The following is a 72089-nucleotide window of genomic DNA, read 5'->3' on the forward strand; positions in this document are numbered from 1 at the left end:
AGTAGGCGGCACCAGGGGCATGCGCGCAAAGAGCAGCCGGTCATGTACCGACTGGACATCCTCTTTAGCCGCCAATTCTCGCCTCCTTTCGGCTTCAGTTGTCCACGAAGTGCGGAGGCCACGCACTCCCGTGTTCCCATTCATATTGCTTCTGCATGTGCGTTATCGCGTTAGATAGAACCAAACGCGTTAAAGTGCCTCTTGTTATCAGGTAGTAATTACTCATTGGTATCCACCCAAGCGCAGCCATATGGCTGCAAAGGAAAGCTATACACTTTTCTCAGAAACTTCGGAGTTGAAGAATCTACTCCACTTTGGGGGACTCCCCTAAACATTTGACCATATCTCTTGTTACTTGCAGCAGCTTATACGCTGCGACTGGAAGGATCGCTAATCTAGCCTGTAAATATTTGCTGTTAGTGAAGAATATTAAACATATAATAGTGTATTGATCATGCGCAAGACTAAAACCAATTAATTTTTTCTTGCTTACAAAAAGGACGCGTCTAGTATATCTTTGTGGTTGTAATATTCTACATTGTTTATAGCCCCCACCTCGGTCTTATAGACTTGTCGAATTAGTGCGTGAGACAAACTCTGTGTGACGAGAAAGCGGAAATGGTGAAGCGTTGTTGACGTGTTGATTTTTACAAGCTTTTGCGCGCAACGTGAGTTGTCTGTGTCAAACGTTCTCGCATGTCGTTTTGTTGGCCAAGGTAAAACGCTTAGTCAAAGCAAGGCGAAGACGTTTAGTGCACGTTGAGAACATTATTACTGCTGCGCGCACGCCTTCCACGCTGCGACGACGCGACGTTAGCGCTTAACCTTCCGGAGACGTCGCGGCAAGTGTCGGTGTGCGCTTTAGATGCACACTTGCACAACCGTCACCTGGCTGCGTCGCTTTTCCATTTAGCCCTGAAGGTATGGTTTTATTGCTCTGAGGACGCAACTCTCCTTTTTTTTCTCTGGCTTTTTTCTGTTTTCCTTGAAACGGCAGAGTAAATGAAAATTACGGCAAGTTTCAACTTCAATGAATACAGAGAAAAAAAGCAACAAGCGCACTACAGCACATCAAGGCAAAAAATTACAAGCAGGTATAAGGTAGAAAAAAACAGGAACAATACTAAACAGAAACCTGCAAATTACACTGAGAGAATTGCGTGGGTGAAGGCAATTTTTGATTATTTGTGAGCATACCTACATCAGCAACCATTCTTGGCAACATGGGCACTTAAAGGTGTTATTATTTTTGTCCGAAGCGAGGTTATTGTCACTATGAGGCTGTCTTGTGCCATACCAAACGGGAAAAATATGATCTTGTAATCTCCGTTAAATACCAGACATCAATAATTTCAGACACGCGACAAGATTTATTTCAACTAATGAAACGAAATTTACTTTAGCTTGTGAGAGGGTTACAGATATTTTACGGGAAGCATTGTACATAAATTATGTGGTGCTCTTTTGCACACTTTCAATTTCATTGATTTTAGTTTTTGTGTACGGGTGGAAATTGACGGTAGCATGATCTTTTAATAGGAGCAGAATCTTATATGATGGAGTCATATGCAGGCACACGAACGTAGGAGTGGACAGTCCGAGAGCCCTTGGAAGCAATACGAATTATTGTAAACATTTATCATATAATCTACTTGTTTATTCCAGTTAAGATTATTCGTTGTAGAAAGCCCGAAATATGTTTAATTTGACATTTGACTTAAAAAGTATTGGTTGAAGGAGTACTGAAAATTCATAGGGAGCTTTTTCGGTTTGTTTTTTATAAACAGCATTTTAATATTTACAATCATTTTCACAGGTGTCAGTTCAAGCGATTACTTCAACGAATGCATTATTTAAAATATTTCGTCAGTAGCACTTTTAGGTGCACAACTTCCGTTTGATATTTCCTTCCGATACTTTTCTAACCTGTTCGTGCGAGAGCAATATATATTTGAAGAACTTAGTGCTTATCGTTTATTTTTTCGTGGAAATTCGGTTTACTGATGTAAACCCTGTTAACAATTTTTTATTGTTAATAGCATTCTTTTTTTCCGCTTGGTAAGTTCTTTTCCATTGTCATTTTTAGTCTCTACTTCTCTGTAACCAAACGCGCGTTTCAAATATGTTTCTTAAAGATTTATAACACATTGTAATCTGTATCTGCATGTTCCCAAATAAAATAGGCGCTGTTGTTTGCTTACAATTTAATATTATCAGAAATGTTATGCACGACATCATTAGCATAAAATATAAAAGAAAGGGGACTGAGCAACGAACAGCTGAGAACTGTGCATTAGGGGTTTCGTTATTGAATACAATAAATTGATGGCGATCGTGAAAGTAGTTTGAGATCTAGTTTATTGGGAGAATTTTTTGTATATTTTATCCAAGTTAAAAAACACTCTTCTGTGAGAAACCTTAACAAATGATTTTGAAAAATTCATTAAAATAGAGTCTGTTTGCATACCGTTATTTACTGATGTAGCAGAATCGTGCATTGCTTTGAATAATTGAGCGTATGTTGAATAGACTTTCCTGAATAGGGTTGAAATTTAGTCGATACATTGTGCTTGTCTAACTGTTCTGAAATGTGTTTATTTGCATTATGCTTGAGAATTTTACGAAAAGCAGAGGTTAGTGGAATAGGACGGTAATAAATATTAGGATTTTTCTTTCCATTCTGATGCAGCTGTTTGACTGTAGCGGTCCTTGAGTTCCTTGGAATTTGCCTCTCATGCAGTGATTTTGAAAACAACACTTGTAGATAATGATCTGACTAGTCTGCAAACCTTTTCAGAAAAGCGATGAGAATTTGATGAAAAATTACTTGCTCGTTAAATACAACTTGTGGTATAGGCGGTAAATCAGAGGTAAAATTTGGTAACATGCATTATCATCAGTGAAAAGCTATTTGGAGTAGAGACTGAATGCATTCGCTGCCTGTTCGGCATCGATTACAGTGTATTATCAACCAGAAATTAATCAGTTCATCGCAACAAGGGAAATCCAGCAGCAAAAGTATTCTGGAGACGTAGAACTGTAATTAGTAACTGAGGCGCCACAATGTTTTCCTTATCTAGCGTTATTGCGTTTTTAGATCTGCGGTTATAGGAGAAATTTTGTATGCAATGATGTCAGCGGCATCACAATGATTTTTCTCTTTAACCGCTTTACTTTATTTTTGAGCCGCATTGTAGACCGACTTATCTGAAGGTTGACGCGAGTTTTTTTTTTTTAACAACCGTCGGTAGAAAAGGGTAATACGTTTATACAGAATACTCGTAAAGGGACGCTGAGGAGAGATTGAAGTTGGCTTGTGTCGATAGAATACCAGCTCCTCAACACAAAAACGCCACTCTTCCTGAAAACAAAGCTCATGTAAGGTAGAAAAAATCAAGAACCAAAATACAGGTAACGCCGCCACAGGCCAATCTCGCAAGTACAAGCGTGGCGACGTCTCAGGACAAGAGACGCCACCTTGGAGGAATTTTTCCTCCTACATTGCGTCGCGAATCTCTGAGGCTGACAAAGGAAGGTTGCGCGGTTCAATATGGAAGTAAGTTTTGCTTTCAAACCGATAGTGCACTTTTATCACACAAGGAAGGCAGACTAGACAACCTGAATGTTGGAAGCAAAGAAAACCGATGCTTGGCGGCGCCACAGGCGGCCAGGAGAGTTTCGATTTTTTATGGCGCTTAGCTTCTATGAGCTTTGCGTGCCCCGTGGTTTCGTTTTTGACGCGCCTCGATATACAAGCACCGAACCAAGTGCCGCTTCAAGTGCTGGTTAAACTTTGAAGGACCCTGTTAAGGCTTGTCATGATCGCCACGGTCGATGAAAAATTATAATACACGATGGTCGGTGATCGTACAAGGCAGTTCGCAGTATAAAGAGCAATTGTGTCTTCGCACGCTCGCCCAGCGAAACATTCCCGGCTGTGCCAGTCGACTTCAAACTACATAACGGAAATCGTTTATTAGGAACGGGAGACAAGGTACAAGCCAGTTAAGAAAAATAGGTGATGCCCTAGCTCTGTTATGCCAGGATATTTGTAGCGAAAGCGCAATTTCTGCATCGGAAGGGTGCATTCACTAGATGCGCCTTTATTGTTGGTTACATCTCGAGCCGTCGTGGCGGAATGGCAGCGTCTCCGCCTCAAACCACAAAGGCTCCGGTTCGATGCCGAGCCTCGTCACGCGATTTTTTTTATTTAGTGAGTGTGAGGGGGGTTTCAGTGCCTCTCATAGATGCCGCTACCGAATACATTGGCTAGCAGTTAAGCGCAGACTCTGTTAAGGCGCGTTCATGCTCCGGCGTAACTCGCGCGCTGCAAGGCGATGTCACGTCGGCCAAAGCGAGACCCTCTATACTCCAACTGCGCTTAACCGCCGACGCCTTCGGCGGCTTCGGCGCGCTCTGACCGCACTGGCGGAGACTTGAAGCATGTCTCTATTTCGCGCCGAGTGCGCCAGTCGCCGTCGGCCCGGCCAGACTGATTCGGCTCCGCGCCGAGGTGCGCGTTGTGACGTAATTCAATAGCTTCGGCAGTTGGGCGGAGCGGTGCTTTTCGAGCTAATTTGATCCATTCACAGTACACATCTGAAGGTACATGCAAGTAGGCGAGAGAGCCCGATCCAGTGGACCCGTTGGATCTAGCAGAAGCCGTTGAAGTGTCATGCGTCGGCTTTAGTTTCAAGCCGCCAACTTTAAACGCGACCGCCCTTGAGCACGCATCCGTTTTTTGTAGAAAAAAAATAAATAAATAACTTGGCCCTTGCAACCGTGGCAGACCTCTACGCCGCCTGCTGCACCGTGCAACCGCGCCGTTCAAGGAATCACAATCCGTTGGCCCCAAAGCCCCGGCCAGCCTCCGATGTGCGCAACGTCCCGACCTTGTCCTGTCCCCTGGCGACTCCCCGCACTGGGGTTATGATATTTAGTTTGCAACGGCTGCTCACGGCGGAAGGGGGAAACGACCCGCTGGCGCCTGACCTAACCGCGCTCCCTCAAAAGCATCGCACGCTCTGTGAGGCTGAGGCCGCTGAATTGAAGGCCGGAGTTTTTGCGAGAACTACGTCGTCGGGTTCGGGAACGGGATCCATCGTAACGCTGGCAAGACGCCGGAGCAAACGTAAACGAAACGACGGTAGCGGCCCCCGGTAGATGCCTTGAACGTGCGGCGGCGGTAGCTTCCATTTCGCAAGCTGCTAGACCGCACCGCTAGCCCCCAGAAATCACGGAGTCTGCGTTTGCGTCACGTTTCACGTCACTCTGTCCTATGACGTCATAAGATTTCTCTATGACGTCATAAGAGTTCTTTTGTTTGAATCGAAGCGGCGGGAAAAACTTGTTTAACTTCGAATCCAAATTTCTTTGAAATAAATGCATCTTTCGCTCCCGGACAAGCGGCAACAAAGCCATGAAATGCCAAACTTTCAGATTTTGCTAACAAGCTAAATTGATAGAGTTCCCCTCAGTGTCCCTTTAAAATGGGCCCATTGGCTAGCGATATAAGCAGTGGTGCTGAGAAAAGTTTCGAAAGTAAATGAAAGTATTTCAATAATTGATGCATAATCTCATCACACGCAAAAGAGAAATTCGGAATGATAAAATTATGGCTGCTCTTGTTTACGGCGACGCCGCTCAAAATATGTCGAGCTGCCTGATAATCATATAACCCCGGTAATATCTGACACTTTGTTCTTTTGTGTTGTCACTCATAAAAAAAGGTCAAGAAGCGATTTCGAGCGGTACTCTATTCTTGTGAACCCTTCAACTACTTGCAACAAATCGAAAGAGAATGCTAAGTTCAAGATCACCGATCTTATCAATGAGATTTTAGGCGACGCAGCTCACCTGTATGTGCTGGGAACTCAGGATTATCCCATCCTGTGAGGGTGTACGTAACACGCATAATTAGATAAGTTTTAAATCATGAAGAAGCATAGCTGTACAAAAATACGAACATGGACTAAGTAAGAGAACGGGACGAGTGCTGTGCTTTCATCAAGCTTTATGGAACGAAGAGCGGTTATATAGCAGCTTCTTTACCCATGTGCCAAGGCACGGACCGCTAATATTCACGTTTTCATTGATACGTATAAAGAAAAACGCTTTCATTCCGGTAAAGAACCACTGACGCAACAATAATGCAATCATCTCGTTTCTTGACATTGAGGGCTTCTGCATGTTTACACTGTGTTTTGTCGCGACTTTTAATTAGCACTTTGCAGCACTTTAAACAGGCGACATCCTTCTTTGTCGAGCAGTCTTGGCAGTGATCTGCTCGGTTAATCCGCTGAGCTAGCAGCGGATCTTGACTCGTTAGCACCCCAGGCAGGTTGAGTCGCTTGCTTGGTTGATGCCTGCAGCTGAGACCTCATTGCTGCCGCAAGAGATAAAAGACTTTGTTCGCGAAGAAGTGGCTCGTCAGCTCTCCCTTGAACCCTGTATGTCCACCAAATGTAACAAAAGGGTTTTGTTTAAAGGAAATGGGATGACGGGAGAAGCGGAAAAACCAAACCGAGGTTAGCCACGTCAAGCACATACACATGCGGCGATGGCAATGTGGCTGAAGCGCAGGTTCATCTTCGTCTTCAGCACGAATATGCATCTTCTTCTTTACAATACCAATAAAATTACCGTCATCACCACCACCCTCCCCTGGCGGCTCTCTTTCTTTATTCTTTCACTACCTCCTTCCTCTCTTCCCTCATTACCCGGTTGAGGTGTCCACGAATAAGTGAGACAGTAACAGCACGTTTCATTATTCTCAAAACCAATTTTCCTGGGTACAACTACTTTCACTCTGCTACTGTGCGGACCGTTTCGCCGTTCGGGATAGCAGTGCCGGGTCACAGGCCAATTTGGGCATCTCGCAGCGGACTGTCGGTTAGGGCACCTCATAGGCCTGTTTTGGCGTCTCTGATGCAACTTCGCAGTTAGGTATGGTTGGAGAGCAGGGAAGTGATAACTAAGAAGAAACGTCAGAAGAAGCCACATTTTGGGGGCGAATACAAACGAATACCTTCCCTAACCTGCACTTGTACCGCTTCATTCACCCTTCCAAATACCACCCCTTCTGTCCATGGTGCGGAGATAATCCTACGCTGTTTCACATTTCGTAGAATTGTCCCCAAAAACCACCTCATCTAAAAACATTACAGACATCATACGAGAACTGGGAGGCAGCCCTGACCACCAATGGTCTGGAGGGCCAGTGTCGCATCATCAGACTGGTCCAGGCATCCGCCCAAGCCACCGGAGTGCTGAACTGAGGAGTCCGCCTACCTGACTCGTAGAACACTTCAATGAAATAATAAATGTTTCATCTCTCTCTCTCTCTCTCACAATGAGAGCCTCTTTAAGCATCCAAGTTCTCGTTCTATTAATGGTCATCCTTCTGCGATACCTGTGCATGTGTGAAGAGTACTATAACGTCACCTTGCCCGCTAAGAAGTTGAACGGTACGTGTTTTGGCTCCTTCAGATGCTGTTTCATTCAAGCCATCATATTAGGAGCAAATTTTATGGTACCATGCTTACATGAGATCTATAGAAAAAGAGGCCTGTTGATTAAGCCCGTGCTTAATAAGAACCTCCGAGAGGCGGTAACCCGCATTTCAGTCTCAATAGAGTTTTTCTCATTTTCCTTTCATCTTTATGTGGCCACCGGCTTACGTGCTTCGAACCGAACGCTCGTGCTCAGCGTGACTCACACTGTCGCTAAGACACGGTGGTTAATTTTTCCTTTTGATTGTGCGCAGTGTTATGAAACTTGACAGCGATTATTAATTACCTCCTAGTTTTTCAACATCTGGAAAATGTGTAATTTTCAGCCGGTTGCAATGAGGGTAAAGGTACTAGCAGAAACTTCACCGTCCATAGGCATTCCTGGAGACGCTAAGGTGGCGCCAGAACTGTGCGTCACTGCTATTAACGGTATTCGTTACCCATTCGGAGGGCTACTTGTACACGTGATATAAGAGGGCACATACTTGACAGCTCTTCCCCTTCAGCCCGCCTCCACGTTTAGTGCTGTAAAGCCCCTACATGCGGATGTAAGTACAGTTTTCATATATCTTTCATATTGGTTTAAATATCTTTCCCCGGTTTTTTTTTTCAAGACATTTTGCGTGCTATGTAGGTAATGTCAAACGGTGGCGTGGGTGTCGTCCGTATCTTTTTCGAGTGTACCTTACTTGTTATCCTCACAGTACGTACCGACTCCTTACGTTTGAAACAGGTTCCCTTGTGCCATTCAGAAAACACGTCGAATTATGGGAATCGACTGAAGGTAGACGTTTCGGAAGTTAGGGTGTTTTTGGAATACTTCTTTCAATGTTTTGTTTAGCCTTGCTTGGGTACTTGTTGTGCGGTCCTTCTTCAATTTGCCATATTCTTGAGTGCTGCGTAAGTTGGATATTATATATATATATATATATATATATATATATATATATATATATATATATATATATATATATATATATATATATATATATTTGTGTGTGTGTGTGTGTAACCTAGATAGTGATTGATAGTTGCAATCGATAATTGTGATTGATTGGTAATGGGCAATGTGATCGCCCATTGTGATTGCAATCTAGAATTGGGATTGGTACGAGGTAATTAAGTGCGCTTTACGAGCGGTAATTGATAAGTGCCATTTCGGGAAAAACGGAGAAGGTGCTATCACGTGTACTCCTGAAGCGAAGCGAAGCGTCCTCCTAATTTTTTGGTTACACTCCTGGACCATTCGATTCTTAATGAGAGCTGCGTTTCTTTTTGCATTGTTTATAATTTCCTCCCTTTGGTATTGCATTATGTCCCTGCCTTTATTCATCGACATACCAATATTTTCTATTCGTAAATCTAAGCTTTGAAATTTGATCGCTGCAGACTCATCATTATAAACCATGATTTTCGATCTTTCCGCGCAAAATCAGTCTTGAATCCTCCCCGTCTTTTCCGAAATTCTTTTCCAAGTCCTGCAGGCGCCTCGCAGCGTATGCTACAATTATGTCATCGGCAGTTGTGTCCAGTTGGCCATTTTGAAGCCACGGCACAGTCAACCGTAATCACCTCGTGTCTATCTTTCGTTCAATACCCCTCATGAATATTGTAACCGAATTGACGATAAAAGACATTTTTCCCTATGTCCCTTTATAAACACCTATTTCTACGTCTTCCTTTTCCTTTAAATTGCGAGCTCCGCTGCTGCCCTAGTAAACTTTTTGAACGACATTGTATTTCAGACCACACTTTCTTTTTCAAAATTTTCGATAGCAGGTCACTGTTTAGATTGCCGTAAGCGCGTCCTAAGGGTGTTGACTAATCGCACCGTCGCCCGTGTTTAATAATGTAAACCATGTTAAAGTTAGAAACATCCAGATCTCTTCAGAAACATACTAAAGATGAGAGTACCGGTAATGAGATTTCCTCCAGCAAACGTACTGAGATAATGCATTTTAAGTTACTTGGGAAAGGAAGACAAGCTGGATAACTGCAGAGGTACCCAAAGGATTAAGGCAAGGTCGTCCTCTGTCACCGCTCTTGTTCCAGCGTTTTAAGATAAATACGAAAAAAGTCTACAAGGAAGTAATCAAGGTTATGAAATGTCGCAAAGATTAGGCCGAAAGGTTGTTGAGCAGCGGCTGTCTGGTTTAATCTATTGGGACAAAATTTTGTTAGTAGCATGTATCTAGGAAGATTTGCAAAGACTGGTCGATGGTTGTGGAGACCAAGAAGATGCTCTAGGTTTTTATTTTAGCGCAGTTAAGCGAGATGCGATAATTATGAACGCACAACTGATAAGGTGCTCACAAACAAGGCCATAAAAAATCTTGAGTGGCTGAACAAAATTATATTGGGGTGTGACTAAACGAAAGAGAGATGCACACGGAAAGGCGCGAACTGCCTCTTAGGTCAAAAGGGTGAAGAGGCGCCAGGATAATGAAATATAGGTCATTGTGGGGACACAATAATTGTGAGGTACTCAGAAGAATTTGGAAAGGAACAATGGTGCCAGGGCTTGCTTTCGAGAATGCAGTTTTGTGCCTAAGGGCCCAAGTTCAGTCGTGATTAGAAATGAATGAGAGGGCTGCTGGAAGATTGGCTTGACGTGCCCATGGCGAAACTACAAATGAGGCAGTGATGTCGGATATGGGCTCGGCATGGTTCGAAGCACGGGAAGTTCACAGTAAAATATTATATGAAGCACGCTTGAGTGATTTCGACGATAACAGGTGGGCATTTAAGGTACTTAAATACAGATACAGAAAAAGCGTTGATTCTCAATGGCAAAAAAAAGGATCACGAAACGAACCAGACAGTATGCAGGACCCAAGGATATAGAAATGAAGAGCTTTAAACAAGAGGCAATAAACGCAGGAAGTAAAAACTCGTCCGTCCGTCCGTCCGTCCGTTCGTTTGTTCGCTGCGCTGTTTCGGAGTGTTTCTCCCCGGCAAGTGTTCAGGGGGACAGAACGAATATATTGTTCACTTCACAATGTAAGTGATCATTTTTCAGTCAGTCTTCTACCTAACCACGTGGCAACATGCCATTTTTTCTTTACACGCTCAGCGTAGCATGTAACATAAAGTGAGGTTTCTACGCTCCATTAAACTTCACTGGTGAGACGTCATGCGCGGAAAAAAAAAAGTCTGAAGGAAAGGAGTAAGCTTCGAATTTGAAACATTTATTTACTTAAAAGATTGCATTTGTTCATACCTTACAAGCAGAAGAGAGCTAATATTGCAGCACCTATGCTTGCCTTCATTTCGTTGGCTCGTCAGGCACAGGCGATTTTTGGGCAGCACCTTGGATATGGTCCTGTACCGCTTAACAGCCTACAGCCGGCCCCTGCCTCAGCACCAGCGCACCTGTTGGGAAACGTGTCATATACATCAAGTGCACAAGAGATTCATACCCTTTTTTTGTAAAAGTATGTTTTTCAAAATTTTTCGCATTTGGTGCAAGTGCCATTCACTAAAGCTCCCTTCCGTGGCTGATACCCTTAAATGTGCTAAGGTGCGTAATTATGCGTTTTATATCGACAAATATTGTGTTAGAGGAACCACACACTTCCCACGTGTACATAGAATTAAAGAGCACTAAGGCAGGCAGCAAGCAGCAAAAAGTGTACACCACATGCTCGGACTCGCAATTGCGTGTTGAAACGCAAAACAGAGAATATGTAAGTAGACACACCAAAAAACTGCGCGCAAAACAACAGCAATATTGAAAAAAATCTGTCAGGGATTCTTAGATATAAATTATGCCATATGCAAAGAGCTAAAGGGTCACTAACACATGTGTGCTAGTTCTTACAGAGAGAATAGACATACGAGACCTCCCTCGTCAACTGATTAAGATGCCATTCACAAAACTGTTATTTGAGGAAGAAAAGGCACACACTGTAGGCATTCACTGTATTGCTACCCTACTTTTGAAGAAGGCAGCTTTCCCAAAGAGCTAGATTTCGGGTCGTATTAGATGCGTTTATTGATTAAACCCTTATTTCCGAGTAAGAACTTTTGGTTTCCGTTGTCTCTTCGTCGCTTGTATTTTTATAATGTTTTCTGTAAGGCGCAGTACCAACTAGCTGAATTATATGAATAACTGTCATCAGTACGTATGTACTGCTCTTCATTCCTGCTCTGAGAATGGTAGTAGCAGCAGACGTTTGTTGTACAATAGCGGAGCAAATCTAATGAGCATGACGCATCAAGAGGTTTCTAAATGCCATTTTTAAATGCCTTATCAAGCACATTGTTTAGTACGCATTATTATGTGCTTTAAAATTGCACAAGATAAGGCCAAACAATTTTAAAACTCAGGATTACATGACTAGTTCATTATTCATGGAGACTAGAAGTGCGCTGCCTTTAGAGTTGTGAAAAAAACTTTTCAAATGAATGGGCGACAGAGCTTAGCCAATAAAGTGTAAATGCTGTTTAGTTGAAAATGAGATGTTCATAGGCCATAATTATGCAGATTGAAAAAGGTACGTTTTCGGCATATCTTAATGAACTACTCAGTCATTTTAAGATGGGCAAAATTTCGAATGTGAGGAAATGAAACGCTACACGTCCACAGAGGATATTGGTGTGTCCAGGCGCTGCAGACACTCCGAAGTATTACACAGCTGTAGGAAGTCCTAACGCGTTTACCTTCTTTAAAAAATGCCGGCGCCTTTAGATTTAGGGAGGGAGCCCGAGCACGTTTTACGTAAAATCAGACAGTAGATGAAAACTGTCTTGCATGTCGGGAGGTAAATACAGTGGGAGTAACCTTTATAGAGAAGCCTACTTGTGGTATTTTCGGTTCCGTCCCACTACGACCTAAGCACAAGCTTCTATAAACTGTTCTCTCTGTTCGTAATACACTCTCTTTAGGGTTCTTTTTGCATCGTTTTACGCTCACAGTGCATAATTTTGCTAAAAGATAAGGTAAACAGTTAGGTTCAGGCAAAAAGAGCTCCTGCACTCTTTTACAGCTAGAGTAAGGCAGAAGTTGTTATTACTAAGGTATTTTAGATATTTGCCCGCTTAATCATTGCACTTTGGCCGATGATTCCTCAAAAAATGTTTGTAAAGATAGTGTTGCCGCAGCACAAGAGCTCTGCAGGATTTCTAAAATGCAGCATCCATTTCAGTTCTAATGCTCTTTTATTAGAGCGTGCCTTAGGGGAGCAGGAAAGGTTCATTATTAGAAGCAACCTTGCTGCTGCTGCCTGTTCATCTGTTTGTGTGAGTTCTTTCATCTCATACGAAGCGTTGTCACTTTCATTGTATCTTTATCTGCGTATGATGGCAGAAGGTCACCTGACCTTGTGGTGTCTCACGACCACCCCACCGTGGAAGTTGGGAGCCTGCTCAAAGCGTTGTGAGCCCCCTACCCACCGTACCTGACGACATTTATAATAATCCAAACTAATTCGATTCAGTTGCCAGCTGTCCACTATGTCGTGAAAATTGAAAATCGAAAAACAAGGGAAGGGCTCACCACGTCATTGAGAATTCAACGCGGAGGCTGCCAATAAGCCAAATTTTTGGCTAACGAAGGACGCGTATTCGCACGATTTGCAGTGTCATGGTGGTGAAATGGTTGCGTTGAACTTATTTGTGTTAATGCAATTGCCAATGACCATGGTTGGCAGGATGTGAGAGTGCCTAAAGGTCATGTGTCCTCTCTCGACCAATAGAGACTGGTTGCGAAATCGCATGCTATGATATATATTGTTATCTTATTAAAATGTAGTTAGAAAGGAGTCAGCGACAAAATAAACAGCAACTTAAGTGTCAGATAATGAAAAATATGAATTTGCATACCGCTCAACTTGCACCTGATTGGACTGGCCATCGCATGAAGCCCGCTCGCAGGGGTTTACAAGATCAACTGACTGGCCAACTGGAATCATGCTCCCTTGGTATTCGCACTGACCTGTGGAGAAGCATTTTATAGATGACATGTGTTATGCAGGAATGTAATGCACTTAAATGTCCCCTAATGAGCGAAGACAAGCGTACTTATTAATAGTCCTCGAGGCCTTCCTGGTTATTTGCAATATAATTTATTAATGCAGGATTGCATTCATTAGATACATGTTAAAGTGTCTTTTGCGGCAGATTTCTGTACATCTGTGCGTCTCTACTACGAGAAAACGTTAGAAAACGGGAATCTGTTATCATAGTCGCACGCAGACAGAATGTAGTTGAAAGAAACAGTTGCGAAAGAAAGGATTAAATGAATACGCGTTTCGCAGCAACCACGCCCACTGAAGCATTTGGTGCTCTAGCAGATCAAGTTCCTATGTCCAACTTGGAAAAATTACTGCCATATGCAGGCACAGACGAGTTGTAACTTTTATTAAATATTATTATAATTATTCTTAATCATTATCAGTTATTAACTATTAACGAACAGGCTCGTCGCAGCAGTAATGTACAGAGCAGTCCAGTGTTAAAGGGAGCATGCGATCGCGTGACCTCCGCGCTTCGCGAATCCGCACTGCCTAGATGCGGCGAGAATGAGCAGCATCAGGTGAATGCGCAAAACGACCAGCTGCCAGGTTTATTTCACATGCGCCTTGTGCCGTTAATTCCCGCATGTCCTCGGAGGTAGCGCTGCGCTAAGCGCGGAGGCAACCAGTTCACATGTTGCATTTAAGAGTGGACCGACCGTTGACGGACAAGCGGTTGCTTCAGCAACAACTTAAACAATGGTGATGACCTTTCGCATTTGGTCAAACATTGTCTAGAATGTAAAGTCATGAAAAAGAAAAAGAAAAAATGCACTGCATTATTCAATCAAACCCGTGTGCTATACACCCACAGTGATCAGACGACACGAGAAGTTGTCGAGGCTTTTCACATCGCAGGGGATCAACTGAAGTGCGTCAGCAAACCTTCTGTGTTCCTTTGCGATAGGGAGATGAATTATCTCGGGAGCACCTGACGAATGTTGCGTTTCATGTTTTTAGTTTTTTGTGTTGCTTTTTCCCTTTGATTGTTTCTTCATATAAGAAGGTTTCATTGAATAAACCTTTTAGTTGCGAGTCAGCGCTTGTCCTGTTTCCCTTCTTTTCTTGTCCCTTGTAGTTCGCGCTGTTCAAATCATGAGATACCCCCAGTAGTACCCTCACCCCTCCCCTCCCGTCTAAAAGAAAAAAAGTAGGCGAGTTGCAGCAACTACCTCCGTCCGAGCAATTTGAAGGAAAATTTATTGGGCTCCAGAAACAATTGAAAAAATAATGATTACAAGAACAAGCCAAGTGCAAGCACCGGCCTATTTTTCAAAGTGACGCGTTGACCACGTTCTCAAAAGATAAATTCTTTTCCGAAGGTGAAAATATGACTAGTTAAAAAGCCGAAAAACTGCAAAAAGACTCGTCTTCGCCGAAAACGTGTCGATGGTGCGTCGTTAACAAATATCTGCTTTCCTCTTTTGCTACAGAATGAAGTCGGTGCTACAGCAACAGATACTGCCCATACACCCCTGTCATCTACATGCCAGTCATATAAGGTGATGCAAATGGCATTTGCTAATGTAATGGTTAGCGTGGAATATGGCCTGCCTTCACTGCAGTACACGTATATGTCAATTGGGTTCAAAGCCTTTAAGCAATGAGATCATTTGCGTAGCGTCCGCAGAAACAGCTGAGACTACTTCCGATTGCTGCGAAAAATTAAAAAAGAGGGCGCAAACGCCACAATGAGACTTTGAGGTAAAAGGCATGACATAAGATGAGACAGTCAAGAAACCGGCACTTCAGCACCGCTGCTCTCTTAACGAGGAGAGGCTCAGCAGGGAGCAGCCGTGTTTGTCACCGAATTGCCTGCTGCAAAAAGCACACCTTGGCGACTCACTGATGCGGGCAAATGGGCAAAGACGCGTCCAGGCACGCGTGTGAAGGGTGGGGACAAAACGTTCTCTTGGAACTATCGAGTGGCGAGAACAGGATGGGCCACAGAGGCAGTGCGGTACGATATGTCGGAACTTGCCTCTGGAGTTTGCTTTGTGTACATGTAGTATTTCTTCAGTCTTGTCTAACTTTGATTAATCCTTTATTATTTAAACACCAAACGTTTAAAGCCTGTTACATTAGTGTAAATTCAACTACAAAATTCACAGTAGGATGGTAAACTGTTCGTAATACATGAATGCACGTCCACAGGGCGCGTTATAGTCGGGTAATATAAGGTCAATGAAAATATTTTTGTTTCATGCGCGAAAAAAAACCTATTTAAGAGCATTTCTCTGTTTCATAAAGCCATATCAAGTTACTGCGCTTGGAGGGTAAAAGGTGTGAAAGTTTATACTCCCTGACGCACATATTCAGCCATGCAATAAAGTTGTGTTCGTTTTATGGACCAAAAGCAATTGTAGTCATCGTGCGCCACACACAATATTGAACTATCAGTATGATATATTTTAAGTCGACGTAGCTTGAACACATGCTACTATCCTTTTCAGCTTATCATCGTGGAGCTTCTGGCCCTGGTACGCCACTCGGGAAATTTCTGTTAGCAAACCATCAAGACGATTGAAAGCTCCAGGAAACCAGTTACTTCCTCGCGAGATAATTATTATATTATATGCAATTGTTACTTTCTGCAGGACCTGTATGACATTCTAGTCGAATGTTAATTACCTTGAGTTTTGCATTTCTGTTTACTATTGGAGTATTTAATTATTATGTTTACTTAATAACGCGTTGTATTTAAGCCTGAACACCATGAAGTATCCTGAGCCGGAAATTGTACATTTAGGATTGAAAGACAAGAAGTATCCATGGTGAAAAATAAAAGCATTAGCTATTAAGCGCCAAAGGAATAAGTGCGAACCACACAGTGGTTTAGCAAGAAAAAAGAAGTTTGTTTCTATTCTTTCCTGGACTTGGCTTTAGGTTTCTTGCCTTCACTTCGCAACGCTGCCTATTTTGGCAACGCGTTATTCCTTGATCCTCTTTTGAAGCACGTCTAGTAATCATCTGATCCTCATATACAAGGTTTCTGCGATGTTGTATACGAATAGGCTTACAATACCTAAACCCTGCTAGTCAGGACGCACATGTAATGTAACTGGACAAGACGGAATCATAGTGCACTGATTAAAGGGCATTCTAGCTTTCATTGGCTTATTTGGCAGGGGCTCGCCGCTGATTTGATTTTAACTAAATGTAAGCGCCGCAGTGAAAGAAAAGAAGCTAGGCGGCATATAAAAAGGGTATATAAAACAATTTTACTGCAATCGCACATATTAAGACTTGGGAAGTGTCCACATAGCTGCAAACGGGTAATTCAAGCAACAGGAAATAGATGTCCTGGTTCTCTATTTTGTGAATCTTTGATAAGGTGATGACGATAATGTACCGAGCAAATCACTTCATCATTTAAATTGCGGTGGCCACATCGGTTCGTGCTGCATTTATTGGAATCCATCTATTAACTGAGCGGTAAAAAACGCGAAATGGAGGTAGTGCGTCGCCAGGACTACTCAGGTAGACGAAGAAAAAAGTAGTAGGGCGAAGTTCACTAATTATGAAGGTTTTTTATATATATATACTTAACAGACAAGTCTAGTGCACTTCCTGCCGATTTCATCTATCGCACTGCTTCGAATTGCGCTACACTGCTAACGTATCAGAGTAGCTGTTCGGGCGAGTTGGTATGTAATGACGAAACTTTTAACGCTTGCAAACGAGGGAGAACATGAAAAAGACAACTCGTGCGCTTCTTTGGAAGAGCTAGAAATTTCGCCATGACATGAAAACTCACTCGAATAGCCACTCTGATCAACTTCATTTCTGGTTAATCTGGCCCTAGTGCATGTATTTTCGTATTCATGTTCATCTCGTTTGCAAGCGCTAAATGTTTCGTCATGCTAAAGTATCTAAAAGAATTCAAGCTATCTGCTAGGCTAGAACCTTAATTGCTCTAGGCATAAGAAGTTACACCAAGCAAAATCTTGTTTAAAAGCGATAAAATTCCTTTTCTATATATTTGTACTTCATTACAGCGGCACTAGAGAAGGATATGTTCGACAAAATGAAAGAAATCACCCAGAGAGTTTTTTTATTCTGGCATTAATACCAGTCCCTACGAAACAGATTAACACAGCGCAATGGAACGTGGAGACGATAGAAGAAACACGAAATACAGGACAGCACCCATCCTGTGTTTCGTGTTTCTTCAATCGTTCCCTCGTTCCGTTGCGCTGTGTTAATCTGTTTCGTGGAAAGTATGAACCAACTAGCCCACACAATTCTTTTAGACAATATCAGTCCTTCTTTGGTGAAACGTGCATCACGTTTCCTATAGTCTTTACCCACTATGCGCAGAACACATACGCGAAATTTCAAGAACATGCGGACTCAGTGTAACGTCACACACTGAAAACGTAAATCATGCAGAAGCAACACGCAAATGATCCGGCAACAACTGTCAGTATATGGAAAGCGGACTAATTTCCGCACACATTTTCATGTCATACGGACTCCTTATTTCCACAACTCTATGCGCGCAGCTCACACGCAACACTTCGGTAGTACTCTATTGGCTATGTTTGCCACAGGCAGCAATATGCAGATTCAATACGCAAGAGGTGGAAATTTCACTTTTACCACCTACTTTGCCTATTGTAACTGGCTGCCAGTTATATCTTCTCGACATCCTAATGAATTCCGAAAGCGGCTCAGGAAATAGATGTTTTACAGTCTCAAGATTCACGAGACAGCAGAATGCAAGAAGCAAATAATGAAGCGAGTAACGAAATGTCATGGCTTTTGCTGAGCACAAGAACTTGGCTTCGAATCACGGCGGTGGGTGACAAACTTAAGGTGGACACTAAATGCAAAAAAAAATATCCGGCTATTTATAATGGCTAAGCGCGCAATATCGTGCAGTAGGAGCAGTTACGGTGGGCAGTTAAGGTCCTTTCGTGCAAAATTAATTTGACCTAAAAGTCTTTAATATAAAGGTCCTTGGCCTATTGGCCGCCTAATCACCTTTAGCCGGAAGGAAATAACCATGAAAGTCTTCTTTACGCTAAAGGCCTTTATCTAGAAGTCATTTACCTTGAAGGTCTTCATCCCCCAGCAGATGGGTGAAAAATGCGCCTAGTAATGCAACCGCGTTAAAAAATATATTGGGACTTAAATCCGCGTTCAACTAGCGTGGCAGGGTGCACCTAATCAGATGCTCAATGACGCCGTCTCTATTTCCTCCATATTTCGCACTTAAGCACGGTGCAATGAAATTAACAGTTACCATGCATGATAGATTCAACCAAATAGAATATGAAGGAGCCGACACACGTACCGTTTGTGATCACAGTGGGTACCGAGAACGTAGAAGCTTCGCACATATACATCCATTGGAGAAGGGTGGCCACCAGTGGAAATAGAACTCGGGTTCTTGAAGGTGTCCTCATGTTACCGTTCTCCGTGCTGAAGCAAAATGCCAAACCTAGCTTTAACACTCTTCGTCGCTGCTGACGCCGAGTAGGTATCTCTGGAAATGGTGATTATATGCAAGCACCCCCTCAGTGCCACTCACCTAGCAAGACCTAGTGCGCTCTTGGCAAAAGCCGACTTTTGCTGCGCCCACAAGTCACACCGGCAGCGCTGGAGTGTCAAATCAACACATGCCGTGCTAAGGTATAGCGCAGAGGTGAGGTGATCTTCGCTTCTTTGCCGGTACAGACTCGGATGCCAGAAAAGAATAACACAGATTGTTATTCATGACGACGGAAAGCATATTTATCTGTTTGTCAAGTCTTCAAGAATTTCTGCGAACCGTAAAATCTTCGCAAATATTTCTAAAGAAAGCAGGAAGGTAAGCACGTCCACACACAGAAAAAGACGAACTTTCTTGGAACACGAGCACGAAAGTTAATGGAATGCCAGAGCGTGCCTCAGCTTGTCTACACGCTCGCCAGGTAAGCTTCAAGTCAGCTGTTCAAGCTTAGGCTTGTAAATCACGTAACTCGTTAAGCCCGCTAATAACAAGACGAGGCGTCCGCAAACGTACTCGCTTGCGCTTCATATGCTTCTCTTTGGCGCGAACGTAGGCCTCTGAGCTCCTGAGATTGCTTATGCCAACAGGCAGCTGTGAGCAGTGACATATTTCTCTCGGGAGCCTCGCCTAGTGCATGACTCAGAAAAACTTACTACTGTTCGCTGCACATAATTGGTCTGGGCACTACGAAAAGCTACTGCTTCAAGCAATGCATGACTGTTGGTTCAATCAATTGGTCTTGCCGATAGAAACTTACGAATGCCTTAGACCAGTGTGCAAATGAATTGTATATTTTTGTATTGGTTGGGAAAGCAAAGATGCGTAAGGAAAATTCATAAAATAATGGTCTCTTCTTTTATGTTGGGAAGAGGTCAGCGCTCGGTTTTTATAGACACTTTTGGGGGACCATAGTGAAGTTGGCAACATTGACATCGCCAATGTGGCAGACCCTTAACCTCTCGTCTTAAAATAGGAAGCTGGATCGAGGCACCCTACGTCAAACTATGACGAGGCGCCATCTTTCATGCTTTCTTACTTTAGCTGTTATTGCTACACCACAGTCTGGGTATAGTAGCCCGTGCTGCACCTTCCATCCGCAAAATATTCTGATAAGAGTTAATTAGAAAAAAAACAGTATATAATGCATTGTTAATACACATTCACTCTAGGGCTTTTCTACCTCATAGAGGAAAGAAACATATATATATAGTAGATTGCGGAGCAGGTTCAGAACGACCTGCTTCACAGCAGTGCGTTTTTTCAGCGGACATCGTTCTTATTACTTTAAATACCGTGATCCAGGTCACTAGGTACCCATGATGCTAAATCAATAAAACAAGTGAAGGCGCAGGCAAATATTAAATTTCTTTAATGTTTGTATTAACCAGAGGAAAAATGGTTTCCGCGATAATTATTTATAGACTTTAAGCTTTTATGTATTTTATAGAAACTGCGTTAAGCCGCAAAACAGATATATCTGCGTGCCGCGTACAGTGCCCTTCCAATTTATCTAATTATCATGAATGTTTTTCCTCTACTCCCTCTATCTAAAAGGGCTGCCCTAAATTCTCTAACGCACGCCAAGCTTTTTAAGGTAGACCAGGCACAATTTCAGTGTTCTATCTACTTCAATATTATTTTCCAACATCGCCCACGCCTTCCTCTCCCCATATACACAGCTTCATGAATTAAGAATGGTTCAAGGACGCCGTTCTCCTTCCTGGCAGGTGCTGTTATATGCTGCAACCTGCAGATGTCTGCTACGCGAAGCATTTCAAGAGACGCGTAGTGGATCATGTGAGTCTTCCACTTCAAGCTGAAAGTGCTGTGTCCGCCAGGAGAAATCTCAAGAAAACTTCCCGTCAGCCCGCTATCACTTTCATACCGTAGGCTTCAATATCGGCGTCCCAGGACAATGTAAAGTGCACTGCTCTTCAGCATTTGGGCGTCTAAATAATATCTGCTTCTTCTGAAGACTGCTAGCTGAGCCAATGTCTGATGCCACTCTGCTCTGAGAAGACCGAGGAATGAACGAATATGGGGTCATTACCCTTGAATGGGAAGGTAAAGAATCACTTCAAGGCTTTAGAGATAAGGACTGTAAATAATGACGGCGTGTGGTGGGTGATCCACGTTTATTAGAGTCCCGGTAGCCGCGGCTGGTGAGTCAGCGGAGCGGGCTGTTGACGTTGCTGGCCAGGCCGGTTGCAGAATGCCTTCTCTGTTGCACGAGCGAGAGCTTCTATTCAGAGCAAGGTAGGTCGCGCCATCATCATTTTCATCAGCGCCGCTCAATGAATCAGAGTATTCGGATTTTGTGCGACATGTCACTTTTTAGCAATTGATTGCCGACCAGAACGTTTTCCACCTGCAGTTGAGCGCCGTATATAGCGAGCAGTTCCCCTTCCTTTGTGCACCCATCGGGTGCACGAATATTACGGGAGCCGTTGAAATTGAGATTCTCACGGCTGCGCCATGCCCTTGATATGGCGCCGTCTTTCAGGGATGCATCTACGTATATGTCCTCCTCCTCTTTTTCTCCATCAGCGGCCGTGTGTCGAGCAAGGTGTGGCCGTGCCGCCGTTTGTGCTCTGGGTGGAGCCGTACGTCTGTAGCGGCCGAGATGAGGACGAAGCCAGGGCGGAGCCGGCAGGCCTTCATAATCAACCGGTGCAGAGAGTTGGCGGTCCCAGCGTTCCAAAGCGCTTCCTTGTCTCGTGCAAGTTCTGCGTGTTTCGTGTCGAGTTACAGTTTCCGCAATGATTTTGTGGATAGGAGGAAGGGCCTCCGCTTCTTCTAGAGCCGTGATGCGCGTATGCCGTGGTAGACCTGTTATAGTGCGTAATGTGGCCCTGTGCAGACGAGCTAGGTCTTCGTGGATTTTCGTGGTCAGTTCGTACGACGGGGCGCCGAGAGAATCTTGCCAACTGCTACCGCGCGAGCCAGCGTCTGACAAGCCTCCTGCCTTGCACCACCGCACTTGTTTGACATACGATCGATGAGATGTAGGGCACTCTTCCAGGTGCTCTTGAGGCGTTTGACCCAAGGACGAGTGCTGTTACATTTGCTGACGGGCACACCGAGAAGGCCGCAAGTTTCACCTTGAATGTACGTAGGGGTCAAACCATGATCATAACTGGTGGTAGTCAGGTTCGACACAGGACGTGAAATACAGCAGCGACACCAGCGCCTAGCTGGTACACCAACTATCCCGACGTTGATTTTGGCATTTTACCTTGACTTTTGCCCTTTCACTTTTGACACTAGCTTCGGTCAAACGGGAAAGTGTCTTCCGGCATCGCATTCGCAGGTGATGAAAGTGGGTGCTCCATAAACGTCGATGCACTTTGATGCGGTCAGCGGAACGCTAGTTGTGATCGATGCGTCTCCTGCCATGGCGAGCACGTGGCTACCAACGTGAAGAGCACCACGCTAAGCAACGCTAACATTGCCGGTGCAGCCGCTGCATCTAGCAGAGGGGTTGCGAGTTTAGTCTCACAGGGGATTAACAGCACGTTAAGCACTGTCCCCAAAGCACTTGGAACGTTTGCTCTAAAGGTCCTGCCCAAGACCATTGCAGGCCTAGTTGCAGTTACTCCTTCTACGCTTGCGGTAGCTGTTATGGTTGCGAAGTTTATGTCGTTTCGAAGAAAGCAAGACGCTTAACAAATAAAAAAATGGCTACTACTGTGTGTGTGTGTCAGTATGGCTATCTATGGAAACCGCCAGTCGCTTTACCACAAACGCAGCCACGGAGATTAAGCTTTTGAATCGGAAAGCTTCACTACGCCAGCTTTTTGAGCGGTCAGCGGGGCCGCAAGTTTGACCTTGAATGTTGCTAGAGGTCAAACAAGGAAATGACGCCTGTCTCACATATCTCGGTCGACACCCGAATCGCGCCGTAAGGGAAGGAAAGTGAAATGAAAGTTTGTTTTAAGAAAAAGAAATGACGCCTGTCTCGCATTGCGCCATTTCCTTTCCCCCCAAAAAACAATTTCTTTTCAATTTGCCTTTCTGAAGTTATCTGTAGGGTTTGCGCGTCGTTTGGAGCCGGATTTGGTTCTCCGCATACAACGAGCAATAATACAGTTGTAAATATCACCGAAGCTATATCAAATATATACTGCCTTGTGTGAGCGCCTTTAATGTCGTTTCGAAGAAAACAAGATGTTTAACAAATAAAAAAATTACCTACTACTGTGTGTGTGTGTCAGTATGTCTATCTAGGGAAGCCGCCAGTCGCTCGACCAGAAACGTAGCCAGGGAGATGCAGCTTTTCGCTTGCGAACCGGGTTAATCAGAGCTAAACGAGCAGCAATTTTTTACTTCAAAATCCTAGAGCAATATAGAACACCTGGTCTCATCGTTTCCTAAAGCATCGGAAATTGTCAAATAGAGATGCGGACTCAAGTTAACGGAGAGCGTAGCCAATGGTGATTACGACAGCTATGGGCGGTCAATTTGAATGCAAGGGTTTGGGGGAGGGGGCCAGATCTTGTAAACTGTAGCGGCTGTATACCTGTTTTGTAGCTTTTTGTTTGCTTTGAATCCAATTTTCTCTGCTAGTTGTTCCCATTATGTGGTATATTTTATGTTCAAAGCTAATGAGCCTTCTTGTTCAGACTTTTGTGTCTTTTTCCGTGATCTCTTAATCTGCTTTTAGACCACCAGTACTCCACTTTTCTCTTGTTCGGCTGTACTCATGATGCGCCAATTTCGCTTTCACTACCCCTGAAACCAAAGCTTCTGGAAGGTTCACTGTGTCCTCGTCGGTATCTGCATTAATAGTCATACAGTCTGCGAGGAAATATTTATTGTTTTCTACATTGCTTCAGAGCAATTAAATGTCATCTTCCTGTACGTGCTTACTTCTATATTGCCTGGTTCTAAAGCAACTTCTTCTACCCTCTGGTAGACGGGCATAGAAGGGATTTCGCTCACATGAAAGCTAAGTTGAGCTTAGGAGGTCGTGAGTGAAACTGAAACGCGGAGAGCTTATGTGAACTCCACCTGAATTAGGCGCATCTTGAGCGACGAAGCTTAGCGCTAGATTCCCACTGCAAATACATAAATGAGGAGATACGGGACGACATGGGCTGCAAATCGTTTGGAACACGAGAGCTCAGAATAAAATATTTTATGAAGAACTCCTGGCGAAATGGGGAAAAACAGATGGGCAGCTAAGGAATTTAACTACGGAAACAGAATGAGGTTTGACTCAGAGTGGAGGAAAAGAAACTAGGAAACTAAACAGTACACTCATAATCTCGGTTCCACATAAACTCCGCCGGTTCCGCTTAAGTTCCACTTACAGCTCTGGTCCAGATAGGAATCTGGAACGAGACTGTTTTCAAGCTGCTGTATGAGGAACGGCAACTTCTGTCACATCTTGTTTGCTCTTTTTAACTGGAACCATCTGGCTTTAAGTGAAACCACTGGCTGGAACAGGACCAGCTATGTTCTAAAACTTCATCGCATTCCACTTATCGCAAGTCTGCTCCAGTAAATCTTTGTCGCGTTTCAGATGAAAACGGTCAGTGTAGTACTAAATAAACTGACTTTATTATATGCGTAGCGCAGTGCGGGGTGCTATTCCTCTCTTTCTCCTAATGCGCGTTTGCGCCTCTGTTAACATATAGCAAAGATTAATTTGTGATTTGGTGCACGTGCAAGATACGATATGCAAATCAGCGCTTTTGCAATTCAGATGAAAGAACGATACACACAGCCATCGATTGTTTTGTAGATTCTGGGTTGTGTCTCGCCGCGATTGGGCGAATATTTTTTGAGAGTCATTTTGTAATTATTCTTCATTTAGATGCAGAAATGTGCGCATATATATATATATATATATATATATATATATATATATGTGTGTGTGTGTGTGTGTGTGTGTGTGTGTGTGTGTGTGTGTGTGTGTGTGTGTGTGTGTGTGTGTGTGTGTGTGTGTGTGTGCGCGACACAGGGCAATCATATAACGAAAAAAAGACGAGAGCAAAAAAAAACTTCACTTTATATATATATATATATATATATATATATATATATATATATATATATATATATATATATATATATATATATATATATATATATCAGCAGACAAGTTAAAGGAAATGAGGGGCCTGTTTGACAAATTTATGAAGGGAGCCAACAGTCACCGAAACCAAGGTGCATAGGGGAACGTTAATTTTTTTTTTAATGTGTTATGCTTATCAGTAGGATAATAATTGTTAGATTAATAAATTGCTTAAAGAAAATTACTTATAAAGCAGCAGAAAAAACAACCATGCCGCCGGTGGGATCCGAACCCACGACCTCCGAATATCGCGTCCGGTGCTCTTACCAACTGAGCTACGGCGACGGCTGTCCAATCTGCTGCTCTCGTGGGTATTTATGTTTACTGGGTGTATGCGAGCCTTGAGAGTGTTCACCAGCGCCACCCTCGACCATAGCGGCGGACGTAGCACGTCCTGTAATACCGCGAGCGTGACGTAGAACGTCATCTAACGGCGAGGGCGGAAACTGTGCGAGAGCCCTCTTATGCTACCTTTGGCATTAAGACTGCCAGAACCGAGACCGTCGTTAAGCTATCAGCAGACAAGTTAAAGGAAATGAGGGGCCCGTTTGACAAATTTATGAAGGGAGCCAACAGTCACCGAAACCAAGGTGCATAGGGGAACGTTAATTTTTTTTTTAATGTGTTATGCTTATCAGTAGGATAATAATTGTTAGATTAATAAATTGCTTAAAGAAAATTACTTATAAAGCAGCAGAAAAAACAACCATGCCGCCGGTGGGATCCGAACCCACGACCTCCGAATATCGTGTCCGGTGCTCTTACCAACTGAGCTACGGCGACGGCTGTCCAATCTGCTGCTCTCGTGGGTATTTATGTTTACTGGGTGTATGCGAGCCTTGAGTGTTCACCAGCGCCACCCTCGACCATAGCGGCGGACGTAGCACGTCCTGTAATACCGCGAGCGTGACGTAGAACGTCATCTAACGGCGAGGGCGGAAACTGTGCGAGAGCCCTCTTATGCTACCTTTGGCATTAAGACTGCCAGAACCGAGACCCTCGTTAAGCTATCAGCAGACAAGTTAAAGGAAATGAGGGGCCCGTTTGACAAATTTATGAAGGGAGCCAACAGTCACCGAAACCAAGGTGCATAGGGGAACGTTAATTTTTTTTTTTAATGTGTTATGCTTATCAGTAGGATAATAATTGTTAGATTAATAAATTGCTTAAAGAAAATTACTTATAAAGCAGCAGAAAAAACAACCATGCCGCCGGTGGGATCCGAACCCACGACCTCCGAATATCGCGTCCGGTGCTCTTACCAACTGAGCTACGGCGACGGCTGTCCAATCTGCTGCTCTCGTGGGTATTTATGTTTACTGGGTGTATGCGAGCCTTGAGAGTGTTCACCAGCGCCACCCTCGACCATAGCGGCGGACGTAGCACGTCCTGTAATACCGCGAGCGTGACGTAGAACGTCATCTAACGGCGAGGGCGGAAACTGTGCGAGAGCCCTCTTATGCTACCTTTGGCATTAAGACTGCCAGAACCGAGACCCTCGTTAAGCTATCAGCAGACAAGTTAAAGGAAATGAGGGGCCCGTTTGACAAATTTATGAAGGGAGCCAACAGTCACCGAAACCAAGGTGCATAGGGGAACGTTAATTTTTTTTTTAATGTGTTATGCTTATCAGTAGGATAATAATTGTTAGATTAATAAATTGCTTAAAGAAAATTACTTATAAAGCAGCAGAAAAAACAACCATGCCGCCGGTGGGATCCGAACCCACGACCTCCGAATATCGCGTCCGGTGCTCTTACCAACTGAGCTACGGCGACGGCTGTCAATCTGCTGCTCTCGTGGGTATTTATGTTTACTGGGTGTATGCGAGGTCGTGGGTTCGGATCCCACCGGCGGCATGGTTGTTTTTTCTGCTGCTTTATAAGTAATTTTCTTTAAGCAATTTATTAATCTAACAATTATTATCCTACTGATAAGCATAACACATTAAAAAAAAAATTAACGTTCCCCTATGCACCTTGGTTTCGGTGACTGTTGGCTCCATTCATAAATTTGTCAAACGGGCCCCTCATTTCCTTTAACTTGTCTGCTGATAGCTTAACGAGGGTCTCGGTTCTGGCAGTCTTAATGCCAAAGGTAGCATAAGAGGGCTCTCGCACAGTTTCCGCCCTCGCCGTTAGATGACGTTCTACGTCACGCTCGCGGTATTACAGGACGTGCTACGTCCGCCGCTATGGTCGAGGGTGGCGCTGGTGAACACTCTCAAGGCTCGCATACACCCAGTAAACATAAATACCCACGAGAGCAGCAGATTGGACAGCCGTCGCCGTAGCTCAGTTGGTAAGAGCACCGGACGCGATATTCGGAGGTCGTGGGTTCGGATCCCACCGGCGGCATGGTTGTTTTTTCTGCTGCTTTATAAGTAATTTTCTTTAAGCAATTTATTAATCTAACAATTATTATCCTACTGATAAGCATAACACATAAAAAAAAAAAATTAACGTTCCCCTATGCACCTTGGTTTCGGTGACTGTTGGCTCCCTTCATATATATATATATATATATATATATATATATATATATATATATATATATATATATATATATATATATATATATATATATATATATATATATATATATATATACCCTGATGAAGGACGGTCCACCGTCTGCAATCGTTGGTGAATAAACCTAAATAATCGAGCCAGTTGTGACCTTTTCACTGTGACCTTTTCACTCTCTTTTTCGTAATATGATTGCCCTGTGTCGTTTAATTCGGAGAAAAGAGTCCCTAAAATTAACTCCCGGCAATGCAGCTGGCCATGAAAAGGAAAGTATCGGTAATTGAGAGAAAAAAGAGCCCAGAGTCCCCTTCGAAAAAAAGAATTTACAGTACAAGCGACGGCCGAAATACGCCGAGTATTTCGGCGACGGAAGAACGTGCTTGCAAACAAGGTTAGAACAAACGCTCGCACTGCACTGCTCTAATAGCGCCTGGGCGCACAGAAAGTCTCAATTTTCCGATCCTAACGAAGCATTATGTCTATATAGAGCACAACAACGAAGTCGGTGCGGTTTTTGCGGCCAGAAAGCGCTGCTTAAACATGAAGCCAACATTGCCAACGTCATGCGAAGCCGCTCAGTCCGTCACACAGGCAGCACGCCTTATCAACGACGACAGCAAGGCGAGTGACGGTGCACTTAAAGCTACGTTGGCGCCGCAAGCACCGCCACACACTGCAGATTTGGAAACAGACTTATCGCTGCAGCTGGCGATTGAAGCGTCGCACGTTACCACCACTCGCTCTGCGACGGCCACAGCGATTTTCTCTTTTAGCGGCAGAAAAAGCAAATGCGAAGTGCCTCGCAAAATAAGATCTTTCAGGCAGCGGAGCACGGAGGCAAGGGTGCCATGGAAAGTTGACGCCGCCTTTGAGATGCGAACTGCTTACAACCACTGTGTCTAGTTCGTGTCGGCACAGCCTGAAGCCTGCGGAAAGGCTCAAGTTCATAGGACAGTGCCCAGGTAAGTGCTGAGTTCGTGAAAACCTGCCGCTTTTTGTCTACAATCGTCGCGGCTGAGCTCAAAGGGATGCTTTCGTGTTACAAACACCGAGCTAAAAAAAGCTCCCTCTCGGGCATCATCTGCCTTGGTTTGTTGGCCTGGACTTGGTTAGCCTTGCTGCCGTCTTCGTTTGCGTACTGCTGGAGCGGGTATGAAGGGCACGTTTAGCAGCTTCTTGTGCTTGCAAAGAAGCAAGTGAACGCCTGTAGCGTGAACGCCGCGCTTCCTACGCAGAGATAATGCGCGCCGTTTACAGACTGCGGAAAAAAGTGTGTCGTTATTTGAAGAAAGCTCCGAGTTAGCCATAAAAAAAGGAAAAGATATGACTCTGGAATCACTATTTCTGACAATTTTTTTCGCTAGGAGGTCGCGTCAAATGATAATAGATGACAATAAATGGGTAGTGTCATTTTTGTGATAACGGCGTGGCCTGTGGCTCAGTTCACAAAAAAGGCCCGTAGTGGCGTTTGTATAAATAAGGTGGCTGTGTAGGTGGAGTTTATTCGCCAGGAAGAGTAGATTGACTCGCTGGGCCGAGACGGCAAACTGCAGTGCGCTAAAGATATTTACGCCACCGTACTGGGCGAAGCCGCACGACATCACACAATTCGGGCCCATACGTGTCGTCCCTGTTCAAAATGCATTGCCGCGTCACCAGCGTCATCTTGTGACACGAAAATGGTGAATCCATTTTGCGCACCAGGGGTCATGTGATCGTCTGCTCAGCCTTTCTTGGGCTTGGCGCGAGCCGCAGCCAACAAGATATGTCGACAAGCTTGCGCGCTTCCTTAATGGTATGCGGCTACTCCGATAAGGCGGAGGCAACCTAGATTTCTTTTTGGATTTCACCAGCAGCTCGTTACTCCGGGTTGACGTAGTGTTGCTTCACGTACGAAGCCGAATCAAGCACCGTTGCACCATTGGCTCTCTAATATATGTCAGCTGAGCAGGGCAGCCTCCCAGCTCTCTCGGGTAGATGAGGGGAAAGGGGGGTAAGCATGGCTAGAGGGGCATGCCCACACCATGTGGTACACGTCCGAGAACACGCATTCACAATGCGGGCACTCCCCGTTAAAAGCAGGATTAAAATATTGTAGCACTGCCGGGCACAGTACTCTTTTGGTATACAAGCGAAGGCGCCAACACTCCGCGCTTTCAGTTAGCCCTTTCGCCAGAAGATGAAAGCGGCTATGCTGTGTTTGATATAATTGAATATTATATTCGTATTTGATAGCCGGATTAGGTTCTGATACCTCAGGCAGCGAGTGTCGAGCCGATGCCCGCTGGTTGAGCGCGCGGGCTGAGGCGTCTGCAGCCTCCTTTCCCTCTAGTCCCGCATAGGCTGGGGTCCAGATGACGACACGTCTGTCCGGGCGATCCCCGTACTCGCATCATTGTAAATTTTTTGCGAAGCGTTTAGATATGCGTCCTTGTAGATCTCGACAGGCTTCCCGGGAGTCGGTAATCTGTATACCAAATACGCTCCAGCACTTTTTTTTCTTCCAGTTACTTCACACTCGTGATCGGGATATGCAGATGAAACACTTTTATGTGCTGATTTTGGGGAATGCTGCAAGGAGCGTTTTTTTTTTTTTAACCGAGGAAGAGATCTCACCTGGGATATTGAAACAACATATTAATCATACTCTGTTGCCCTGGAGTGCGCGGAAGTCTGCGGAATTTCTCGGCACAAACAGGGACCAAAGCGAAAGATGTTGGTGAGAGGTTGGTTGCATCCCTAACGTCAGATAGAGAGGCATTTCAATGCATGCGGCGCCCAGTTTTAACCGTCTTGCGCGATTGCTCCACAGCATGCACTTGGTTTGGCTTCAGCGCTGTTAAAAACGATGGTGCGTTATTTAACGATGCCTATCAATCTGCTTGCAACAGGAAAAGCGTGCTGCGATAAAATAGTGCGGACGATTCGAACAGCCATATAAGATGCTTGTATGCCTCAAGGATCCATTTTTGTCTACGTAGACGCAAGCATACAAGACTGCAAAGCAACAACAGCTATCTACTGCCCGTGCAGACCTGCCCTGAATCAAACCTCTTGGTTTCAGCTTACGGAACACCCTTCGTCCTTTTGTGCTGAGCTCGTTGCAGTTCAAGAAGCACTTTGCTCCGTGGCCGACATAACTATGCTCTCTGCGGCCCGCGTTGTCATCCGCACTGACGCCCATCAAGTTGTCCGGTTGCTACGACGTGTTAGCCGCTGTCCAACGATATGTCAAGACATCCACCGGCTCGAGGCACGCATTCCGCAGCCAGTATTTATTGAGTGGGTCCCACGGGATCTGCTGACCTATCAAAGCCAGGCAGATTTAGTGACCCGCCTGGCCAATACAAATTCATTACCGCCTCGGCTCCTTCATTTGGACAATTTAACCCTTCTTTCATCAAGAAAGTAACTCCTCCGGCGCCGCACACGTGCTCTCATCCCTCCGTGTGCGTTAACCCTCCCCCGCGGTCTTACCCGTGCAGAGGAGGTTGCGCTTAGGAGGATCCGGGTCGGGGTTGCCCTCTCACCAGCCATCATTCGGAAGTGGCTTCAGTACCGAGAATTGTTTCCTCGGCCAGGGTGTCCGATATGTAAACACGAGGACATTGAGGGCGACATTCATCACTTACTGTGGGACTGCCCAGCTCTCAAGCCTACAAAGATCCGGCACCTGATGGTAGAAGGTCTTTCACCAAGCAACCCTGCTTCATACATTGCCTGGACGCAGGGACCGTGCCATTGTTCTCTACTGGACTTCATCAAATCAGCTAACCTTTTTCCATTAATTTAATTTCCACTACATCATTCATCACACCTTCACCCATCATTGATGCCCTGGGGCAATAAATTTCGCTTTAAAAAATTCGAACCGAGGGCCGTAGACGTGCAAAACATCACTGAACTTCTTTAGATCTTCACGTGATATAGTTCTGTTATGTGTGGAAAAAAGCACCAGCAGCCGTATATACTGTGAATTTGAAAAATTGGTTTTGAGACAAGAAATGGCGAAGTAACTGTCTCACATATCCCGATGAACACCCGGTGGGCACCCGTCAGGGAAGGGATAAAGGAGGGAGTGAAAGAAGAAAGGAAAAAAGAGGTGCCATAGTGGAGGGCTCCGGATCAATTTCGACCAACTGGGAATATTTAGCGTGCGCCGACATCGCACAGCAGGCGGGCGCCTTTTGCGTTTCGCCTCCATCGAAACTCGGCCGCCGCGGCCGGGTTCGAAAACGGGAACTCCGGCTAACTAGGCGAGCGTCCTAACCACTGAACCTCCGCGGCGGGTCAATGTCACTTTGAAATTGTGCCCTTTACGTCTATTTGGTCCCCTTTCATTGGTCAATGACATGTGCCCGTGGCTTTCGAGACAGGAGCGGAATGAAAGAAAACGAATGAAAAGAAGTAGATGCCGCTGGTTGAGCTGACCTTTCCCTTGGCAGCGGGGACGCTTAATGGTACATCCTTCTTTCTTTTTTTGTATCATTATTATTCTCCCTTTCTTTCTTGCATCAACTTCTCTTCTATTACACTTTAATTTTTGCACTAGCCCAATTTATTTTATTGCATTTTTTCTAATTTCCTTACTTTCTCAACCCGCGGTACTTCTGCGGAGCCGGGGAGCCCTCCTTCTTTCGGGCTCATCTATATTCTGTCTATGGAACGCAATACGGCTATTCGTTGGTTGTCGACCAGGTGTCACCATATGCAACCAATATTGAGGTACATCATCGCGCTCTGTCAGGTGCAAGCGACTAGACCTGACCACTGGCTGCCATTAGCTTTGATATGCAATCAATAGTGAACTCCAATCGCCAACCCCTCGATGATAGGGTCGCTTGCCGCAGGGGCTTGGATGTCGCGGGTATATCGGAGTGGCAAATAGAATATAGACCTATAGACCTATATCCTTAACTAGTATTCCATGTAAATTACTTGAGCATATCATATCTTCCGCAGTTATGAAATATTTATCTGAACATAACTTCTTTTCTAACAATCAACATGGATTTCAGAAAGGACGCTCTTGTGAAACACAGCTTTTTGAACTTATAACTGATCTTCATCAAGCTGTTCACGATTCCATAATAATCGATGCCATATTTATTGACTTCAAGAAAGCATTCGATAAAGTTCCCCATTCTCGCTTAATGACGAAACTTAGCCGGCTTAACATACATGAAAAAATTGTTAATTGGATCTCAAATTTTTTAACCGATCGCTACCAATTTGTTTCCGTAAATGATCACTTTTCCGCTTTAGCACAAGATAAATCTGGCGTTCCCCAGGGATCCGTACTTGGCCCAATCTTATTCTTAATTTACATTAATGACATCAGTAACAACCTGACCTCAACAGTTCGATTGTTTGCAGATGACTGCGTGCTTTACAGACAAATTATTACCTCTGAAGACGCTAATATTTTACAGGCCGACCTAAACAAAATTTCACTTTGGTGCGAGCAATGGCAAATGGAAATTAATGTTTCTAAAACAAAAACTATGACATTTACCAGAGCCAGTAACGTTCACTTAAGTTCATATTTTATGAACAGCATATGCATAGAGAATGTGTATACATTAAAATATTTGGGAGTCCATTTAACTTCTAACCTTACATGGAATGATCACATTGATTAAATAATTTCGAAAGCAAATAAAACACTTGGTTTCATTAGGCGAAATTTATATTTAGCAAATCAGTCAACTAAATTATTAGCTTACAGAGCTCTAGTTCGCTCAAAGATTGAATACGCTTCCATATTATGGAATCAAAATCAGACTTACCTAATAAACAAGCTGGAATCTTTACAAAATAAAGCAGCACGCTTCATCACTAAAACATACTCTAGAACATCCAGCATCACGGCTATCAAAAAGTCCCTCCAATTACCGTCTCTAGAAACACGACGACTGTTAGCACTACTTTCCCACTTCCACAGATTGTATCATGCCCCGTCATCCTTTACAGCATCCCATATCAAACCCCCACAAAAAATTTTCCCCCGCCTCGACCATCCCTTCAAAGTGCGTCCCATGTTTGCGCGTACGAATCTCCTGTGACAATCACCGCTCTTTCTAGCTATTCATCACTGGAATAAGCTGCCAAAAGAAATTGCTTCTATACGTGATCATGACTCATTTGTAAGTAATTTGAAACGCAGTTTTGCGCATGCTGGGTAAAAGCAGAATTTTATGCCTTTGACGCAATGTAAGTGTATCTACATGCTTTGTACGGAGTGTTGTTGTTGTTGTTTTTTTTTCATCATGTATGCAATTCTCTCTCCTTTTTTTCTTTTTATATTTTCTTGTTGTATTCGGTGATCCTTACCGCGATGTTCTATATTGCCTTGCCCCCCCCCCCCCTAATTGTGTTTGAAATATCCTGTTGTTAACCCCCCCCCCCCCCCCCCTATGTGATGCCCATAAGGGCCTTTAGGGTATCTGAATAAAAAAAAAGTCCAAATGGACGTGAAATGGACAACATAAAGAGGACAGCGTATAGAATACTTTCCTAGCTCACTTTCGGTTGCGAGGCTTTAGAGGAACAGATGGAATTCAGGGCGCACTTTCACAAGTACAACCATGAGCTATAGATGATCTAGGCCACTTTGCAGACAATGCGGGATGAAAACAGCTGCCAGCTTTTGTCGTTCTGAATTGCGATGCTTTTTAATGCGTGTTAGACAATGAGCGGGACTCAAAGCGCAGTTATTGAGAAGCATCGCTAACACCAATAGTGACATGTTACAGCGAGTAAGACTTTCTGTACTCCAAGGCCTGATTGCTGAAAATCAAATACTACTACGAGGGGACTCTTACACTATGGGGGAAGAGAAATAAATGCAGTCGTTGTAGAGTTTCTCGCAGAAGCTTAATGGACAATATAGATTTGAGGTGCCCCTGGTCGCGCCAGAGTTAAAACGAAAATTAGTCCATGGTCCTGGGCAGAGAGGTTTTATTTTATGACGCTTTGTTCTTTTGTCGCCGATGTGTTTTGCCATCGCTTCATTCTCTCCTAGTTTGCAGTTCTTTGTCGGGAAAAAATAAATGCTTCGTATGGTAGGGAAAGTAGAGCTAAAAGGTGACTGTTGCATGGGCAGATGTCGAAACAGTGATGACTGGGAAACCATCCGCCTTGATATGACTTGCCTGCCATTGTCGGGTGTTGCTGGGCAATAAGAATTTAAATCATGCTCTCATTGTTCAGAAAAATACATGTCATTCGCTGCGAGAATATTCTATTACTACTCTTTGTATACTCTCCAAATTTCGTTACAAAATTTCGTGCGCAAACAAATGATACTATTTGTTTCTTTGGCGTAAGGAGATGCTTCTATCAAGTTTCACTCAGTCATTGAGTGGAACTCAGTTTAAGATGCTTCTGATTGTCGTTCAAGGAGGAGCTCGGTATTTAAACCCTCATCGTGTGACGTCAAGGTGCACTTTGCCAAATTATTCTCACGTAACCGAACCTAGCCGATATTCGCACGAACAAACAGTGCTTGCCGGCGACGCTGACGTCATCAAGATTGTGATTGGCTAGTCGAACGAAACGTCACGGTGAAGTTCAGCGGTGGCGCCGACAGAGACCTAAACCGCCAGAAGAAAATTGGTGGTAAGTAATTCCTAACGCTGCGCAAAGGCGTTTTGATCGCATTGTTTGTGATCACTAGGAAAATAGGCCTGTTTCATGCGACGAAATCGAACACCGGAAAAATTTGCGTCTGTACTTTTTTACATTCTGATCGAAAACAATCATCCGATACCAGGCAGAAATAATAACCAGGTATAATTGCAAAAAAGGCAAACATACTGCTGGTTTTAAATATGTTCTCGTTTTAACAAGTTCAGCGCCTACCTGCAGCCGTAGTGGTCGCTTCAACGCAGGTGGCTGGGAAGCGCCTCTCTTCTACCTTCTCTTCACGCCTTCGTTCTTCAAACTTTGTATCCGCACGAAGCTATAATATTAGCCTTCTTCGCGCTAGCCTACAGGCTGGAGCACTTTCCTTCAGTTACTTTTGGTTTGTTGACGCACGCATAAACGCACGCACTTTTTCGTAACTAGGATGCTGAGTCGGAGGACGCGGGTAGAACCCGGGCCGCGGCGTCCATATTCCGATGCAACTGAAACGCATAAAAACCCCTGCCGTATTCCGGTGTCGTGCAGATCCGACGTCTCGCTTATTGTTTAACTCCTTACTTCACTGTTGGAAATAGCTGCTGCACCCTCTAAATAACTTTTATCTCTGGCTGGTAATAAGATAAGTGCCTAATTTGTTTTTAACTAAAGTACTACGTCATTACGTTCGTTCTCTGCAAAGTTGTGTTATGAATGCAGAAATGAATTCATGACATGCGCCTCATACTTTCGTAGCTAGCATAAAGAGGCTAGTTTTAGCGTTCGCGGGGCAGGACGGGGCGCCCGATCGCCATTCGTCGTCAGGCTCATCGCAAAACCCGAAAAGCTTGCTAGACTTCAACGGAAATAATTTGTACTACCCACCGTAGTGGCACAGCTAGGGCTTTTGGCGTTCGCTTCCTCATCACTAGTTCGCGACGGTCGTATTTAGGTGGAGGCGATATACAATTACTCTCCTGTGTTCAGCAGTGTCAGCACACCTTAATGAACCTCAGGAAGTGTGAATTATTCCTAGGCGTTTCACTGCAGCATCCTTCATAATCCGTGTGTCGATTGGAAGCGTTAAAGCACTGCCGAAGGAATTACACCCCTTCCTTTTTGTACTGCCGTTTATTTCTTACGATTGAGCTTGCCATTCTGTCTTCTGCCATTGCGACAGAACATTTGTTTCTAAATCAGTGGCAGACACCGGGGCGCAGGCAATGAAGAGGACGGCAGCACTGGCCTGTATATTGGCACTGGAAATGCGGAAAACAAGCAACTTGGTTAGCAATCATTTTTTTTTTTCAGGTATGACGGTCTTGAATAAAAAGCGAGCGCAAAAGTTGAGCAATATCGCAAAATTTTCACTAACGCGAATTTTTAACGAAATAGTGCTTTGGCTTGTTTTTTAAAAAAACTTACTTATTTTGAGAGTTTTAGTGGCCTCCTCATAATAGTTGATTTTAATAACATAATACTGATTCCTGGAAAAGGACTTTACACTATATCACCACCCGTGCGTCTTACAATAACTGTGGGCAAGTATATGAAAAAAATTGATAGAAACTGGCAATTTCATATGCAAGCTGCAACACTTCCCACTTTCTACTAGCTACCATGATGCTGTAGAACTCAGTGCTATAGAATAAAGCGTAAAATATTTCAAAACAAGAAGTGTCCGTAATAAGTTGGTGGTGCCATGAACAAAGTACATCATATGTTCCGATGTTGTGAATAATTGGCATGACTTTATTTTTAATATTATGGTTTCACTCACAGAGTTATTATTCATTAGCATACACCCAAGCGCCGCCATGGGGCTAGAGAGGAAAGTTATGCAACTTCAGGCCTTATTCAGCACTTGTATGCTGAGCGCACAGCCCATTGTCACGTTGTTTGCCGCATTTTTAGAGATACAGAAATAACTTATGCGCGCAATTGTTTGAACTGGTGGAATATAAGAAAACATTCATGCCTTATGTACGAAAGAAATTAGTAATAATGAGTTCATGTTTAGTTTGTCACTCTGAACAAAACAAGCTTCTTCATTTATGAGTAAATGGCACTGTCGCAGCCAGATTTATCGCTCTGAACAGTTGTCTGAATGACAAGCTTTTTATATATTAATAATAATTTAATTGCCTTATAATGAATCACTCATACGTTGATAATTCGCACGTAACCGTAAACGTGTTCAACTAGGTTTAAAACCTCAGAAGTGTATGCCACATTTAAGAGGTAGTTAATGCAACATTTTTTTCGTTGCGCTTGGCGATTGCGCCACCTTATTTGCGTAGGCCACTTCTGTAATAACATATTAGGCGGTAACTTGTTTATTACCATTGGAGCGCATCCGTTCTGCTGCAAAAATAAGGATTTTTTTTCAAAATTTTCTCAACTCAGCGAAATTTATTTAAGTGCCAGATAAACTATATTCATTGCGACCATACAGCCATCACAGGTGGAGATTTCAGCTTCAAAGCTTTTCTAAGGCCCGCATATTATTTTCATGGTAAAAAAAGCCATTGCATTCTCTCCACCGTTTTTCTTAAACCAACGTCTGCGCAATATGCCACACTTTCATGATCGCCTATTGAGTTACTTTGACACCTAGGAAGATTCACTTATAACAGCTCGCCTTTAGGAGAAAAAATATTCATTTCGTGTCTAACCGATTTAGCAGAAAACATCGCCCATTATTACTTTTTTTTTCTTCCTGCGTTCTCGCTTTTTTTGTCTTGGTACAGGTGTTCATATAACACTATACACCAGCGAAGAAAAGCACGACAATGATAGTAGACATGACGGCGCTAACTACTCTGTATCGCAGCATCTTTCACAGAGATTTGACATAGAGGCCTTCCAGAGCTTTGTGCATGTTTTAAAACAACACCGCTTATATGAACATTGGTCAAACAGTTGGCTTTGTTCTCTGTATTGGGAATTTCAGAAGTAACGTATAATTCAGAGCACATTATTTTCGACTGCGCTATTCTCGAAGAAAAACAATACTTATAATTGTTTTTGTCCGTATTTTTCCTACAGCAGCATTATGGCCTCTCTTTCTCATCTCTCAAGAGGAAGAACGCATCGCTAGCGCCATCCGATTATCAAAACTTCCAGCGACGTGTCAAGTGATTTCTAAGATCACTAAAACACGAAACCTTCACTACGACGTGTTTCAGGCGGCAATTTCGGCGGCGCTGTCAAGACAGTTTTAAATTCTTCCCTATACCTGAAGCTGGTTTTGTTATCACAGTAGGTTTTAAACAATACAGAAGCAATGTAATATACTTACCGGCGTTTTGAAGGGGCGGCATGTGGGTTCTGGCCCTGCACGCGACCCCGGTGTAATTTTGAATCTCATTTTTAGGCGAGACTGCGAAGCTGCCTGCCGTGTCTGCGCACAGAATAAAAGCTTTTTAAGGCCAGCATATTAGTTTCATGGTAAAAAAGGCATTGCATTCTCTCCACCGTTTTCCTTCAACCAACGTCTGCGCAATATGCCACACTTTCATGATCGCCAGCATCTTTAACGAGACACTGATGACCAATTCAACTTAGCCCGTCTGAATAAGTTATGGCGTTCTGATTGCAAAGAGATCAGTATCACTGCAAACAGCGCTATATAGGCTATGAAGGGCCGAAAAACAAATCGCCTTCACCGCCTATTTGGTAAATAAAATTTCTACGTCAACACAAATTTTTGCACTAATCTCATGGGCCGCAACAGGTCTATTTTGGTAAGGACGTCATTTATATAGGTAGACTGACAGGGAGATTATCAACTTCGAAATCTTTTGCGACAACGAGCGATTTGCTGCCAGACTAACTTGCAATACAGAGAAATACCCAAAGAATCTATTTTTAGTGACAACAATAATTTCATACTGGTGTCCTCAGGGTCCCTACAAGTTCGATTCAGAACAGTGGATGGGATCGCAGATGGTCAGGGACAGCTGCTCTCATGTGACGTATGCGTTACTGGTCTTAGTGACCTTGAGCAATTAACGTATGCCGAGTCAGCCGCCGCCTGGTAGCGGACCAGAAGAAAATCGGCCATTCAGTGCAAGTTTGATTTATAAACAATCGTTTGCTCAGTGACTAGCTGCCCGGAAAGAAGCCGCCATTTCTCTGCGTGCACGAATTTCGTTATATCGCACATTTAGATCCTAATAAATTGCGTGGGTGTCTAGCATAGTTCATTCCACTCTGTACTTTGCGCGTGCACGCGTTTAAGGCTATTTTCATTCTTAGTTTAGCATGAGAGCCCGTTTTCTGCTTTTTCTTGTTTGTGCTGCATTGTCAAACAGGTTCAAGCACCCCGCTCTAGTAGCTAGAAGACATAACAATTTGAGCGGTTGTGGAAAGGCTTCGAGCGCAGGCGTTTGATTTCTGCCCATCGGTTTACAAACGTTCCTCATACAGCACGTGCTGGACATCCATACGCTCTTATTACATGCGTGGCTTCGTCCTACGTGACTGCTGATTCACCGCCAAGAACTTCTTATCGCCCCTGGGTCCTTCAAGCGCCACAAATAAAAAAACGAAACGATACTTCTGCTCAGAATTTATGTTGAAAAGCCCCGTCTTTCTAACAAGCTTTAGTAGCCACTCATGCTATGTAAATATGACGATATAAAGAGCAAGCGCCGACTATACCGCACTGGTCTTCTGAGTTTGTGTGAATGACCTTCGAACGGAAGGGGTCGCGGTCCCCTTGTGGCGTGACACTGAGGACTGCAGGCCTTTAAGGGTCCGTTCACTCATGTGAACACCACTATATGCAGCTCGGAGTTTTATTTTCTTCCACACTATGCAGGAAATTCATTTTTAGTCGCTAATAGTCGGATGCCTGAGGCTTTGTTTTTACCGTTTTCGCACAGTGGTAAAACAAAATTCGCGGGCGATCAGTGCGATTGATGTGAAGAATGCGTTAGCAAGTGGGGCCTGAATTTCACTCCTAACGCCCTCTTTGTGCAGCCACGCAAAGTATAGAGTGCGTCAGGTTTGTGCGGCGTCCTGTCTGCAAAGGTACCCCCCATAGATCGAAAGTCTCGCAGTTTTCAAATTTTTCAGATCATTAGGTACACTTTCGAATTTATTGAACTCAAGTGGCTCAAAAATCGCCAGGAAGCGTTGCCTTCGGACTGAACACGCGTCGTAACTTAGACTGGCGCGGATAGGAACGCAGCGACGAAGGACGGGTTATTTAGTGCACCATATTGTGAAGCTAGTCTTGTTGCCACGGGGGGTTAGAATGCAAATCAATGCCTGAAGTATAGTAAGTTTTATTTCCGCTTCACCGTCTGTTTTACATGCTTTGGACGCCGGATTTAAGTTCATGCAAACCTTCTAAAGAGAACGAATTAAAATCTTTAATATCCGTCTTCTTTTTCCACTATAATAGCTATTTCTGTAAAATGTGTTTTTTTTTCAACTTAGATATCCAGCCTCTGAGCATTCCAGCATAAGGAAAGAGAACTCTGTACCATTGCATCATTAGAACGAAAATGTGCCAATTATTCACCAAATTATATATAGTGCAGATAAGACGCAACTTCGTTTTATTTCTCCTGGAATTTTTTTTTCATATTAAATCGGCTTCTCCTGAAACATTCCGCTGAGAATCAGTTTTGCACCTCACACTCTGGAAACTTACCGCGCGACTAGATGAACTAAATAGCTACAACTGCCTGTCTCCTTGTTTTCCTGAACTGCATTTATTTTACTGCTTATATCTGCAAGCCCATAAAAGTTGTAGGTCAACGGTTAACGATCAGTATATGACAGCGGAGGCTGCGGAAGAAACATCGGCAAAACGGCGCTTTAGAAGAAACTGAGAGGAAGCTTTTACAATCAACCTATTAACTGTCTTACATGACGACAAAAAGGTATGCATGTGCACGAAGGAGCACCGTCAATACAACTTCTAAGAACACGATATGAATGGTGGAGGCCGACCACATGATTTTCATCATGAGTCTGACTACGCCCACTGCAGGATAATGACATTTCCCATATCTCTAAAAAAATGGCGGTCGTTTAGCTCTGGTTAAACCTGGAGTGACGTGATAGCTACAGCTGGCCGAGTGAAGCTTGCTTAGTTGAATTGCAAAGTCAATCTTTCGCTGTTCCGTTTCGCTGGGCGTTCCTTCTTCATCTTCGTCCCAATTGACACGGCGCATACGCACAGCTGTGGCAGCTCGGTTGTGCCCAGCAGCTGCTCCGCACCACGTGTCTGGTCACGTGACCAACCACTTGACGAGCCACGTGATCAGCCACGGCGCCGCGCCGATGGCAGCTGCTCCGCACCACGTGACCAACTACATGACAGCGTGGAGGCGCAGCCACGTGGTGGCGGCGCCGCCACCGTCACGGCGCCGCCACGCTGAAGGCTCGAAATGCTACCGTAATGTAGCTATCACTGCAAAAACCCTGTCCTGTGTCTGCTGCGGCAACCTCCTCCTGGCAGATTTCTTAGTCTCATACGCCTAACTTTCTACCTCTGCTGCTACACTTGCTTTGTCTTGGTATCCAGACCGTTACCCTTAATGACAATAGGATATCTTGCCTTCGCATTACATGCCTTTCCCAAGCTCATTTCTTCTCGATTTCGACTAGGAAGCAATAGGCCCTTGTTGTTCACTGGCCTCTTTTTGTCTTTTAACGTCACACCTATCAGTTTCTATTCTATAGCTGATTGCTTCGTCCTCACTTTAATTTGAACCATTTTGGACATCTTCCATGTTTCCGCCCAATCGATGAGTACCGGTGAGGTACAGCTGAATAATTATCTCCAGATGCATACTGGTAAAGCGTTGTTCAATATATGAGAGAACCGGCAAATTGCGCTCGAACTAATTTCTATTTTTTCTACTTTCTTCCCTTCCGTGATGGGGATTGGGAGTGACGACCTGCCATAAGTAGACATATTCACTTGACACTTTCAGGGCCTCGCTACCAATTGTAAGCTGCGGATCCCTTCTCGCACTATTGAACATTACTTTGGTTTTGTGAATAGTAATTTTCAGACCCAGCGTTCTGGTCTGCCTAAGCCATTGATCGGGCTTCGCAATTCATACCTATAATTACGGACGACAACTGCATAATAATTATGAAGCCAAATAGGATAGAGGAAGAACTTGAAGGCTCCTAAACCAAGGTATTTTGATTGTTCCTTAAAAGTCATTGCAACTAGCGGAAAGGAAAATATAAGCTTCAGAAAAGTAATTACAGAACTCGTGATTTATTTAAAATATTTCAGTTGTGACAGCACTAGAAGCGAAGCCAGTGCTTAAGATTTGGCCAAGTTTTCTAACGCTTATGTTCGATTGGGCCTCGCGCAACGCGAATGCGTGGAAGTTTTCCTTGCAGGGCTTATTTAACATCAGGACTAATGCATGCGGAACCATCGGTAGAGCTCTCGTGATCGCGGACCTAAAGCGCTTTTGATACCACTTAAATGCCCCTGATGAATCTAAATAAAAAAACATCGTAATCCGCTTGAGTTCATGGTTCCCATAGCCTCATCTCCCATCCTGCCTGTGAGTGTGCCTAACAAAAATTGAATTCTCATTGTCGACAGGAAGGCTGATGTTTCTTTGCTGTTGATTAGAGACCAGATATTCTATAGATTCACTGGTGTAACTTTGATGCGGTACTTTCTACGACTGTTTTCACAGCGTCCATGAGGCTCCTACAGAAATAAAAATGAGGCTCCTACAGAAATAAAAAGCATCTTCTCATATCTTGGCTTCTTTCATTAGTTCAGGTGAGACATCTGTGAGCATTTCAGCAAGAATGTTGGCATTAAATTTTTGCCGTTAGATTGGTTATCGCTTTTTTTCGATTATTATATATATGCAGGGTAATATTGCCTTGTCTTGTATAATGCAATTTACCCGATTTTTTTTTTTGACTCCATATCTTTCTTCTCAATCTATAGTATTCATGAACGTGTCTTTCCAAAACGCTAAGGGCTTTTGTTAAAACTGCATTGAGTCATAGTAAAACATACCACGGCACGATGCTACTGTCATTCTTACTGACTACCTTTAGCCTTGCGTTTATAAGTCTTTTTTTTCTAATTCTGCAGGCACGTAGAATCACTTGATTTTTGAACTTTTACTATTTGCTTGCATATCGCCGTGGAAATGTGAAAACAGTATAGGCCGCCATTTTCAAGAGAGAGGATCGGGGCCATTCTCATATTAGTGGTGCACATCAGGCCTGGTGAGGGTGCAGGGGGGCTCGTCGAGCGCGTCTTCCGTCTGGCCGTGTAACATCTCAAAGAAGACTGCGTTAGAAAAAAATCTCCTCATTGTTTTGCGAATATTTAGGAAATGAAGTGTTCTCAGAATATACAGCATCTGTAGGCAACACCTAGAAACACAATGTCAAAATAAAAGAACTATTACTTACTTTCTCCGCGGATGCACAAATAATAAGAGCGACGAGGACCACGAACACGAGGATCCTGTTCGAAGTAATCATATCCACTCTGCAGCAACAAAACATTAACAACATATTCGATGTGACCTAATTGAAGATGAGACCTTTTGTTCATGTACTACTTAATAATTTATCCTGAAGCTCACAACACAAGCAGGCATAACGCTTCTGTTTATATGCCAGCGCACATCCTTGACAAAACATTTGTTTCGCCACAATCTGGGCCGAAATTTTGTGCTGAAACATTTATTACCAACCTTGAGCAAGCATAAGAGACATGCCCAAGATAAAAAAAAATAAATGAACTCCTAATTACATTGTTTCCATTGCGATAGCATTTAAAGCGCTTTTTTGCTTTTCCCAGTTGACACAGATAGTTCTTCGGAGGCTGAATACTGTGTACGCAGCCGTGATTTTGTCTGTCATTTTCTTCCTACCCTGCATTCACACTGCCGAAGCTGGTATTTTGACGTCAGCTATGACCTGGTGATAACACCTCACTCCAGTCAATGGTTATTCTTCGCTTCGGAGAAGTCTCTTCAGCCAGTGGTTTTGCTTCAGTTTGGCGGCGTCAGTTCCTGCCAGCTAATTTGCGAAGTTTACAGCAGGCGCTGCTCGAAGCCAAGTAAATTTTTCTCAGATGAAGCTTCTAGTCCTATCGCTATAAAACCGTCGTCACTTACCTTGGGATAACTGAACAGAGTACTGCTGGAATTCTACGTTAGGCCCACAGTAGAGCCAACCGTCAAAGACTAAGGAATGTTAAGAAACATCAAAGATAGCGTCACAGAATGAGAGAAGTCGAAGCTCTATGCGAGCGCCAAACGCCGACGTTTCTGAGCCTGTAACTCACGTGAGGCGCAGCTGGCAATGCGGGAAATATTAAATTTCTTAAAGTAACGAGGCCTATATTGCTGTGAAGAAATTGTTTTTCCATTAATGTCAGTTGATTCCCTTATTCCTACCGCGCTTCATCAGTTCCTAAGTACGACTCCAGCCAACCCACTGCAGCCAGAGGGCTGACGAGAGCTGAAACCAGTCTAGGTCACAGCATACGCACATGTTCTGCTCGTACACTTGCGTGAATGTATAAGGCCGAACTAAAATCGTGCCCGCTATATTTCTTTTTAAAACAGAATAGCGCGCACTTTGACAGGAACTACGAGGAAGACACGACACAGACGAGCGCTGTCTGTGTCACAGCAGCGCTCGTCTGTGTCGACACAGCAGCGCTCCTCTTTGGCGTGTCTTCCTCGTAGTCCCATGTAAAGGTGCGATGTTCTGTTTTAAAATAACTTACCAACTCGCCCAAGCATCCGTTTTAACGAACTGTATTTCTTTTTGTGGCGGTTGTGAAGACTCACAACGTTACCTCAAGAGCTGAACCGATCCTGACGGGAAGCAGTGACGTATTTTGCTCGCCTCCCACAAGAAGGCAGCCATGCCTCGCGCATCTCTGCAAGACATTCTTTATCCCTGTAGGAGCCGGAAGCAAAAAAGGGGGAACTTCTCGTTGTATTATATAATTGGTTAAGGATATTGATCTGGACTTCCAATAGTGCATGTGATGTTTTAGTCCTTGTGGGTGCTAGTGTGCAGGTCTAGGTCTCACAACTGTGCTATTAAAGTTCCCTTTTATTTACTGTCTAAAGCAACGCTTTGGAAGGAGAGTTACCAGCCTACAAAACGCAGTGCCTAGATCACGTGTACCCACACAACTTTAACTATTTCTACCACAATTAAGCATTATGAGGCGTCATTGACACCTGACACAGCGGTTACATTTCGCCTGTAAAAAGGGGCACTGAATAGTGAAACTGTTTTTTTTTCTGATACTGTGGTGTATTTGAACTAAACTATAGAATAAATAAACTCCATTGGTTTTGTTATGTATGCTGTTTTGAACTACCGCAGCAACGTCGTATCTGCTTATTTTTTTTAACAACGTTGCTGGCCGTAATACGTGGAAGCTACAAAGTACTTGATAAACGAAGTCTTCCATCGCAACTCAAGTTAGCATTAGGTACACAGGCTCTAAATAAATAAAGAGAATAACGAATAAAAGGCAAATAAATAGCGATTACCTATAATACCTGAAAAAGATCAGCACTGTTGTGAATTTTACTGCTTCTTACGGAGCAACAACAAGCCATGCGAGATCGAAGGTAGTAATAATAATTTGTTAACTACAGCCAAGTAGTGACAGTTCCCGACACGAAAGAAAAGTTTTCCATGTTTCGTTAAGGGTTAACCAGCACATTTGCAATGTTTTCGCTCTATGTGTGTTTTTTTCTGCGGCCATGATATGTATTGAAATATTAACGAACATAAGATGAAATAAAAATGCTGTTTTTTTCTCAAGCTTCGGCACTAATAATAACATTCGTGCACGTCTATTATTTGTCTGTCTGACACTGCTGTGTTGGCTGATTTAGTTTTAACCAGGAAATCTGTCACCTCGGTGCGCTACCGTGTTAAAACTTCTCCCTTAATTATTACTTCATATTGCCAAATGTGGGCCTCACTCTAAATTAGAAAATAAAAATAATTTGTTAATGGATATCTCATTTCTTCCTTATGTCTCACGCGATTCTCGAACTTGTAACCTGGGGCTGACTTCGCGACTTCTCCTTTTTGCATTTTATGTCATTCCAGATTTCAGCCGTGTGAATGCTAAACTGACACATCAGCCATAAAAACATACATCCAGCGATTTGGATGTGCTGCTTAAAGTATTCACTCCAAATAGCGTTTTCATTATCTCTCAGTAAAGATGAGATAATGAGCTTATTTACAGTGCAGTACTAGCAAGGTTCCTGTATAGGCGTTCTCTTCCAAAGTGCAGCGCTCGCCTACACGTACACTTAACCTCTCAGTTTTGCAAATCGTAAAAATTTTACTGCTTTGCCTTAATATTGCCAGGAACAACCCTTCGCAGTTTCTTGTCGGACTTTTCCACTCTTCTATTACAATGCTTATCTTTGAACATGCTTCCAGAACTTCAAATTGTCGGATGACTACAAATGTTTCAATTTTTTTCTAAAATTCTTAAAGCGAGAACTTTCAAAGAAACTGCATAGCAGAGCAACCCTCTATTATGGGCCTGCGTTAACAATTTTTGTTTACTAGATTCTATTATGCGCTGGCCTGTCGGATCTAGTGCCAGTATTCGTTTGATGCCTTAAGTATTGCTCTAGCTCCCAGTCCACCCATCTAAAACAAATTTGTTTCAGACTTCGCGTTAAAATACTTTGCAGAAAAGGAGAGAACAACGACCATTCTTGCAAGCAGCCTTACCTTATCGCCACTCCTTACAAGAAACAGTCGCACAAGAAGTGGGAGTAAGGCTTCTCATTCTGTGGTGTCAAGAACGATTTCATACAGGAAGCCACAGTGAGCGGCTTTTTGAGACCGGCATAAATCCCTCGCAACCTTTTCAAAAACACGCTCACTCTTTCTTCTCGTCAAGGATCTCATTACTCTGGGTTTTTCTAGGTGTCAGTGTCTCACGATTGAAATACTATGCTCGTTGAATGCACCTCTCGGTTATAAAACTCTTCTTTGACGGCGAGGCACTGCGACTTTAGTTTTATATGCTTTGGTCGGTTGATAACCATGCGTCAAATGGAAGCACTTGTTGCAGGGATGTAGATATTCTTGCTAGAAGAAAAGTTGCAAAGATGAACAGAAGACAGCAATGAGCGCGAACAGTGTACAATACTCATACGAAAGCTCCAAACGCGGCAGGCTGAAGATAGCAGTTTAAAGTTCAAATCCTGAACAGCTGTCGTGAAACATCCTACAGGTTCGCTATGATACTGTTAGAAGTGATAGAACTCACGTACGGATTGGTGTGACGCAAGAAAGGGAATAAGACGATCTATTGGTTGTGAAAGCGGATCACACATAAGAAAAAAGTACAAGGACAGAATAAAAAATTTGACTTGAGAAGAAGAGAAATACCGTAGCACCCTGAGGCACGCAGAACTTATTTATAGCTATGAGTAAAATTACGTCCAAAGGATGAGCGTATAAAAAAGGCACACACGTGACAGTACCAATCTATCGCTCCAGAAAGTCGAAAGTTGTCGGGTCTATCTATTACAAGTGTGAAATTCTGATGAGGACGCCATGAGGTTTGTGGATTGTGTGCTTGCGAAGTCTGCTTCTACTTCTACGGACGAACGCACCGACCTAATGATGGACGCACGCAGAGAAGGCGGAAGAACGGATGGACCTAACGACGGACGGACGGGTTAAGGGACATGTTTAAAGTTCGCACAGTTGTAAAAAAATGATGGTGATGAATACGTTATTATCGCTTTTACTGGCTGTGCGTTGAACTCGGTGAAATGACAAAACCGGCAAACTTCGTAAAACTGTGTAATGGGTAAAAATGGCTCGCGGGGCCGAACCATGTTTCGTGCGGACATGTGGTATTTGACTGTGCTGATCAAGGTTTGTAAGTATTTTATAATGAATAGGAAAAATATGGTATCCCAAATTCTATGGAGAAGGGGCACCTACTCGAATTGCTCTCTTCTGGACGCCCACAAATACAGCTCAGAGATCTGGCAGAGGTCTGGTTTAGATATTATTCATGTGCTCCGTAAATGCGGCAGAGATAGAAACACAACAACGTAATAGGAAGAAGTAACAGTTCGTAACTTCATTCCTGATATTTCAATGAGCATATTGAAGAATGGACCATCGTGCCTGTGAAGCAAGTACAAAGTGTTTCAACAAAGGCTTTTAATAATCACCGAAGATAGGGTAGTCAAATAAAACAAATATTTACAGCCCCAAAAAGCAACAATTTAAAATGGCAGCAATTGCACCAACAGCCGTTAGTCATTAATTACAAATTCTCAAATTTAGTTTTACTGAACACTTTGGTGGCTGCAGCCAGTAGCGTTTGGAAAGCCGCGGCACAAAGGATGTCATATCAAGTTTTGAAAAGAAGAAAAAATCTTTCTCTGTTGCCCTGCAGTGCGAGCAAGTCTGTTGCATGTCTTGGCACTAATCCGAAACACAGCAAAATAAGTGTAAAAAGTTAATTGTAAGGTTCTGCGAATAATCAGAAATTTCTAATGGCGAATTTTCTGTTAAGATTATTCAAACGAATCGAATATACTCTAATATTTTCGAGTACTTTAGGAAGAACAGGCGCGAAGTTCGAATAAATATGACCCCTCATTTATTCAGCTACTGTTGCAAAAGCCGGACACACAACGACGCAGCCTATACGATCCTGCCGCGATGATGGGAGGGATGGTGGGATGGAGGGGTCGGACATATGATGCGGTCCATTCGCGTGGCGGCTTTCTACACAAGCACAATCGTCTATGGGCCTAATATCGGGAGTACATTACTAAGGTCTATCCTACAGAGAAACAGCGTCGCCATTGTGTTCTCAATAAAGCCAATACCACTCTAGCAGCTCCACTGATGGCCATACATTTCCTATATATTCCCAATACTGGCAGCGCCGCTATCTGACGGTTCCAGTAACGATCCTACTTATCCTGCGTTCTGCCAATATTGACAGCGGCGCTTCGTTATATAGCCAAAAATGGCTCTAGTTGACCAGCATATCTTGTCCATATTGACAGTGCCACTACGTTACTTTTTGCATAGTGGCCCTTGTTGTCGATTGTGGCTTCCATACTGGCATCGCCGCTCCGCTACACAGAGTAGAATGACCATTGTTCTCTGTTTTCCTTAAATTGGCAGCGCCATTTTAAAACACTGAGCGAAATGTGACTTGGTTTGCCTCTTATCCTGCGGCGTACAGGCCGGTTCATGTTACAAGAACCACTGATTTAAAAAAATGGTGCACCGGAGCTGGGTGAACTCAAACAAACATTATTTTCGAATTGCGCCTAATTAGTCAATTAGCTAAGATAAATTATCCAAAAGTTTGATGTTCACTTTAAACCCATGTGCTCTGGTTTAAATTATACAGGGAGTAACAAAACAACGTATCCAGGTTGTTGCAGCAAGGTATACTTACATTTCCAATGTGAACAAGAGACTCCCTACGTGCCTCGAATTTCATTATTTCCTACACCATTTTTCATTTATTTATTCATGTAGCTCATAGGCTCCTTTTTAGGTGGGAACATTGTTTGAGTGTTGCATATGCATGAAGTTCGAAAAACGTCATAATAAAAACAACAATTAGAAAAACGTTATGCAGTAGTTAGCAAGAAGTACGTAGCAGAATACACTAAAATTTAAAAAAAGCGTTATAATTGTTTAAAATGTCGTTTATTAACTAATTCACATATTTACTAAGGGTTGTTGAATCTGACTGAGGCGTGATTTTCTTCACTAAGTCTCTCCACACTGAAAATGTTATTTCAGTTCTATCCGGCGCAATTTTTTACGGAAGAATAAAACATTAAAAAAAAACAAAAACTCAAAATGAATGAAGAGGAAAAAGACACGCGCATATAAACATATAGCCGCCCGATTCTTGGCCGATCCCCCAGTGTGGGTATGTGCCATCTTTTCATAGGCTAACAACAACAACAACAGCAACACCTTGTTATCGAAACAATAAGTTCGTGATCGTCGCGATAAATACGAAGTTAAAATTGAAAGCACAAACCTTCACCAAAACATTTATGCGAGCATCTATTGAACTGCAAGTGAGCTACTCAGTGCACGTAATTTACGCGCAGGCTTAGCATCAGGTGCGCACAGTACGGCGCACTCTTTTATGGCGCACTCTTTTATCTGCGGTATATTATTCAGTTCGAGATACGCCTCCTTAATTGTCAAAATGATAATAATGAGCTGCGCCCGAAATTTACAGCTGTTGCCCTTGAGCCAGATAATTCTCGTACCTTCGAGCTCGGTTCACTATATGAAAGATGCCATAGCTATTTCTCTTTGTTTCATCGCACCCTTTCTTGCATCCAAGAATTGATATATGAAAGTGATGCAGCTGGTCTTTCGCGTATATTAATAATACGCATTGACTCATTTTAAACGGGCGGCTCTTCCTAGCGCTTGTCAGATATGAAACGACCATCCTAATCAAAGGTTCTTTATAGAAAGAGAATATTTTTTCTGTCTAGACGAAATAATGAGCCTCTATGCGGAAGGAAAGGAACCGCTCCTACTCTTAAAAAAAGAGCGGACGGCATCTACGTACGAATGCACAATTCTCGCCGCAGTGGCTACATGTAGCTGGCACATTGAGTGCTTGTGTACCTGCATATTTTGAGGAACAAAGACTGGGGGTAAGCTACCACGTAACGTTGTTTTCTGTTGACTGATAAAGTATTAAGAAGGAATGAAGTAGTTGCTAGAAGGGGCGCCACAATCACATGGCGAGATTCTATATTAAAATCAGCACCACAGCTGACCGCTCTGGGCTACGCAGAATATAGCTGGCCGACAGTTTGCTGGTCCAGGCCCGTGGCAGTTATGCCCCAGGAGCTGCGACGCCTAGAGAACGTCGGGCAGCCGTCCCCTCTCGTTTCACTGTGCAAAGGCTGGCGATGCTCCTTGACACTGCCTATACAGACGATTAGGACTCTTCGGCTTCGCTTGTGAGCATTGTTAGCATCCTCTCGCCAGCGACCACGCGAGTATGAGATCTGCGTGCGTCACAAGGAACGCTGCCGAACCATCTCATTCGCATAAAATTCCCGTTACGGCACGCCTCAAGCCCAAGGAAGGAGCTGCGCAACGGTTTTTCGAAGAATGTGCGTCTATGAACCCTCTTTACAGGAACCTGAGAGGACCAGCCTATTTAGATGAGATTGCTTCAAGAAATAGATGAGGGGAAGGGGGGGGGGGGGGTGATTTGTTCGATCTTATCCTTGTGGCGTTGGCTACTGAGTGATTCGAGAAATATCCGCTAATGACGTCGGAGTCATGCGCAGAGATAAAGGCGAGAGCCCTAAAACCCGAGCTATGCCGTCCGATGCCGAAGTGAAAGAACAGAGCAAGAACATCTGAGCAGCTTGTTCCTATCGACGTCCTTTCAAAGGTTGCTGCCTTCAACAATGAAGCCCAATATTCGCGCCTGGCAACCGGTCTACAGAATTGTGAGCAAACTGCCCACCGTGGCAGGTGGCAGTTAAATAATTATTAGTCGCGAGAGGTTGCTTGGGATGAACAATGTGTTGCTTGGGATGGGTCTCAAATGGCCAACCAATGGCAGCACATGTCACCGCAGGGCAGGAACGCATCGCTTAACCAGTGCACCACTGCGCCATGAGGGCCTGATTCCTCAAGTATGGGTATTAGCACGTTGTCACTATCCGAACAACTTTCTTTTGTGAACACCGAATCTGAACATCGGAAACGATGCGAAAAACAGAAGTGCAAGTGGACCGAAATCGCATTTAGCATAGCTACTAAAATCGCCATCATTATTTTTTTTTAGGCATGCTCTCTTAGGCGTAAGATGAAGAGTTTGTTAGTGCACTAGCGCTTATAGTGGCCAATCCCCGCAGTTAGCTCTAGTTTTTGTGTGTTTGGTTGTCTTTCTGTCTCTCTGTATTGAAACCGCTCTTTTGCCAAGCTGCTATCCGTGAACACTGGATCTGAACACCGGAACCGATGTGAAAACTGAAATGCTAGCCGACCTAATTCGCATTTGGACTAACTACGTAAATCGACCATCATATTTTTTTTTTCCTGCGGGTCTCGTTACTTCCAAAAACAACCGCTTGTCGTAAACTTGCAATGATGTTTTCAAATGCATCTTATTTTAACTCAAATGCACTGGAAATTGTGATTTTTTCAGAGGAGCTATGATTATTTTGAAATGGACTTTCTTGGTGACAATGTTCCTCACACTTATCTGCGCATCTGCTAAGAAAGTAAGGAACTATCTGACATTTTTATTCTTGTAAATATTGTTGTTTCCTAAATATGCCCTAAAATCATAAAAACACTTCATCAGTGAGAACAACAAGAGTTTAACAATAATAACAATAAGAATCGGAAGAATTCTTGTGAATCTGTACGATAGGGATGAGATTGCACTTTAATAGCAAAAGTGCGTTTTGAGGTGCTTCGTATGCGCCACAATTACGAAAGCGATATAACTTCTAAGTTAAATATTTGCTTCCTTAAAATTAACGGCATCAGTTCTGCGATTTTCGTATCGAAATTTCAATCGCTTAACAAGCCAGCTAAAAAAAAACTCGCACGTTTTTCACACTGCGATAATTACACGAAAATGATTACGTTTTTGGAATTGCTAGACGTCCTAATTTATTACTGAACTTCAGAAAATTGAGAAACAAACAGGCCGTATTCCTTGGAACTTTTAAATCAAGATTAAGCGCAGCAGTAAGAAAGTGCTTGCAGCAGTGGAGCACCAGAGATGTCGCGAAAGTTCAAGCCCGTTTCAACGGCGAGCGTAGCGTTAAGACAGCACGCACAAAAGGCGTGGACAAGAAGGGCGCTAGCTCCTTAATTGTGTGTTTTCTTAACGCTGCATTCTCCATTTAAACATTAGGTGTGACCTACTGGCCTTTGCACATGCATTATTAATGTTGTAGCCAGTAATGACTGTTGCATTTAGGCGCGTAAGCATTCCAAAACATGTTAAGACTTTGCGTAGAAAACAACCCTACTTGTGACCATTAACATCGAGACCTCGTGTTGTAGATGAGCACTGTTAGGAACGACGCTAAGAGACACTCTGCAGGGAAGCTTTTGACAGGAGTCGATAGGAGAGGCTAATATCTTGCAATCTATCTTTGGGAGTAGGGATGCATATTAAGGATATCTGAAATTGGTGCAGTTCTTGCGGCACGAGACCTCTACTGAAAAGTCTTTATGCAATGGCTCTCATCTTTTGTAGCCTGATAGAGAAGGGTTCCTAGGACATCCATTGTGCAAGGTACGACATAATTTAGTTGCAGTAAATTCGGGCAAGTGTTGAAGTGAGGATTGCGTTCCAGTGTTGTCACAAACTTAGAATACGCTTCTCAAAGCATGATATTTGCCTGAGGCCATCATCTGTGATATTTACATTCTGTTCGAAACAAAAAATTCAGCGTTTTTACGCTATGTTTAACATGCGCTTTGAGTCTCCCTTTACTTTTTACACTCTGTTCTTGTAGGACGTAAAATGTGCGCCGCTTCAAGAATTGCCAGTTAGCTTAAAGATAAAACGTTTATTTGCTCCGTTGTAAACCTTTGGTTTTAGATAAGAGGTCTTCGTCGCTTTGTCAGATTTTGTAGCAGTGCCACCCCGAGAACAATTGTTCTCTCTAGCAGTATGAGCAAAACCTTTTGTGCACAGGGGCGCTGAAAAAAAAATGCGAAGAGAGCCGAACGGAATTGCTCCGCTGTTCGCATTTCATTTCATCAAGCTTTTACTTCGATGATAGCTAAATACGCTAGAGTCGTCCATGAAACATTTTAGGGCGACTCTAACGTCTTTTTCTCATCCCTAAGGTAAAAGTGCGATGAAAAGAAATTAGAATAGTGCAGCTCATAGGCGCCGTGTTCGCGTTTCTTTCAATCGCGATAATTCGTGTAACGAAATGAAGAAGTAAGTATTTATTAGTGCTTAGAAAAGAATAAAATTGACAATTCTAGCTAACTTTCTCTTTTGATAACACTTTATAATTTGGCGCAGTTAGGGAAAAAATTTATTTGGACAAACAGTCTTGAGGGCGATTGCGTGCTAATAAAAAAATGTTTATCATTGATCAAATAATTCCCAGCAAGTTGCAATTTCAATAAAGAAATTATTATGCAGACAATATTTTTTTTTCCATCAGGCAATGAAGTCGCACCCAGTTGGAAGACATTACTGCTATGGTCATGGAGACTCCGTAAGTGCACGCATTATTTTGCAGTATTTATTACATGCCAAGATTACGTACGCGAGCTACAACTACACTAGATAAATTCTTTTTCTGCGGAGAACAGTCACAAATGCTACCTTGAAGATCATGTGATAGAGGAAGTCCCCATTTTGCTAACGTTCAGCAGTTCTGACCTCCTCTTTCTGTAGGTGGGCTAAGGAGCATTGCTGACAGTGCAAACGCGCTCACTGGCTGGATTTTTCGCTAAAGAGGAGAGGAAAACAGGTTGCTAACGAAGTCACATAAGAAACGATACAGCGACCGATAACGGTCAATGAACTTTTTTTTTTCCTGCTAGGTCAATTCAGTCCAAAAATAAGCGCCAGGTGATAGCTTCTCAACGACAAACATCGCAGCGTACCCTGCTAATATGCGTCAATACAAAGTTTATCCAATAAATAGCAGAATGGAATCGAAGGCGTAGCAGCCATAGCAGCAAGTTTATTCCCGTAAAAAAGCTCTGCCTCTGCCTTTTCCCTACAGTGGGCGTAGTCAGGCTGACGATGATGATGAATCTGTAGTGCGCGAAAAGTCCTTTCGTGCCTCGCCAACTCAGGCGCTCTCAGAAATATACAGAACGTGTACGGTACTAAGTAATATGTTATTACAGCGCGCCTGCTGTATGCGAAATCTGTTATTCAATAAAATTTATGTTGGTAGTAATTGCAATTTTAGGATTATTGAAGCAATCAACAGGCATTTAGAGCTTGATAGAGCAACGCCGACAATGTGCTTTCGCTTCTTGAATTATTACAACCTGATCTTGGTGGCTCTGGCAGTCATAGGTAGCGAGTACCGTAGTCCTCCTATTAGATTTTAAAGCTGCGCTGTAATAGCGTGTTGTCGAGTGCGCCTTTCAAACCTTGTTTTAATAAATTTCTTCACGGGACTGTCCAAATGCCTGCCTGCTGTACTGCGGTTAGCTAATTTTTCAATATAGCTTCTTACGACTGCTTACAAAGAGGCGTTTCGAATGGCTGAACAGCGTCCGCCTTCCACTAAAACTACCACATGAGAACGAAGGTTATAAAATGCTCGACGAGTGACGTGCGTGGGCAGGGCTGGCGCCCGAACACGGGAAGGAGCTTCGAGTGGTTACGAGATCTGGAGTGAGCACCCCCCCCCCCCCGGTCCTCAATGCTCGGGCTGACCATGTGATTGCTTATTACGAAACCGGCCATATATAAATGCGCTAGCGACAAGGCCGTTGGGAGGTGGTAGTGAGTGCGACCACGTTCTAAGGCGGCTGCCAAAAAAGCTAGCAGTATCAGGTGCATTACAACACGCGGAAAAGGACGCCTAATGACCTCTGAGCATTACAACCTTGGCAGTCAACTTGCAGCGGAGATACTGTCGGCACCGGCTACACCAACGATGTTGAATCTGACACTGCGAAGTCAAATGCTCGAACAGAGTACGTTCATGGCTGCCTTGCAAACACAACCCTTCTGTAAGCTGTCAGCTGCATATTCAGCACTCTTCATGGTGCCTGCAATACCGATGAGACGACTCCCCACATTTGGTCACATCGGAATTGCGGAGATTCTCAGCCACTAGCCGAGCCGTCTGTCCACAAACTCATCTAAGCATAAATTGTAATAAGGAGAGAACTGTACTTTTCCTCTGTGCTTCAGAAATGTCAGCAATTTCTCCATGATAAACTTTTTCCTTCTTAAACTGCTTTTATTATGTTGATGCACTGCAGTGATGTGGGCTGTTTTCCTACTTTTTTTGTCGCCGCTATGCCTCGGTGGTTACGGCGTTCGGCTTCGGGCCCAAAAGACGCGGTTTCTATCCCGGCCGCGGCGGACGAATTTCTATGGAGGCATAATTCTAGAGGCCTGTGCGCTTTGTGATGTCAGTGCTTGTTAAAAAAACTCCAGGTGACCGAAATTTCCGGAGCCCTTCACTACGGCGTCCCTCATTGTTTGAGTCTCTTTGGGACATTACACCCCCTAGACCATTAGTTTTCCTACTTTGTGCAGCTACTGCTAGCAATGCATTAGCCAGTGAATAAAAGAGCATATAAATAAATAAAACGATATGAAAAACTAAAATAAATATATAGGGTATATTCTGCCAGTGGCAGAAACCTCGAAATTGCGTTAACATATCTTTAAAACCTTTTTGAAGCAAGAAAATTGTATTCTGAATGTTAGAAGTATTCGCGACCAACCTTTGAACTCCGGTACTCAGCTTATATCAGGCTGCCCTAGGAGTACACACAGAGTCGCTGAGTAAAATACGTTTTCTTGAGTGCATGAGAGTTTAGGAGAATCGACTGTTGGGTGAGTCGGTGCAAAAACTCGGAAGATACAAGGCGCAAGAGCACACAAAACGAACAAAGAACGAACACGGGTAAACCGCCTTGTCTGTGTTCATTCTTTATTCGTCCTGTCTACTCTTGCACCGTGTGTCTTCGATGCATGAGAGTAGTACCCATATAGCGGCATGCATATCTGCAAATGATGTTTTATTTTGAAGTTGGTTACAGCTATCTTTTCTTTGCAATATTGAACACGGATAGCGTAATCGATCATTTCAAAGAGTAAAGCAAAAAAATGAGTATTATAGGAAAAGAAGAGGATCACATGCTAAAGAATGAAGGGGGAAAATATAGAACAATAGGTGACGAAGAGTGTCCACAGCAAGAAAGATCTAGGTGTGTGATGCATAACTGTTTCAGTCGTAAGGTTTTCTCTCTATTGTTGAAAACCTTGGATATATATTGTTTAAAAAATCTGTTTAAGAATATTTCATATGCAATGCATTTACCTGAAACATTTAGGTCAATGCAGGATGGTAATAAACGAATAATTTCTCACAGGCGTCTTCCTGAATGTAGCCGTGAGGCCACACAAGAAAACATTCCAATAAGAAAATAGTAACAATAATTTATAAGCATAATTCGAGTTTAAAAGTACCGTTTTCATTAGTGCTCGCTTGAATCCGCTCGTCTAGGGCCTGGAGATTCAGTACTGGTGTACTTGTCATTGATACTTAGGTAATACAGCACTGTACGAAGATCAAAATCTGCTTTACAGTAATACTTCTTCAAGCTTGGTTAATAAACTGGACATAGAGTCATGCACCGTTATTAAACTTGTTTACAGCATTCAAAAAATAACAATTGAGTTATCCGAAGCTGTAATGAAATTTACAACTACAGGGCCCCAACTTGTTAAATTATGGATTATTTCTGGCAAAAAGTATGGTTGTATTGTGCGCCATTTCCGCACAAATACTGTATTGTTCTTTGTTCCGACGGATTAAGCATGATAAATAACTACTCGTATACCTGTTAGTGGTTACATAGCTTTCCTGAGTTTGATGAAAAATTATATCTTGGAAAAGAGAAGAAACTTCGTGAAATGGCAACTAAAATATTTAATCTGCAGCCTTCTTGTATTTTATGTTTACTCAAGTATTTATATACATAAAGTAGTCGGGGCATTAAAAAAATTTGTTGTAATAATAATACTAGAAATGCCTTGTGAATAAAAAGGCCTCAATTATTGTGTATTTTAGCAGAGCGAACGAAAACGCCATGAATTGTAGCGCTGCAGACTGAGCTAAGACATTATTTTAGGCGCAAATCATATCCGTTGTTGAGAACACTAAGCACGTCATAAGATATGAAATTTGTTCATTAAAATGATATTTATTTAAAATAAAACTTAAGATTAAATTCCTTGTTTTTTTTAAGAGATTGCTTGTTACACTTCTTGGTTTACAATTTTTTGAAACGTGAGATTACAGCAGGTGTACTTTTATGTAGTAAGTCTATATTATGCGCAGAGAAAGAATGCGTACTTGTAAGGATTTCGACACCTGTTCGCCTCCGCAGGTATCAAATCCGCGTCTTTCGGGTCAGCAGCCGAACACTATAAACAGTAAGCCACCGCGGCGGCTTTTGAAAATTATTTACTTGAAGAAAAAAGTGTAAATAGAAAAGTTGTAGATCGCTTTCAAAACAGCTGTCTGAAACGTTTGCACCAAGGTAACTTTTACGTAAAGCAGATGTTTTTACCGGCCTTAAAACATAACTCGCGCAATAGAAAGAGCTTCCACATGCAAACGGTGTTATCTCAACGTCGCAAGACGCGTGTTACAGAACTAAATCGCGTTTTTTCTGAGCCACTCTCCCGGATGAGCCTTCACGTGCACATTGGCCAGCATATGCTCGAGTGATGGCTTTCTTATAAGGCCAAGAAATCTAGTTAAGTAAATCGCACCTTGATGGAAACAGCGCTACTAGCAGTTTTTCCAGATGATCTACAACTTTTTCATTTACACTTTGTTCCAGAAGTGAACAATTAAAAAGTTAGCTATGTACGCCTAATTAGTTCGCCTTGAAGAACAAAAAATGCGTGCACACTAGGTCACGCAACTCTGAACAACCCTCAACTGGTTTTACTGGGGCTAGGAAACTTCCTCTTCATTTAAAGCTTGGTAATATTTACCTGGGACATCTAGTAGATTGAGTACTTGTTCAGTGAGTACGCAACTGAAAATTACGAGCTAACCTGCGGTTGTGAACGCCATAGTTAAATGTTTTTTAGCAAAAATATTTTAAGGGTCTGTTTTTGCTGAAAGTTGCAGCGATGCTCGTTTCTCATTACACAAAAAAATACTAAATTTTAACATACTAAACCAATGCACTTTTCTTTATCCATTCCAGTGCGACGAGAATCGAAAGTGCTGTCACCCACTCGTATGCAGGTATCGCAGCCGCAAATGCGAAGTTTATGGTTATGGTCCTCCGTGTAAATGAATGATGGGCTTATCTAAGAAGAATAAAATCCAGTGCAAGAGAAGAGGAAGAAATTACTCCAGCAGTGTCTCTGGATACTATTAATAACAGAATAAAATGTCTACTGTCCTGTATTTTCAGCGTCTTCTAGATGCGTGCTGAATTAAAACTGGGGGATATGTATTATAAAATTACTTAAATGTTTGCTGCTTCTAAAATGTCATACATTACTTAGAATTCACGCGGCAATTGCAACAATTTTATCTGTTTATACCCTTAACAGACCTTTAGTGTATATTAATGCACGTTTAATTATTACTGCATTCTGGAAAAGCCCATCACTCCTGCAGCTTTGGTGACCTCAAAATGAGAGAACACAGAACACTAATCGTCCTGCCACGTAGTCATTTCATCATTCTGGAACGATATGCGCTCTGTTAGCAGCCTGCCAAGACAAGAACAAATCTACGGCTGCTAGACTTTGTATGCACGCTGGCACCCCGATATTTCGCTCGGGTCCAGAGAGGATAGACGAGATGTTAGAATATGTAGTTTTTTGTTGAATGAAGAAAAAGTAAGCTTTGTGTTTCCTGTTTTAATTAATAAGTAATGACAGATAACACTCTCGGTTAATCATCGCAAAATAATATTTAATTAAGAAGGAAATGCACAGTTTCCGGGCGTCGGCAGCCCCAGTAAAAATTATCTTCAATTAGGCGTATAGTGCTGGTTTTAGTTGCTCTCGCATGAAAGAATAGAAGACAAAATTTAGTAATTGAATTTACAAGGGCGCCGCTTCTAAGAATAATAAAGCGCTGTAATGTATGGAAAAAAAACGGAGCGTTATTGCGGTCTACAATGTTTCAGAATTCATGGGCAACAACACAGTAATTAGAATCTCATTCGTTAAGCAGTCGCCAAAGAATAAGTGACAGCCACAGAAGGAGATGTTAAATCTCAGAATGTCAACCTTAAAGTTATTTTGAAAGAATCAGAAGAAGAAACTATTATCAGCGCTTTAATCCATCCGGCACCATAGTCCTTGAAGGAAGGCGTGACGTTAAACCTCCCGCTCTCCCCACACGGTGCCTGAATTTCTACTCAACTTCTTCACAGAGTAGATAAAGTTTGAAGTATGCGTTCGCAAGTCGAAGGTTGAGACAGTATTGTCCGGGTCGCCGACCGGTCTAGGCAGGCAGGTCAGGTTCTTCCCCATTGATGTACAGTTAATGAATGTTGGTTGCTGGTCAATATGTGTAGAATCGTACACTTTTCAAGAGGTGCCGGCAACTGGGACGATCTTTCGACTTTACGGAATACGTGTCTCGGCCGACCTTCAGTTTATGAAGAATTGTAGCGCGAAATGCAAAAAAACTAAAGATGAATTGACACACGATCGATTGTGCATAGACCTGTCTGCACATGGCTTTTGTTTTATGCTTGGCGCTACAGTTTTCCGTCATGAATAACAAACTAGCCCACACCCTTACCAATGTCTTGAGTTTCTGCTCGATCGACCTGATCACGGCCAAATTATATTTTGTGAGAGGATATTCATTCAGACTCCCACTTCGAAAGGTGATGTGTTTATTGTGTCTAGTTCGTTTTCAGCTCTGCAATTTGTCTTTCACGCTGTTCTCCTAAACACAAAGGCTGTAGAGTAAGCTGTAGATGTCTTCCCGCATGCATACGAGTGACTGGATATGTTAGTAGTCCGAGTAACTTATCGATCGAAGTAAAGCCATCAATGCATAATAATGCTTTTGACATTGGTATCTTTTCTGAGAGCGGTAGGATATTCGAGAAAAAATACCGTGGTCTGTCGTTGCAATGCTAGTGTTTAAACATAAGTCCTTGTAATTACTTGACTGCGAAGCACACTTCGGGAAATAAATGTTATCCAAGGTGAGTGATCTTAAAAGAGAACAGACTCCGTTCTATGTAAAACTAAAAATGGGACAGTGAAAATTTGATTGTGTCCGAGTTTGATCTCAGGAGAACTTACTCTCTATGACCTGGCCCCTTCCTCTTCGCACTGCCTAGAGCACGCACTACAGTATACTGCAGTCAATAAATATTACATATATTTGATGCTTCTTCCACTTTTCACCGCCACAATGAGGGCTTGTTGTAAGCAAATGCGTTCCTTCTCAAAGTGGTATTGCAATTTCACAAATAATGTAGAAACACAAGAGCATTGAAGTCGATCGGGCTCTGTCCAGCAGCAGGAAGTGGCGGTCAAGCTTTTGGAAACGACCATCTCCTTATCAGTGGCAGTTTCTTATGGTACAATAAAGGAGCCCTGTCTCTACCTGGATAACACGGACTAGGCCTTAACATGAACAGAGATCAGAAGAACATAACAAGTATGCTCGCCTGTAGACTCAAGTGCAGAAGATTGTTTTCGTATTGTTATAATTATTAGCGGGCAAACACAATGCGCGCCGACGCTGCTTACCCCTGTAATATCGCCCATAACGATATATCTGTATTAAGCGGAGGTGCCATTGTTGCGGTGTGCACACTGGCTGTGATATTTTCGACAGCGATATTAAACATTATCTTGAGTAAGCATTGCCGTCATTCACGCTGCGGTCGTTGACCACAACGAAAAATATGCCAGAAATATCACGGTCCTGCACACAACATAGTGCAAGGTTTAAATGTTCCACCTGCGACCATTTGGTCGGAGCCGGTTGGACAGTGGCAATTCTTCTCTTTACTGCTGTATATCAGTCAGTAAACCGTCGTTTTGTCGAGTTGTCAGCAGAAAATAAGGGTGTATCTAAAAATATTTCCTTCAAAGATCATTTCTTTTCTGCGCATAAATATTGATTCTGAGTAGTGTCGCACATGTTTAATGTTCAGGCACACCATGTTCACCCCTCATAAGTTGGTGGCTTGAGATATGGCTAGGACGCTGTTAAACTAATAAGTAAGTAAACGATATATCTCACCATACGCTGTCAGCTCAAGCGAGAGCGGTTTTCAACTAGGCGTTAGGTTACCTTCCAAAGAACCCGAAGAGAAAAGAAAGACAGAGTAGCCTGATTCAGAAATAATTGTCCTCGATAACACTGCAAATTGTGTTTATGAATGCCCCCCGCACAAAGCTAAATATATATATATATATATATATATATATATATATAGCAAGCCGTTGATTAGACGACCTTTCGGACGAATTGGCTGAAGGAGCCGCCGCGGTCGATCAGTGGTTATGGCACTTCGCTGCTGACCCGGAAGAAGCGGGTTCGATCCCAGCCGCGGCCGTTGAATTTTGATGTAGTCGAAATTCTCGAGGCCCATTTACTTTGTGATGTCAGTGCACGTTAAAGAACCTGAGGCGTTCGAAATTTCCGGAGCCCTTCAATATGGCGTCCCTCATAGCCTTAGTTACTTTGGGACGTTAAACCCCATAAACTATGAGCCATAAACTGCCTGAAGGAAAACGCTTATGGAAGCAGGAGTTCTTGTAAATAACAGGGCCTTTGGGGTTTATTCCTCTAATATTCATTCGTTAAAGGTGTTCCTGGAAAGACAATTAGGTTGCTTTCTACGTTCCTTCGCGTACTCTGAAATTTTTTGAACATGCGAAACACCTGCGTTTGCAGTTATTCTTTTGGCATCGTCTGGATTCTGCTAATATCCAAGCGCCTTCCGTTTACAACGAAAGAATAAAGGTGGAGATAGTGTACTGTTTCTTTTATTTTCCACTACAGAGAGATAATGTATGCTGCGCTTATCAGTTCATTCATTATTTTTCGCTTCGCGTCGCACACGTGTTATGCCTTAAACAGTCATGACGCCTCTACCTTTCCGCCCGAATGCTGCCTTCTTTCTTGCTCTCGCGACTATTAAGGCGAAAGCCTTTAATGGTTGATACTGGCGCGTCTGGTGTAACGTTGTTTTCCACGAATAACGCGGCAACTAATCAGGATAGCAGAAAACCAATGTAGTATCAGATAAAGGTAACAAAATGTAACCCCCACACCAAGTTTGATGACTGTGGAGTGATTAGTTAAATAACGATAGCCAATTATAGCAAACAACAAAATAAAAGAACCAAATGCCTCGTTATAGCGCACACGTCGATATACCGACTAGAGAAGGTGACGTCACACACGAGGTCGTCATGGTAACGGAACGCGCGCTGGTGGCGCCACCTGCGAGCCACCACCATAAAAGCCAGAAGCCACAGAAAAAGAGAAGACGACGAAGGCCAGAGAAGGCAGACAGCAAGCGCCAGAAACGTCGTTTAGATCGAAAGTGTGGCAAGGTAGAAGCCTTTGGGTGTGCCACTGGTATGGGAAGTTGCGAAGCTAGAATCGCAGTCGGCAAGGCAAGAGGCTTTCGCCCTGGCGGCACTATAGATTGGCTAAGTGTTCCCATAATTTTCCCGCTTGCAAACTTCCGTGTTAACTGGGAAAGCTCCTTTCGGTGGCTTGCTGTGAACATATACTGCGCCGATTTCTTACTGCCCCGTGGGATGCATGTTCAGTGCTTGTCAGTTGCTACAGCTTATGTCACACTCATGTCTCAGTAAAGCTCTGTGGCTCTTTGGCAGCAGGGCTTTATTGCCCTCTAATCAATCAGCATTTAACATCTGCTCGTTTGCTTAGCACATGTTCCTATCTCGAGAAGGAGGAGTAACAAACTTATCTGTCATATGACAGAGGTCAGGAGTAGGAGGTTAGGGATAAAGTTAGCGCGTGGGACCTCGCACAGTGCTAGGTGGCTTGAAGTCTGTGCTTCATTGCGACTTCCCGAGCCCAACCCATTACCCGAAGTTGTACTTCCGGGTCAGGGGCGGGGATGCTGTCTCCCAGTACTTTAGTTTGAGACTTGGACGCTAGAGGTGGTTGGTCCTCTGGGCACTCAAATAAGATGTCATGTAGGTTTGCTTTGGAATTATTGCAGAGAGTGCAGCGGGGATGGTATCCTGCTGGATACATCATGGAGTATACATAAGGATTTGGGAACCTACCCGATTATATTTGCCACCAGGCAACCTGCTGTGCTTTGGTGAGGGGTTTGTGCGGGCGTTGGTACATCAGCCGGTGGTTTCGGTAGTAAAGGATGATTCTCCCTTTCCTGAACCAGGGGCACAGGTCACTCTGTGCCCAGTTAACGAACCGTCGGGCACATACATGAGTTGCCATGTTCCCTGGGTGGGAAGTACTTGTAGGCGCCCATAGGAGCTGGAACCGTTGTGTGGATAATTTCGCTCTTGCCAGGATGAACAGAGCTGGGTTATGAAGCCTTCTTTTAAAGAAGTTTCTGGTTATTGCCTTGGAATCACTCAGGATGTATCCTTCCCTGGTGCCTGCTATGGCGAGCGGTATGGCTGCATCCTCAGCCTCTATAGATAGGCGGTTTTTGAGGGAGGTAACCGTCACCAGGGGCTGTCCATGCTTGTCTATGACCACGAGTGCTAATTCTTCCTTATCGGTCTATTCTGCCGCATCCACGTGGACCGTTTTCGGCTAGGGGGAGTAGTGTTTATGCAGTGCCTTGGCTCTGGCAGCGCGTCGGCTTGGACCAAGCTGTGGGTGCATAATTTTGTGAAGAGTAGGATGGACTATGCGGTAAACGAATGGCTAAAGCCCGGCACTTTGTGCTTCCATCCGCCTCAAAAAAATTTTAGGTGTTTTCGTCTCGCAGAACGCCATGTAGTAAGTTGTACTTAGTGAGCCCTTACATTCGCGTGAGCACCATCTATCAGCCGATTGTTCTAAAACCTGAAGCAATAAGTACGTCAAAGCATTAACCATCTCGCGTTTTGCCTGACCAGTAACAGCCTGCGGCGCGGCAGTACGCTTAGTGACAATGAGATAATTAAGAAAAACTGCTCTTTCTTTTCAGACGGATGTGGGTACTCTCTTTTTTTCGTACGTAAGTCTGATTCATTTGTCGAAATCACCCATTCGTAGCGATGTTTTAAATGTGAATCTAATGCTTGGCTCCCACCAGCTTTCTTGCAATGCTTCTGCGCTTTTTTGGCGAGATATCTGGCGCCCTCAGCATATTACGAAGGACTGTTGGGTTCTTCTATACTTCGTATGGTCGACAGCATCCTACTCCTGCAGTTAGTGAAGCGCATTTATGATGTTATTGGGCTCGAGCAATTATTTCTTTTTCAGAATGTTTGTTGGCAGCTCTAGCTAGAAGCTTGTGAACAAAATAACTACCACTGCCTGAAGGAATAAATCTAAACCGTTAGTGCTTCATCGCCTTGAGTACAGAATTAGTGTTTAACGCAGAATTTTTCAAACCATTAGTCAATTAAAAAGACAAATTACTTATCGCTAGAAATATGTGAACGTCAAAAATGAGAAAGGTCGGTAGCATGAGGAAGAATATTTCAAATAGTGTCAGGTGCAAAAATCGCTTCCTTTAGAGAGGTTTTAATGCGCGGTGATAAGCGCTCATGAACAGTCGAGGGCAAGCACGACTTTGACAGCTGGCGTGCATAGGTAGCGACTGCTGATCCATAACAGGGTGGCAGACGGGATAGAGAAGGTCCGTGTTGTGTCTCTTCTTTGCCCCGAATGTCGCGCTGTTATGGATCACCGTGAACACCAACTCGCCCAACAGCTGGTACTTTAGCGACTGACTGCTGCAGCTGCGCGAACTTCGTCTCCTCTCGGCAACAGCCACTGCCGCACCGCAGCTGGGGACAAGATGCTGTCGACAAGCGCTCCATGCCAGAAAATTTTCAGCATTCACTTCCTATGACCCCGGAGCACGGTGAACGGCTGAATACATTGCACGAGAAACAACGCCGTCTGACATTTCGATTATAGTCTCATTGATGTAGACACTGAAAACTTGAGTATTTCCATTTGCTTGAAACTATAGGAAATAGAGCCGCCGCGGTGCCTGAGTGGTTATGGCGCTCGGTTGTTGACCCGAAAGACGCTGGTTCGATCCCGGCACCACCGGTCGATATTTGATGGAGGCGAAATTCTAGAGGCCCGTGTACTGTGCGATGTCAGTACACGTTAAGAACCCCCGGTGGTCGAAATTTCCGGAGCCCTTCACTACAGCGTCTCTCATAGCCTGAGTGGCTTTGGGGTGTTAAACACCCATAAATCAAATCAAATCAAATAGGAAATAGCCTAAAATCATTTACAAAATTACGATCTGTCAGAAAATACTTCTGCTTACTCTGAAAGACAACTAACTATAATGTTTTCGTTTCTTTGGCGCAACCACATTCAGATCTAATAAACTAGGCTAAATTAGGCTGGACCTAACGAATAATCTGCTGCTTTCTTCATATAACCACTTGAATCAATACAACCTGTGGCGACATATGTGAGGCAGCCCTCAAGAATGTTATGCGCAATGTTTGTTGAACGCATGAAATCTTTGCAGCACAATGTGTAGCAAAGCATATCTTAAGTATTCGAGTTAAAAACTCTCTCTCTTAACTATCCGCATGGTACCTGATGAGCTGGACAATGCACAAGGAAAACAAGATGATTGAACTTTCGATCTTTAAAAGCACTTTTGAGCAATACAGATTTGCAGCTTATGGTGCGAAGTAGTGTGTTTCATACAGAGAAAATTAAAAAGCCCTTCCATCATTTTACCGCTGAGCAAGTCTCTATATAAACACTAAAGCTTTGAGCGCTTAATTATCCTCCGCTTTCAAGCTTCGAAACATCGTATATTGACATATTTAAGTTTGTTATTGCTGATTCCTGGAGGTAAAACTTAGCTGCATCTGATCTGTGGCAATTCAGCTGAGGTAGAGAGAGAACCCAGAGAAAAAAAGATGACCAGTTGACAAAGCCCTTCTGCAGAAAGAAGGCAGAATAAAGCAAGGACAATAATTTATTGCATTAGGCTTTAGAGGGGAAAACGAAACCCTACCATGGATTTTTCCCCGGATGTAACTAGTTAGCCATCTGAACGTCCATGAGTTTTTTAATATATGCAACATCGAAGGCGGTTAAAGAGGAAGGTCGGTGCACAGAAATTCAGATTGGTTCTGTAAAGTCTTCTAAAAAAATCACTAGAAGCAGCTAATGAACAATATAGCGTTCACGATTCTACAGACTTCGACAGGGGAGAAATTTCTGTTGTGAAAAGCTAGATTGGAAAGCTAGAGATAGGAATGATTATGTTGTTGGTCATGAGTTCTGCGACATTTGCAGCCCTGCAATAAAGTTTACTTTTTTAACATATAACAATATTTATTTTTGATAAGTTTATTCCTAGAAGCGGCTGCTTCGTTATTTCGATTAGAAAATTTCGTCTTTTATTCTTATAATACGAGGGAACTTAAAACCAGCATTAGTCGCGAAATGCAAGTATTGATCTCTTAAGTACCTAGCGACACTTAGAACTCCTGTTCTTGTTTGCTAATTACGCATAATTACGTGACGATTTAACGAGTATGTTACCTCTCATTATTTAAAAATTGAAACAGCTAGCGGAAAACTGACTGCTGTTCTTGATCAGCAGAAAATTCCCTCATGAGTCCCGAGCGAAAATCGACGCTCTTACCGTTTACACAAATTCCGGCAACCGTTGGCGAGTCCTTATTTTTTCAGGCTGCTGACAATGCGCTTGTCGCTTCAGAACTGTTGAAATGCTGGCTACGTGGGAGGACGATTAATGTTTTCTGTTCTGTGAATTCCAAAGCCACCAATGCTGTAGAAGTGATGCGCTTTTCAAGAATTGCGTAATAACCAAACGTGCATTATGAAGCACTAAAGGATATAACTGATAACTGATGAGTATATAACCAGCGAAAATATTTCCAATTGCAGTGTGAATTCTATGTAATGTATGTCATTTTAAAGCCAACAAGGATTTAAATAATATTTGATACATATCCCTCAGTTTTGATTGAGCATGTATCTGGAAGGCGGTGACAACACACGACGGTAGTTATTTTATTCTGTGATTAATAATATTCAGAGCCACTGCTCGAGTAATTTATCTTCTTCTCTTTCACAGGATTTTATTCATCACGGCTACGTCAAGCCGTTATTAACACCCATATTCATGACGAGGAATTTCGCATCGATGGCTGTAATGGCTGCACTGAAACGGAGGGCAGCACCCTCGATGCCAGCCGCACTGGAATGAATTAAGAAACGAGTATCGGTTAAGTATGTTATGATTTTGAATTTACTAAGTGTAATGAGAAGCGAGCATCGCTGCATAGTTCCAGCAGAAACGAAACCCGAAATCATTTTGTTATTACCGAAAGACACCTATCTAGAGTGCTGACAAGCCCAATTTACCGCACGATTTTCACTTGCATACTCATTGGAGGCGTCTTCAATAAGTATCATTTTGCTGGTCTGAATAGCAAATCACTTTGAAACTTCAAAAATACACTCTTTTAATATGGGTTCGTGCGTGTCTCCCCTCGAATAAGAAGCGGAAAGTATTCTCAATAACTCAATGCAAATAGCTGTCGAAATCTCTAAGAGTAAGCCTTTTAGCAAAGAATATGGACTAATTATAGAAAACTGCGCTTATTGTATATTCGTGCTTGAAACATTTTTAAAACGAGATGTGTAGCGAGAAATCTCTTCATTAACAAGGAACCTAATCTCAAGTGTTGTGTTAAACCTCGTTTTACGCAACCAATTTCAAGTGATAAGACAAGCTGGGTGTTCTCAACAATGGCTATGACTCCCGCGTCTAAAATAATGCCATAGCTTGGTCGGTAGCTGTTATATTCGTGTGGTTCTCGTTCGAAGTGCTGAAATGCTTGCATGGTTGATGTCTTTTTACTCGCATGGCATCTCTGGTGTGACTAATATATATTTCTTTCTGTACTGCCGCACTACTTTGTATATAGAAATACACGAGCAAACAGAAAATAGAACAAGGTTACAATATGAACATATCAAGGGCCTTTTCCAGGAGCTTTCCCACTTTTGCTGAATGTGAACTTTGATAAGATAATTACAGCTGTGCAACCAATAACAGTTAAATAAATAGTGACTTCTCGCAACTTACTCTTCGGAACAAAGAACAATAATGCATATATGCGGAATTGGCGTCGTACAACGTTATTTATTGGCGGCAATACTCCTTAATTAATATGTAGTACCCTGTTGTATATTTCATGTAAACAAGTTTAATAACGATGAATGACTCCATGCGCAGTTTATTAACAAGGCTTGAAGACATATTCCTGTAATGTAGTTCTTGCTCTTTGTACCATGGTGCATTACCTGATTGTCAATGCCAAGCACACTAGTACTGAACCTCTCGCCTCTACCAGAGCGTTTCCACGGGCCTACTAATAATGAAATTTTCCATACACATATTTGTTGCTATTTCTTTACCAGAACGTTTCTTGTCTAACCCCAATTCTAGATTAAAGATGACACCTATGAGAAAAAAGTTCATTTTTTTACTAGCCTACATTGACCAAAAGAGCTCTGTTAAAAAAACTGCTGATTAAATTGTTATCAAATTATATTCCCTAAACAATGCTCATTTCTTGTTTTAAACAATACGCTGAAAACCTTAGGAGGGAAACCGTTTTGCATCACATAGCTACAGCTTTCCTTCTCTAGTCTCTTTTGATCCCCGGCCCCCAAATAATATTCTGTAATTTTCCCTTCACTTTTTTCACCAGTCAATTTCTTTCCTTAACATTTGTTTACTGCTTCTATGCTCTCCGAAATGATTGAGTACGTTCTCTATGTCCACTGTTGCAAAGAGAAGCTGTGGGCAATATTATTAAAGTCATCGCTAAGAATTTCACAGCAATATATCGCTACTTGTCGCATGTACTGAAGGAAAAACATATTACTTCCAGGGTGTATGTGCATCGTCAGAAGAACACTGATATATTCTGCAGAATAGTGGAGTGTAATGGTGGGTCTCGAATTTTGGTCTGTCATTCAGGATACGATAGTCTTGTTCCACAAATGTTTGAAAGACCTTTTAAACTATTCCTAGCTTTTTGTTGGTAGTACAATACAGCATACATATCATTGTTTTTTTGTTGATTTATTAATTTCAATGTTATTTACTCTATCCACCACATGCTGAGAAGGTCCTAGACATCTCGGATCAAAGTATCAAAATATTTTATATAACTGCACCAAATGAACATATTACAAGCTGATTAGGGAGGAAGAAATTACATCGTGGAGAAACTGCTGACACTTATGAAGCTGGGATGAAAAGTAGAGTCCTCTTCTCATTGTACTTTATGCTTATGTGAAAATGTGGAGATGCCGCTCGGCTGATGGCTGGCCACATCCTCAAGTCTGAGGTCACCAATTTAAGGAGTTGTCCATCGCTATTAAAGGCGCCGCGAAGCCTGCTAAAGAAACAGCAGCCAGCTGACGGGTGGGCCGTCTTTGCAAGGCAGCCATGAACGTCCTATACGCCAGCGTTCGACTTCGCACTGTCAGATTCCACTGCTTAGTTGGTGTAGCCGGTGATATAGCATCTCCGCTGAAAGTTTAATGCCCAATTCCAAATACTAAAACGTTATTAGGTGTCCTTTACAGCGTGTTGTACAGCCCCTCATGCTGCTTGCTTTTTTGGCAGCCGCCTTAGAGCGTGGTCGCACTCACTTCCACATCTCAGTGGACCTGTCGCTGGCTCATTTATTTGTTGAGCGGCGTCGGTTTCACTATAACCAATCACGTAGTCAACCCCTTAATCGGCGTCGGGCTAGTTAAACCCTCTTATTTGGGGGGGGGATCCTCTCACTCCAGATCTCGTAACCACTCGCAGCCCACCCAAATAATGGGTGAAGCTGTATAACCTTCGTTGTCATGGGATAGTTTGCACTGTTGATGGACGCTGCCCAATACTTCTGAACGCCTCTTTGTAACCTGTTGTAAGCAGTTATATGAAAAGATGAGGAACAGAAATACTGTGGGCGGACGCTTGGACAGCATCATGAAGGTAGGAATTAAAGGAAGCTGTGAAAGGCACACGATTACGGTAGGCGATGACAGGTTATTATAGCGCAGATTTAAGATCTGAAAGGACGATTACGGTAGTCGGTAGACGTGAATTCAAGAGGTACCAAGATGAGGCTTTGATAGTTGCTGAAGCAACAGGACAGCGCCGACGCAGCAAGATCTAGCTCTAAGTGCCACTATTAATGCTTTGTATTTGATAAAAGATCAGTTATTGCCAACAAAAAATTTTCATTCTGTCACGGAAGTCACATATAACTGTTCGCTTTAATAACGTATTACTCAGTATCGTATCCATGGTGTGCGGTTTTGAGAGCTTCTAATTTATAAAAAAAAACGACACGACATTGACCACACTCAGGATTGTACCACCTGGGACAAAAAAAGCCGAGGCGGAAGTTTTTACGGCAATAAAGTTGCTACCATGGTAGCCAGGTCTTTGATTGCATTCTGCTTTAGACATGATAAATGTTGCATTGTCGCGTATAAGCAGGATGCGCTGTGATGTTAGTCGTTGAGAAGTTATCACATAGCGCTTACTTTACGACTGAACATGACATAGCGGGAACAAATATAAGGATGACTGACTGATATTTGTTGCGGCAACGTATTTTTTGCGGGTTCTTTGGTAACCTGTTTTGCTCTTCTCTTGAGCGGGAAATCCAGCCAGTGAGGCCGTTTAGACTCTCACGAACGCAACGTAGCCCACCTAGATAAGGAGGTACCTGAGGTATTGTTGAAAATTTAAAAAATGAGGACTTTCTTCGTCATATCTGCAAGAAACGATTTCTGACTTGTCCGCAAACAATAGTAATTTATGTAGTGCGGGTGGAGCTCGGATATGTTATCTTGG

General features: G+C 43.2%; 1 protein-coding gene, 3 long non-coding RNA genes and 1 pseudogene across 5 annotated transcripts in view; 2 read left to right on the top strand and 3 right to left on the bottom strand.

The window, feature by feature from the left end:
- Positions 1-10683: 10683 nt before the first annotated feature.
- Positions 10684-19418, bottom strand: LOC144097216 (complement inhibitor CirpT2-like). Of its 2 annotated transcripts, XM_077629968.1 has the most exons (4): positions 19062-19418; positions 18825-18952; positions 13335-13446; positions 10684-10883 (listed from the first exon to the last, which is right to left on the bottom strand). In XM_077629968.1, the coding sequence occupies exons 2-4, from the start codon at positions 18934-18936 to the stop codon at positions 10793-10795; spliced, it is 315 nt and encodes a 104-aa protein (XP_077486094.1). In that variant the 5' UTR covers positions 18937-18952; positions 19062-19418; the 3' UTR covers positions 10684-10792. The 2 variants fall into 2 exon arrangements, with proteins under 2 accessions (XP_077486094.1, XP_077486093.1); XM_077629967.1 differs by lacking the exon at positions 19062-19418 and having other exon boundaries at positions 18825-19055.
- Positions 19419-32923: 13505 nt separating this feature from the next.
- LOC144097800 (uncharacterized) lies at positions 32924-33814 on the top strand (annotated as a pseudogene).
- A 2550-nt stretch (positions 33815-36364) lies between these two features.
- LOC144097217 (uncharacterized) lies at positions 36365-38649 on the bottom strand. The gene is made up of 2 exons (XR_013306953.1): positions 38554-38649; positions 36365-36511 (listed from the first exon to the last, which is right to left on the bottom strand). It is a non-coding gene; the product is annotated as an uncharacterized LOC144097217 (long non-coding RNA).
- A 13842-nt stretch (positions 38650-52491) lies between these two features.
- On the top strand, positions 52492-59446 carry LOC144097218 (uncharacterized). The gene is made up of 3 exons (XR_013306954.1): positions 52492-52552; positions 54473-54526; positions 59241-59446. It is a non-coding gene; the product is annotated as an uncharacterized LOC144097218 (long non-coding RNA).
- Positions 59447-68266: 8820 nt separating this feature from the next.
- Positions 68267-72089, bottom strand: part of LOC144097219 (uncharacterized) — a 7891-nt gene continuing 4068 nt past the window's right edge. Inside the window, exon 4 of the long non-coding RNA XR_013306955.1 lies at positions 68267-68408. This is a non-coding gene — a long non-coding RNA (uncharacterized LOC144097219). The remainder of the gene's footprint in view (positions 68409-72089) is intronic.

The sequence above is a fragment of the Amblyomma americanum genome, chromosome 7 (genome assembly GCF_052857255.1).
Source record: "Amblyomma americanum isolate KBUSLIRL-KWMA chromosome 7, ASM5285725v1, whole genome shotgun sequence".
In the NCBI taxonomy this organism is placed as follows: Eukaryota; Metazoa; Arthropoda; class Arachnida; order Ixodida; family Ixodidae; genus Amblyomma; species Amblyomma americanum.

Coding starts and splice junctions, on each gene's coding strand:
- LOC144097216 (XM_077629968.1), bottom strand. CDS start 18,936: ATGAGGACACCTTCAAGAACCCGAGTTCTATTTCCACTGGTGGCCACC. Junction 13,447..18,824: donor ACCCACTGTGATCACAAACG/GTACGTGTGTCG, acceptor GCTTCTCCACAG/GTCAGTGCGAATACCAAGGG. Junction 10,884..13,334: donor AATCAGGTGCAAGTTGAGCG/GTATGCAAATTC, acceptor GTTTCCCAACAG/GTGCGCTGGTGCTGAGGCAG.